At 43.5% G+C, this 60,948-nt stretch overlaps 1 protein-coding gene and 1 long non-coding RNA gene across 3 annotated transcripts; both read left to right on the forward strand.

Moving 5' to 3' along the window:
• Window positions 1-3,607: 3,607 nt before the first annotated feature.
• Window positions 3,608-5,424, forward strand: LOC120992330. The gene is made up of 3 exons (XR_005776958.1): window positions 3,608-4,002; window positions 4,864-5,228; window positions 5,317-5,424. It is a non-coding gene; the product is annotated as an uncharacterized LOC120992330 (long non-coding RNA).
• Window positions 5,425-33,491: 28,067 nt separating this feature from the next.
• LOC120992331 (granzyme A-like) lies at window positions 33,492-59,994 on the forward strand. Of its 2 annotated transcripts, none has more exons than XM_040421248.1 (5): window positions 33,492-33,549; window positions 55,352-55,505; window positions 55,925-56,069; window positions 57,585-57,845; window positions 59,552-59,994. In XM_040421248.1, exons 1-5 carry the CDS (start codon window positions 33,495-33,497, stop codon window positions 59,708-59,710), a joined length of 774 nt encoding a protein of 257 aa, XP_040277182.1. In that variant the 5' UTR covers window positions 33,492-33,494; the 3' UTR covers window positions 59,711-59,994. The 2 variants fall into 2 exon arrangements, with proteins under 2 accessions (XP_040277182.1, XP_040277181.1); XM_040421247.1 differs by lacking the exon at window positions 33,492-33,549 and adding an exon at window positions 53,710-53,855.
• The last annotated feature ends 954 nt before the right edge of the window (window positions 59,995-60,948 follow it).

Below are 60,948 nucleotides of genomic sequence, written 5' to 3' on the forward strand. Positions count from 1 at the left end.
CCTTTTCTAGTCGGTTGCTAGGATAGCCTTTTATAGATTTTGCTATATGTCTTTCCACAGATATTAAACTTCTTTTTGGGAAGATTCCCACCGGAGCTGAATCACCTGCCATTCTGCCAGTGCCCACCAATCCTTGACGACCACTAAGGAAGCTACAACTCACCCAAGGGAACTCCATCCCCTCTACGTTTCAGGTATGCTTTGGCAGTCGTCTGACATGGGTTTCTTTTCCTCCTTTTCTAGTCGGTTGCTAGGATAGCCTTTTATAGCTTTTGCTATATGTCTTTCCACAGATATTAAACTTCTTTTTGGGAAGATTCCCACCGGAGCTGAATCACCTGCCATTCTGCCAGTGTCCACCAATCCTTGACGACCACTAAGGAAGCTACAACTCACCCAAGGGAACTCCATCCCTTCTACGTTTCAGGTATGCTTTGGCAGTCGTCTGACATGGGTTTCTTTTCCTCCTTTTCTAGTCGGTTGCTAGGATAGCCTTTTATAGATTTTGCTATATGTCTTTCCACAGATATTAAACTTCTTTTTGGGAAGATCCCCACCGGAGCTGAATCACCTGCCATTCTGCCAGTGTCCACCAATCCTTGACGACCACTAAGGAAGCTACAACTCACCCAAGGGAACTCCATCCCTTCTACGTTTCAGGTATGCTTTGGCAGTCGTCTGACATGGGTTTCTTTTCCTCCTTTTCTAGTCGGTTGCTAGGATAGCCTTTTATAGATTTTGCTATATGTCTTTCCACAGATATTAAACTTCTTTTTGGGAAGATTCCCACCGGAGCTGAATCACCTGCCATTCTGCCAGTGCCCACCAATCCTTGACGACCACTAAGGAAGCTACAACTCACCCAAGGGAACTCCATCCCTTCTACGTTTCAGGTATGCTTTGGCAGTCGTCTGACATGGGTTTCTTTTCCTCCTTTTCTAGTCGGTTGCTAGGATAGCCTTTTATAGCTTTTGCTATATGTCTTTCCACAGATATTAAACTTATTTTTGGGAAGATTCCCGCCGGAGCTGAATCACCTTTACCCCGACATAAGAACATCTTTGATCAGCTATATACTTCCCCTTTCATATATCAGGTATGTTAAGTGATAGTTTTTAAATCAAGTGAGAAGCTGTGACATGAAAGTCATAGGCAGTAACTGTAATGTAAGGTCAGGGCCAGATGGGGTGGATTTGTATCTGGTTAGCCAGTGCAAAATCATTGGCAACTAACCTACTGCAATATACAGAAGGTTATACTAATATATATAACCCATATATAAATATCACATAGCACAAGTTACTTGTGCTGAAGATTTTTATTCTTAAAAATGTCAATAGTTGTTGAAAAATGGCTTGTTGCTTTCTATGTTTGCAATGCAAAGATTGATATCTGCGATTATCGCAGCACTAAATTGATGCCTATAGCCAAGGGAAAACGTTACAGATTTCCGCTGTGAATACCACCGGTGTGACCCTAGCTTTATAGTGTATTTGTCAAATACATTTTTTTTTAAATCTAAAATAAAAAATTTCTGTATGTTACACAGGCAACCCCCTTTCTTCAGAGCAGACCAGTGTACTTTTAGGATGAGTAAGAGAAAAATTACAAGCTTTTTTAATGTCATTGCACCAAAAAGTGCAAAAGTTAGACAGGAGGATAGTAACAACAAGACAACTAATAACACAGACGTTTCTGAGACAGATCATGAAAAGGTAATTGGCCATTCAAAATCTTGTAGCCTTTCACAGGAGTCAGAGGTGATTAGCAGCATCCCTAGCGTGGCTGTCACATCAAATATGAAGGATATTGGCAATTGTAACACTCTAAACAGACTCACATCTGATAGAAAACTAGACTTTCTAAATGAAATATGGATTCCTGAATTAACATATAATTTTCCATCTAAAAATTCAGGAAAGAAGCTCAGATTTCAGCATTCTTGGTTCCATAAGTGGGAATGGGTGGCTTACTCTGAAGTGAAGAATGGTGCCTTCTGCAAATACTGTGTGATGTTTGCTCCAGAGGAAGTCGGTATACACAATGCAATATCTACTGGAAGATTGGTTAAAGAACCTTTTTGCGACTGGAAACATGCTATAGAGGCTTTCAAAAAACATGAAGGTACCAAATATCATCTCGATGCAATATCCTCTTACAACCATTTAAGGCTCTTACGTCAGGGTAAAGGTGATCCAGTCAGTGTCCAGCTTGACAAGTCCATGAAGGAACAAGCTAAGAAAAATATAGAAAGAATAATGCCAATTATAGAGACCATTATCTTTTGTGGTCGTCAAGGATTGGCTTTACGTGGTCATAGGGATTTTGGATCATTCGAGCTAAGTGAAACTCCCCCTCAGAATGAGGGAAATTTTAGGGCATTACTACGCTTCCGTGCCAGTGCAGGTGATTCCGCTCTAACGGAGCATCTGATGTCATGTGGAAAAAATGCTACTTATATTAGCTGGAAAACACAAAATGAAATTTTGTCTGCTTGCAATACAGTGCTTTTAAAAAAAATAGTAGACAGGGTAAATGCAGCAAAATGTTTTTCGGTTCTGGCAGATGAAACAGCTGATATCAGTGGGACAGAGCAGTTCTCTTTGGCAGCACGTTTTGTAGAAAATGACGTTGTAGAAGAGTTCCTTCAATTTGTTCCTGTTGTAAATACAAGTGGAAGACACTTAGCAGAAACCATTCTACATAGCCTTTCTGAATTTGGCATTGACATAAAATACCTTCGAGGTCAAGGATATGATGGCGCTAGCAGCATGGCAGGGAAATTCCAAGGTGCACAGGCATATGTTAATCAACAGCATCCAACAGCTCTTTATGTTCACTGTGGTTCTCACTGTCTCAATCTGGCAATTTCTGACTCCTGTGATGTACCAGAAGTGAGAAATTGTCTATCAGTGGTTGGAAAACTGCATGATTTTTTAAACACACCGAAAAGACATCAAGTTATGGTAAACAACATTGAAGTGCATTGCTCTGAAAGCAAAAAAACAAGGCTACTGCAAATGTGTGCTACCAGATGGGTAGAAAGACACAACTCTGTAAATGTTCTTGTTGAGTTGATGGATGCGGTTATACCATCTCTTGAAGAAATTTCGTTGTGGTCTGATAAAGATACCTCATCTAAAGCGGACATTCTACATACTAAAGTATGCAGCCCAAGTTTCCTCATTACAATTCATGTTGTAAATCATCTTTTTGGGGTAACAAAAAATTTAAGTGAGTATCTACAGAGTGCAAATATGAATTTACAGAAGGCTCTAAAACATGTGGATAGTGTTCTACAAGTTCTTCAAGACTACAGTCTTTCTGCAGATAGTGAATTTAAAGCTATTTATGACAAAGTTTCTAAGAAGGTGTCTGAGCTCGGTGGAGATATAAAAATTCCAAGATGTTCTTCCCATAAAAGGTCACAATACCGTTGTAACATTCCCGCTGAAAACCCTGAAGAGTATTACAGAAGATCCATTTTTCTTCCCTTTTTGGCAAGTATGCAGTCACAAATTAAATTAAGATTTACCAAGCATTCTGATATATTAAACAAGTTTTCATGTTTAATGGCTTGTAAAGAAGACCAGAGTGAAGAGGCTTTCCTGCAGCTATCCAAATTTTATGCACAGTCCAATAGCAATTTCTCTACAGATGAAAGTGTATTATTATCAGAGTACCGGCTCTGGATGAACACTGTGAACAGTCAGTCTTTTTCTTCCGTGTTGGAGGCTTACAAGACCTGCTGTGATTTGCCGTTCTACCCGCATATTAAGGACTTGTTTAAGATCTTTATTACTTTGCCTGTAACAACTAGTACAAGTGAGCGATCATTTTCTGCTATGAAGAGGCTAAAATCCTACTTAAGAAATACCATGGGAAATGAACGACTTAATGGCCTTGCTTTACTGAACATCCACCGCCACCTAAGTGTTTCTTGTGAGGAAGTCCTTCAAGAGCTAATAAAGAAACCGAGACGGTTGGATTTTGTTCTTTAAGGTAAGTTAAAGTGTGACTGATATGTCCTCTATTTATTAGAAAGTTTTATACGTGTCAGCTCCACAGTCTTGTATGACACAAATAGTCTTGTACGGTCAGTCAGTAAATTGACCTGCATTATAAGCATGCCTTTAATGCACAGAGATCTTAATATGTGAGATTCAACCGACCTTTAATGTTAAAGGGGTTGTCTCACTTCAGCAAATATAATTTATTATGCAGAGAGAGTCAATACAAGCCACTAGCTAATGTCTTGGGATTGTCCATATTGCTTCCTTTACTGGCTGGATGAATTTTTTTCAATCACAGTATACACTGCTCATTTCCATTGTTACGAGTCAACCACCTTGATCAATAAAAGAAAACAAGCAGTATATAATGTGATGGAAAAATGAATAAAGCCAGCAAAGGAGGCAATATGAATAATAATATATTAAGTGCCTTGTATTAACTTTCTCTACGTGAAAAATGCCTCTTGCTGAGAGAGACAACCCCTTTAACTACTTCCAAACATGACTCCAATTAAATATACTGGTATGAGAAGAAAAATTAACCTTGTACAAAAATTTGATAGTGGGCTTTGCTAACGTATTCTTAATTTTTTGTAACCAGTGCTTCATTTGTATTTAGGACTATCAGCTTATATATGGATTATAACAGTGGTTTAATCTAGTCTGTATGTGTATTGCATTACTGTTGGGTTGTTGAAGATAGTCCTTTATGCTCAAATTTTCTTTTTTTTTAATTTGTGTATTTTTTTAATTTCTACCTTTTGGGTTGTGTTTTGGGTTTACAAACTCCAGTTAATACATTGTTTTCCACTATAACCGGATGCTATGGTGTTTTTGCTTTCATTTGCAGAACTAATTTTATTTTGGTTACAATCACCTGTAGAGGATTGTATAGCTTTGAGTATCTGCCGGCCATCCGCCTCTGTTGCTTGAAGCCCAATGGCTGGAAGACCACAGGAGCCACCAATGTTTCTTCTTGGTCCCATTTTGGAGCATCAATATTTTGGATGACCCCCCAAATGATGTAATGGAGTTAATAAATGCAGATTTTTTTTGACCATTGTGAAGATGTAGCCAAGTCTTCTTTGGGGAAACACTGCTGCCAACCTGCTATTAAAGACATGCATCCACCATTTTTGCTGCCTGCCAGAGTTGCACTGCAGCCCAGCAGGACCAATCGGGACTGTAGCTGAAAGCTAGACAGTGTTCAGCAAGGTAGGCAAATGTATTGGAGGTGCCTCTTGTGGTATTTCTCCGTTTTGTTTTGACTTGATGCTCATGATGCTTTGCTTTCCCTTCACAGATCACCTACTAGTCTGCCATGTTGAAACACTGCTGCCAGCTGTCAAGGTCTACAAAGAGAAACTGTCAACAATTTCATGTTGCCCAATCTGAGGGCAGTGAGGTATTGATAGAGTCTCTGAATCCGGCATGCTATCACATTGTGTTGTCTAGCCAGCAGTTATAAAATGATCCTTACCACCTAGGTACTCACTAGTCCTTGATATGCATAAGCTTGTCTCTCCCCCACAATCTTGTTGCCTGTACAGGGCTCCAGATGGCGACCAAAATGGTCGCCAATGCGACTTGGAATTGCAAAATGGCGACAAGACTTTGTAGTCTTGTCGCCATTTGCGCCTAAACCCTCCGCTGCTCTGCCGCTAAGAAAAAAAGGCTTTCATCCAGCAGAGACACGCTGCAGCCGTCTGCTGGATGAAGATCCGCCCCTCACACTACCCGGCATAGAGGGTGGGCGTGGCTTGGGTTCCCGCATCTTGTGCTTCCGCTTCCAGCAGTCTGCTTCTGAATTCACACGTCTGTGAGATCCCGGCCCGGAGTCCTGCTGATGCAGGAGCGCACGGCGTCATTGGTTGCTATGACGCCGTGCGCTTCCTGCTGCCGTCGCAGTACAGTAATACACTGGCAGTGTATTACTGTACTGCGGTGGCAGCAGGAAGCGCACGGCGTCATAGCAACCAATGACGCCGTGCGCTCCTGCACTCAGCAGGACTCCGGGCCGGGATCTCACAGACGTGTGAATTCAGCACTCCTACATCGCAAATCCCGTCAAGCTCCCAGCAGACCTTGGACTCCAGTTTTCCCTCACAACAAACTGATGTGACTAACAAGTCTCAAACTTTGCCGCTTATCCCCTCATTGGTGATGCCAGCATGTGCAGCAGGTGACCATAGACTCACATCATGTGAATGTACAGCACAAGAAAATAAGGCAGGATCAGTGCAGGAGTGATGTGGGATTCAACTGTTGAGAGTTTTTTTTTATTATTATTATTATTATCATCTAACCTATTGCTGTCCCTTTAACTACTGAGTACAAAATGTTTAAAGGGGTTGTCCAGTGCAGTGCAAAATTTTAGTAAAGTGTTTGGAGTGGTTTTATATTAAAGAATCAAAACTCACCATCCCTCAATCCCTGATGTTCCCGTTCCAACTGGATTTCCACTGGTCTCTACTTAATGGTCCAGTCTCCACAAGCAGGAAATGCCAGGAGAAGCCTGCTCAGCCAATCACTAGCCATGGCGCTATACTTTTCTCGGCCAGTGATTGACTGAGCTGCCGAGACCAGTGGAGATCAGTGGTGGTGAGTATTGATTCTTTTTAAACCACCCTGAGCACTGTACTAAAAATTTTGCCTCCCTTGTTAACTCCTTTTAATATTTTTCCAAATCAGCAGTAAATGACATATGTACAGTTGCTGTCTGATTTCTAGTGTGCTCCTGGTTTAAGCTGTTTATGCACTAAGGATTGACAGCCTTGACACCTTTTTTTTTTTTTCTGGCACCTATAACAGGAGTTAGATTGCTGTGTTAGATTATTTTCAGTCATTTTCAGTCATTTCAGATGGCCTAGTAAAAAGGTAAATTAAAAGCTCATGGTACGGTACTGTTCACAGACCTGCCTCATTGGGCATGTGCCAGCTGACTTAATCAACATGAACTGCTCAAAGGGGTTATTGTGTCCTCTCAGACTTAGGCCTCTTGCACACGACCGTATGCATTTTGCTGTCTGCAAAAAATGGTTCTGCATAAAATGCGGATGACGTCCGTGTGCATTGTGTATTTTGCGGAACGTAACAGCTGGCCCCTAATAGAACAGTCCTATCCTTGTCCGTAATGCGGACAATAATAGGACATGTTCAATTTTTTTGCGGAACAGAAGTAAGGACATACAGAAACAGAATGCACACGGAGTAACTTCCGTTTATTTTGCGGACCCGTTGAAATGAATGGTTCCGTATACAACCCGCAAAAAAAACAAAACGGAATGGACATGGAAAGAATATACACGTTCGTGTGCATGAGGCCTTAGATGGCTTATATGCTCCTAAGCATCCCAGCTATATTATATATATTTTAAATTTGGCGACTAAAAATTTCATTTGGCTCCTAAATTTTTCAGGTTAGGAGCCAATGACTCCTTCATATTTTTTTTAGTCTGGAGCACTGCTGTAGGATACTATAATACTGTGGGGTGTTATACTGTATACTGTAGGATACTATATACTGTGGGGTGTTATACTGTATACTGTAGGATACTATATACTGTGGGGTGTTATACTGTATACTGTAGGATACTATATACTGTGGGGTGTTATACTGTATACTGTAGGATACTATATACTGTGGGGTGTTATACTGTATACTGTAGGATACTATATACTGTGGGGTGTTATACTGTATACTGTAGGATACTATATACTGTGGGGTGTTATACTGTATATTGTAGGATACTATATACTGTGGGGTGTTATACTGTATACTGTAGGATACTATATACTGTGGGGTGTTATACTGTATACTGTAGAGTGCTATATACTGTGGGGTGTTATACTGTATACTGTAGGATACTATATACTGTGGGGTGTTATACTGTATACTGTAGGATACTATATACTGTGGGGTGTTATACTGTATACTGTAGAGTGCTATATACTGTGGGGTGTTATACTGTATACTGTAGATTATTATAATGCTGCTCTATACAGGTAACAAGATTGTAATCATAACCTGACAAAGTGTCTAGCCATTAAATATGTAACATGTTGTTCTGTTAATCCTGCTGTAAGAACAGTTATATCATTTCAGCTGTATGGTGGGAGTGGCCTAGTAAAAGTGGGAGTGGTTTATAATAATAGGCGTGGTCTCATTTTTTTGCGGCAGCATTTCTTCATTTTTTCCACCAGGACCCCCCCTAGACAAGATTCCTGGGTGCTCCCCTGACCTCTACAACATCCCGACCCCTTAACAGTGACCTCCACAGCAGCCCGCCCCTTTAACAGTGACCTTCACAGCATCCCAGCACCCTTATCAGTGACCTCCACAGCAGCCCGCCCGTTTAACTGTGACCTTGACAGCATCCCGCCCCCTTAACAGTGACCTCCACAGCAGACCGCCCCTTTAACAATGACCTCCACAGCGGCCGCCCCTTTATTAGTGACCTCCACAGTACCCCATTTCCTTAACAGTGATTTCCACAACACCCGCTTAACACTGACCCTCCATAGTGGACCGTCCCCTTAACTGTGACCTCCACAGCAGCCTGCCCCTAGGGTGGCCAGAGGTCCGGTTTTAGGCAGGACAGTCCAGCTTTCAGACTCCCTGTCCTCCGTTTGGCGCAGGACCTGGACGGACACAGGGATGTTCTTTTGAACAGCTCACTCTCAGATAGCAGCACTGTGCTGTGTGAGCATGAGCTGCAGGGAGAAAGTTACCCTCCCTCCCACCCCTGCAGCTGACAGAAGTTGATTTTTACCTTAATTTGTTCAATCTCCGTCAGCTGCGGAGTGGGAGGGGGCGTGGCTTAGTGGGACCTGGGGGCGGGGTTTTTAAGTCCATCTTTTGAGGGTGGCCTGAATGGCCACCCTACCTGCTCCTGAACTGAAACCTCCATAGCACTCCGCTCCCTTAACAGTGTCATCCACAGCGCCCTGCCCCTTTAAAGCTGACCTACAGCAGTGAAGAAAAATGGCTTTGTTGTTATGGAAACCTGGTGTAAAACTGTGTGTATCTGCGGACTAAGGACCTGCGAGCTTTTATTGGCTGATAAGGGTCATGTGACCAGGCTTCTATTGGCTAATGCATTTTTTGGGAATATCTCACATAGGGATGTCCTTTTGAACAGCTCACTCTCAGACAGCAGCACTGTGCTGTCTGAGCATGAGCTGCAGAGAGAAAGTCACCCTCCCTCCCACCCCTGCAGCTGACAGAAGTTGATTTTTACCTTCATTTTTTCAATTCCTGTCGGCTGCGGAGTGGGAGGAGCATGGCCTAATCAGATCGGGGGTGTGGCTTAGCAGGACTTGGGGGAGGAGTTTTAAGTCCATCTTTTGAGGGTGGCCTGAATAGCCACCCTACCTGCCCCCTGAACTGTGACCTATACAGCACTCCACTCCCTTAAAGGGGTTTTTCCATCTCAGACAATGGGGGGGCATATTGCTAGAATATGCCCCCATTGTCTGATAGGTGCGGGTCCCACCTCTGGGACCCGCACCTATATCGAGAACGGAGCCCTGAAAGTGAATGAGGGCGCACTGCGCATGCACAGCCACCCTCCATTAATTTCTATAGGGCCACCAAAAAAAGCTGAGCCCTGGCTCGGCTATTTCCGTCGGCCTCATAAAAATGAATGGGAGCATGGGCCGCGCATGGTGGGGATTAGCGCTTGGTGGTGAACGGGCCCAAGGAAATCTGGGGTCCTCCAGCCACAGCGCTCCCCGCTCCGTTCTGCTGATGGAAATTATACCTGTCTTTTGAAAATCAGTTACGGCTTTCCCAAGAAAAAAGACTTGCAAATGAAGGTTTCAATGCACCAAGAGGCAGCGTCTAGCCGCTCAGTGCACCACAATGACTCAACTTCAACTTCCCAGTGCTGGCCACGCTCCCCGCTACACCCAAGCCATCATTTGCATAAAGAATGTATTTTTTTTCCCTCGGGAATGCTGAAACCAATTTTCACAAACAGGTATCATTTTAACCAGCAGCAACAACCCTACCAGACAGCATGCCTGGATTAAGAAGGTTGATCCTGCTGAGAGGTGCTCTTTAACCCCTTAAGGACTTAGGGTGTACCGGTACGCCCTATTTCCCGAATCCTTAAGGACTCAGGGCGTACCCGTACATCCTAAGTTTAAATCGCGATTGCGACGCCACGGGGGTTAATCGGAACAGGATGCCGGCTGAAATCATTAAGCTGGCATCCTGTCACAACGCCAGGGGGGGTCATGTGACCCCCCGTATCGGCGATCGCAGAAAACCGCAGGTCAATTCAGACCTGCATTTCCGGTCCATTCGGGTCTCCGGTGACCCGATGAACCGGAAAAAGGCTGCGATCGGTGCCGTGATTACACACCACCAATCGCAGTACGAAGATTTGGAGAGGCGGTGCTGGCCCTGGTGCTGAATGCTGCTGTCCAGGGTGCTGATTGGTGCAGGGGAGAGAGGCGCGAGATTCAAACTTCCTGCGTTCCTGTTCTGCACGAGCACCCTGCAGCACCGTCCAGCACCAGCTCCTGAGTCCCCCCTAATCGTCATCCATCACCCTCCTGCACCCATCGCCCTCCAGGTAGGTTAGGGTCAGTGAGGGAGAGGCACCGTTAGGCAGGTATAGAAGGGAAAAGTTAGTTAGGAAAAAAATAAAATAAAGCACTTTTATTCTAAACTTTCAGCTTTCAGACCTTAGACCCCCCCTGCCACTTTTATACTAGCATTCCCTTGTTCAGGTCCCTTGCCGCCAGATCCACGTTCGCTTGTGGGACAGTGCAGAAAAATCAACGCGGCCTCCCTGCCTACCCCCTCCAGGTACCTATCCCCAGGGGTGAGACCCGTGCCCTTACCAGTGGAAACCTGTTGCTGGTCAGGTATAAGTGTAGCACGCCAGACCTGCAGGGTATAGCGAAGTGAGGTCATGGTTAAAGGCAATCAAGGGTTACTCACTGTTCATAGGAGACCCTGGGCAGGCATGCGACAGTGAAGGAGAGGCTGACACAAAGTTCCTCTGGGGCACACTCTGTATGTAGAGACCAGGCCTGATGGTGGATGAGGTGCCCTGGATGTTGCAGGTGTTTTGAGTGCCTGAGGCAAGGTCCCTTTAAGAATCGTGACGCCAGTGCCTGTAAAGGTGGCACACCGATTTATAGCAGTAATAAGTGAGGTACACAGGTGGTATAGTGAACCAAACTTTGCTTTACTTATAACAGTCCAACTTTGTACAACAAGATGGTAATGCAGTCCCTTATATCAAGTGCTTCACATGCAGGCTTATTTCAATACTGTCCAAGAAGTGTGGACTGCCACAGCAGGTAACTGAGCACAAATCCACTGTCAAAGTGTCGATTCCAAAAATGTCAATCCTCAAATATGATTGTCAATCTTTATCCCATATATGGGACACATCAAGCACAAATAGATAGCCAAGGTATGATTAAGATAGTATTGTTTATCTCCTCCACAGGGTTGTCGGTGCAGTAGGATTAAACACAAGCTTAATGGCTATAGGTATTGATCATACCTTACGATGAAAGTCAATCCTTTGGGGAGGAATGGTTCTTACCTTCCTTCCTATTCACACAAACGGCTGACGGTGCAGGTTAGTCGTGGACTCGGTCGCAAGCGGTGCAGGTTAATGCCGGCGTCACGCTCCACACTGTTCACGCTGCTAGTCCCGAACTAACGCGGGAGTTGGAGCGGGACTTGATGCGTCCGTGTGTGATAATCCTCCGGCTGGAACAAAGAAGTTACCTCTTCGGTCTGTGTTTGTTTGTTCCTATAGGATTGACTGCGGCTGCAGTTGGAAGTAGCGTGGCCACGCTAAAGATCACGGAGGTGCTGCTCACAGGTGTCCGGCCCAGACGCGTTTCGGGAATTAGCCTTCCCTTCCTCAGTGGTGCCTTGACACCTGTGGACCTCCACCTTTTATATCCTGAATGTCACACCAAAACTGTGGATTCCTGGATTTCCATTTTGGAATACGTTTTCCAATTTCGACAAATTGAACTGACCTGGATATTATAGAAAACATTATTGTTAATGAAATAATTGCCCAAGATGTTTTATCTTTGTTAAACAATTAGATATAACAAAATGCTTTCTTACTTTAAGTCCATATGTAACAGCAGAATTGTATAGCACAGAAAACGCATATATGCTCAATAAAACCGCATGAATACCGCATGCATAGAAATTGGAAAACGTATTCCAAAATGGAAATCCAGGAATCCACAGTTTTGGTGTGACATTCAGGATATAAAAGGTGGAGGTCCACAGGTGTCAAGGCACCACTGAGGAAGGGAAGGCTAATTCCCGAAACGCGTCTGGGCCGGACACCTGTGAGCAGCACCTCCGTGATCTTTAGCGTGGCCACGCTACTTCCAACTGCAGCCGCAGTCAACCCTATAGGAACAAACAAACACAGACCGAAGAGGTAACTTCTTTGTTCCAGCCGGAGGATTATCACACACGGACGCATCAAGTCCCGCTCCAACTCCCGCGTTAGTTCGGGACTAGCAGCGTGAACAGTGTGGAGCGTGACGCCGGCATTAACCTGCACCGCTTGCGACCGAGTCCACGACTAACCTGCACCGTCAGCCGTTTGTGTGAATAGGAAGGAAGGTAAGAACCATTCCTCCCCAAAGGATTGACTTTCATCGTAAGGTATGATCAATACCTATAGCCATTAAGCTTGTGTTTAATCCTACTGCACCGACAACCCTGTGGAGGAGATAAACAATACTATCTTAATCATACCTTGGCTATCTATTTGTGCTTGATGTGTCCCATATATGGGATAAAGATTGACAATCATATTTGAGGATTGACATTTTTGGAATCGACACTTTGACAGTGGATTTGTGCTCAGTTACCTGCTGTGGCAGTCCACACTTCTTGGACAATTTAAATACTTCATTTTAAGTGTGGAAACTCAACATATTCATTCCCATTGGTGATTATAATTCATGTTATGTTTTATATCTATCTTAAATGGTTTTATGACTAGTACATGTATTAATAAATTGATTTAATCAAATTTTATCAAGTCCAAGTGCTTGAGTGCTCACCCACTATCTTTTTATTTATTAACTATACAACCAGAGGGTGGGTGTCCCTCTATTTTGGGGTTGGCAGCACCTGACTCCATAATCCGCTTGAAGTGAGCCATCATATTGTATTAATACTCCTTATTTCAATACTGGCAGGTATAATCTTGGCAAGATACTCAGAGGGTAATCAACAACACACTCAGAATCAGGTTGTACCTTCTCCTCAGAAATAGAGTACACTGTTCTTTAGAACTCCTGTCTGGTTTCTATCCCAAGGCCCGGATGCCTAAATGCTGTCTTTTATCCTTGGCAAATAATCTTCCTCCCATATTTATCCTTGCATTAAGTTAATGACTCCTCTGCCCATCAGCTTACTTATCTTAGCTGGTTGCACTGTCTCTGCTTGGCTTGAGGGTAACTGTAGGTTTCTCCCAGGAGGCACATCTCTTCTACTGGGGTGACTTCTTCTTGTGCTATCATAGGCTCAATAATACTTCAGGCAGGATATGGTCCTTCACTAGCCTCCTGGTGGCAACTAGAAGCCTGGACTATCTAGCTGCATGTCAGGAGGAGGCCCTCAGCATATCTCTGGCTAAGATGCCCCCTTACTTCTGTGTCCACAGACTCCTTACTACAGACTAACTCCTCCCTGTCTGGGCCTGAACATTTATACTAGGGGCTCCCTCCCTATCTCCCTCTAGTGTCTAGGATGCCTAACTACACCCTCATAGGCCTGCTATGCATGTCACAGGGGAAATATACATGAAAAAACACATAGAAAATACATTAACATACATGGTCAAATATAATATTACTGTCCCTTAGGAGTAGGAGTAACACGTGACCCAATTCACCCTTGTGTAGTGCCTACCCCTACCTAGTGGGACACTACATAAGGACAAGAGGGATGTCCTTATGCTGTCCACAATCCACGGTAACAGCACCACCCCCGTCTCTGTGCGAGGTACCGCGGCAACGGTCCTCAAGCCCGATTGTATCGACGACTACAATCGGTATATGGGAGGAGTTGACCTCTCTGATCAAGTCCTCAAGCCATATAATGCCATGCGCAAAACCCGGGCATGGTACAAAAAAGTTGCGGTCTACTTGGTGCAGGTTGCCATGTACAACTCTTTTGTACTATCCCGAAGCGCTGGCAGCACAGGGACATTCCTCCAATTCTATGAGGCAGTCCTCAAGGACCTGATCTTTTCGGACCGGGAAAGAGCAGGCCGGAGTACCTCGGGAATTGGAGGCGCCCGGATCGTCCCTGGCCAACATTTCCCAGGTGTGGTCCCCCATACTGGAAAGAAGGGACGAACCCAAAAAAAGTGCAGAGTGTGTCACAAGAGGGGGATACGGAAGGACACCACCACTCAATGTGACACTTGCCCCGATCATCCGGGCCTCTGCGTTATCGATTGCTTCAGGGAGTATCACACTTCCATGGAGTACTAAATTTTTATAATCCCCAACAGTCCCGTAGAGAACATAAAAAACTATGGCTCTCAGACTTTGGAGACACGGAAACAATTATTTTTTTCCCAAAAAATATTAGTTTTAGTGCAGGCATCCTCAAACTGCGGCCCTCCAGATGTTGTAAAACTATAATTCCCAGCATGCCCAGACAACCTACAGCCATCAGCAGGGCATGGTGGGAATTGTAGTTTTACAACATCTGGAGGGCCGCAGTTTGAGGATGCCTGCTTAGTGTCTCCAAAGTCTGAGAGCCATACATATTGGGCATCGCCGCGTACTTAAAAATCTTCTCTATAAAAGTAACATGTAACCCAACCCCCCCGGATGAACAGCGTTTAAAAAATTAAAAAAACTTGAAAAAAAAGGCATTTTTTGTCACCTAACATCACAAAAAGTGTAATAGCGAGCGATCAAAATGTCATATGCACCCCCAATTAGTGCCAATAAAACCGCCATCTCATCCCGCAAAAAATGAGCCCCTACATTAGATAGTCGCCCAAAAAAAAAAAAAAAACTGTAGCTCCCAGGCTATGGAGATACTAAAATATTTTTTTTGGTTCCTAATATGATAATATAGTGTAAAATCTAAATACATTTTAAAATGTAGACATATTAGGTATCACCGCGTCCGTAAGATTCTGCCCTATAAAAATAACATTTGACCAAACCCCTCGGATGTACAGCGTTAAAAATATAAAATAAAAACGGTGCCAAAACACCAATTTTTTGGGCCAAATTTCCATTTGAATCCTTTTTTCCCGGTAATAAAGCAAGGGTTAACAGCCAAACAAAACTAAATATTTATGGCCCTGATTCTGTAGTTTGCAGAAACACCCCATATGTGGTCGTAAATGGCTATATAGCCACACGACAGGGCATAGAACGAAGGGAACTCCATATGGTTTCTGGAAGGCAGATTTTGATGGACTGTTTTGTTTGACACCATGTTCCATTAGAAGCCCCCCTGATGTAGCCTAGACTAGAAACTCCAAAAAAGTTACCCCATCTAAGAAACTACACCCCTCAAGGTATAAAAAAGTTACTTTACAAACTTTGTTAACCCTTTAGGTGTTCCACAAAACTAAATAGCGAATGTAGAAACAATTTTAGAATTTAAATTTTTTGTTACCTTGCCTCAAAAAAGTGTAATATAGAGCAACCAAAAATCATATTTACCCCTAAAATAGTCCCAAAACAACAACCACCTTATCCCGTAGTTTCCTAGATGGGGTCACTTTTATGGAGTTTCTACTCTAGGGGTGCATCAGGGGGCTTGAAAGGGTACATGGTGTAAATAAACCAGTCCAGCAAAATCTGCCTTCCAAAAACCATATGGCGTTCCCCTTCTTATATGTTCTGCCGTTTAGCCAAATAGTAGTTTACGACCACATATGGGGTGTTTCTGCAAACTAAAGAATCAGGGCAACCCATAGTGAGTTTTGTTTGGCTGTTAACCCATTTTCTCCAGTAATAAAGTAAGGGTTAAAATGGAAAAAAAATAAAAAAATAGAAATTTCAAAATTGTTTCTCCATCTACCATTAACTCTTGTGGAACACCTAAAGGGTTAACAAAGTTTGTAAACCCAGTTTTGAATACCTTGAGGGGTGTACTTTCTTAGATGGAGTCACTTTTTTGGAATTTCTATTCTAGGGGTGCAACGGGGGGCTTCAAATGGGACATGGTATAAACAAAACCAGTCCTGCAAAATCTGCCTTCCAAAACCCATATGGCGTTCCCCTCCTTCTATGTCCTCCCGTTTGGCCAAACAGTAGTTTACGACCACATATGGGATGTTTTTGCAAACTACAGAATCAGGGCAACCCATATTGAGTTTTGTTTGGCAGTTAACCCTTACTTTATTACTGGAGAAAATGGGTTAAAATGGAAAATTTTCCAAAAAATAGAAATTTCAAAATTGTTTCTCCATCTGCCATTAACTCTTGTGGAACACCTAAACGGTTAACAAAGTTTGTAAACCCAGTTTTGAATACCTTGAGGGGTGTACTTTCTTAGATGGAGTCACTTTTTTTAAATTTCTATTCTAGGGGTGCAACGGGGGGCTTCAAATGGGACATGGTATAAACAAAACCAGTTCTGCAAAATCTGCCTTGCAAAAACCATATGGCGTTCCCCTCCTTCTATGTCCTCCCGTTTGGCCAAACAGTAGTTTACGACCACATATGGGGTGTTTCTGCAAACTACAGAATCAGGGCAACCCATTTAGAGTTTTGTTTGGCAGTTAACCCTTGTTTTTTTCCAGGAAAAAATTGATTATATTGGAAAATTTTCCAAAAAATCTAAATTCTTACATTTTATGTCCATTTGCCATGAAGTTTTGTTGAAGACCTAAAGGGTTAACAAAGTTTGTAAAAACTGTTTTGAACACCTTGATGGGTGTAGTTTCTAGATTGGGGTCATTTTTGTATGGTCTCTATTATGTAAGCCTCACAAAGTGACTTTAAACCTAAACTGGACCATAAAAAGTGGGATTTGGAACATTTCTGAAAAATTTCAAAATTTGCTTCTAAACTTCAAAGCTATGTAACATCCCCAAAAAAATTAATATCATTCCCAAAATGATACAAACATGAAGTAGACATATGGGGAATGTAAAGTCATCACAATTTTTTGGGCGTATTACTATGTATTACAGAAGTAGAGAAACTGAAACTTTGAAATTTGATAATTTTTCCAAATTTTGGGTAAATTTGGTATTTTTTTATGCAAAAAAAATTTTCTTTTTTGACCCAATTTTAGCAGTGTCATGAAGTACAATATGTGACGAAAAAACAATCTCAGAACGGCCTGGGTAAGTCAAAGCGTTTTAAAGTTATCAGCACTTAAAGTGACACTGGTCAGATTTGCAAAAAATGGCCAAGTCCTTAAAGGGATTCTGTCACCTGTTTTTTCCATTTTAAGCTGGCACCTTCGCTATGTTGACTAAAGTACCTTATTTCCAGCAGTCTTCTTTTTACTTTATTTCGTTTTGTAGTTTTGATATAAAAGCACTTTTTCTGTTATGCTAATTAGGGTCCAAGGTGCCCAGAGGGGCGTTTTTTTTCACTCTCCGGAGCCCAGTGACGCCCCCCTGCAGTGCCCAAGAACGCCTCCTGATCATCAAATAACCTCCCACAGCCCCGGCAAACGGTTCCGCCCCCTCCCCACGTCATAGTCTACCTTATAGAAATGTCCCGTCCTTCTTCCTGTCTGCGGCCAGAAAACTTGCGCAGGCGCAGTACTGCCAGCGGCCTGCGCGATCATCAACCTCCTGAGGGCAACAGCCTCAAAAGTCTCACTGGGCATGCGCCGAGCCCAATGATGTGACCTGAGCGCTGTTGCCCTCAGGAGGTTGATGATCGTGCAGGCGCAGGCCGCTGGCAGTACTGCGCCTGCGCAAGTTTTCTGACCGCAGACAGGAAGAAGGACGGGGCATTTCTATAAGGTAGACTATGACGTGGGGAGGGGGCGGAACCGTTTGCCGGGGCTGTGGGAGGTTATTTGATGATCAGGAGGCGTTCTTGGGCACTGCAGGGGGGCGTCACTGGGCTCCAGAGAGTGAAAAAAACGCCCCTCTGGGCACCTTGGACCCTAATTAGCATAACAGAAAAAGCGCTTTTATATCAAAACTACAAAACGAAATAAAGTAAAAAGAAGACTGCTGGAAATAAGGTACTTTAGTCAACATAGCGAAGGTGCCAGCTTAAAATTGTAAAAGCAGGTGACAGAATCCCTTTAAGGTGAAATAGGGCTGAGTCCTTAAGGGGTTAAGGAAACCAGCTGTCTATGGAGACAGTGGCAATGCTCTATGGCAAAATAATAAGCAAAGAAGCATCTCCCAGAGAAACAGAACCATCTCACTGGTGTAACCTACTGTCGGGGGCTCCCTATGAGTCAACTTTTTAACAAGCCTTGAAACAGTTCACCATTCTGATAAGGGGCATGCACCGAAAACAGCTGTCTGCAGATGGATACATGGCTTGGATATGTTCCCTTATCATGTTCGAAGGCTTGTGATAAAGTTGTACATTGATGCATAGGAAGCACCTACCAATAGGGGGCACTAGCAAGATGCTCTCTTTCCCTACAAGATGTTCTCTTTCCCTCCACATTATTTTCCCATGGAGCTTTGTCACTAAGGCCCCTTTTGCACGAGTGAGCTTTCTGGGCGGGTGAGATGTGTGACGTGAACGCATAGCACCCGCACTGAATTTTTTTCACGCGCCAGTTGTGTTGCGTGAGAAGCACAGCTTGTTCTATATTCTGAGTTTGTCACGCAGTCCTGGCCCCATATAAGTAAAGCCTCATGCAGACGTCAGTGTTTCACGGATGTGTGCTGTACGTGTTCTCCCTATTCATTTTAATGTGTGTATTCACACATTAGTGTTTCAGCACGGTCTGTGGGTCCGTTTTTTTACCACGGACGCATGCTCTATTTTGTCCATGTTCATGGATCCATCACGGCCATTATAGTCTGTGGGTTCGTGAAAACCACGGATGCCATCCGTGTTGCATCCGTGTTTCACGGATCATTAACAAGAGATTCTTTGAAAATTATTTTTCAGCTGTTGAGTGTTAGTGAAACAAAAAACTGACCCATGGACCCAACACGGATCTGTCACGGGAGAAAAATGGATTGAACACGGTCCGTGTTACCACCGATCCAAAACTGACACGGATGTCTGCATGAGGCTTAAATGTGGCTTCAGTGAAAAACGCATTGCATCTGGATGTAATTTGGATTCAGTCCAGGTGCAGTACGTTTTTCACTGATGGTTGCTAAGAGATCTTGTTTGTAAACCTTCAGTTTTTTATCACGTGCGTGAAAAGCGCATCAAAACGCATTGCACCCGCGTGGATAAAACTGAACAACTGACTGACTGATTGACTGAACATGCTTGGAATATGGTGCGAGTTTCACTGAACGCACCCTGAACGGATCCGTAGCCAATCCGTATTGTTCGTGTGAAAGAGGCCTAAGAGTCCATACACAGCTAGTTTCCTTATGGAGATCTAGTACCTTCTCTGAATTTTGGCACATAAAACGTCCATTATGCACACTGTAATGCACTAGAAAACAGCTTTTCATAGTTTTCAATTTGAAATACATACCATATGCAGTGACCCAGAGGATCAATGCTAAAGAGTTAATTCACCACTAAAAGGGTTAAAGTATTTTTACTGCTGTATTATGTGATTCCAAGAACTGAACAGCTTTTTTATTGTGCTCTAATCAGCAGGAATATACACTCACCTAAAGAATTATTAGGAACACCTGTTCTATTTCTCATTAATGCAATTATCTAGTAAACCAATCACATGGCAGTTGCTTCAATGCATTTAGGGGTGTGGTCCTGGTCAAGACAATCTCCTGAACTCCAAACTGAATGTCAGAATGGGAAAGAAAGGTGATTTAAGCAATTTTGAGCGTGGCATGGTTGTTGGTGCCAGACGGGCCGGTCTGAGTATTTCACAATCTGCTCAGTTACTGGGATTTTCACGCACAACCATTTCTAGGGTTTACAAAGAATAGTGTGAAAAGGGAAAAACATCCAGTATGCGGCAGTCCTGTGGCCTTGTGGATGCTAGAGGTCAGAGGAGAATGGGCAGACTGATTCAAGCTGATAGAAGAGCAACGTTGACTGAAATAACCACTCGTTACAACCGAGGTATGCAGCAAAGCATTTGTGAAGCCACAACACGCACAACCTTGAGGCGGATGGGGTACAACAGCAGAAGACCCCACCGGGTACCACTCATCTTCACTACAAATAGGAAAAAGAGGCTACAATTTGCACGAGCTCACCAAAATTGGACTGTTGAAGACTGGAAAAATGTTGCCTGGTCTGATGAGTCTCGATTTCTGTTGAGACATTCAAATGGTAGAGTCCGAATTTGGCGTAAACAGAATGAGAACATGTATCCATCCTCTGATGGCTATTTCCAGCAGGATAATGCACCATGTCACAAAGCTCGAATCATTTCAAATTGGTTTCTTGAACATGACAATGAGTTCACTGTACTAAAATGGCCCCCACAGTCACCAGATCTCAACCCAATAGAGCATCTTTGGGATGTGGTGGAACGGGAGCTTTGTGCCCTGGATGTGCATCCCTCAAATCTCCATCAACTGCAAGATGCTATCCTATCAATATGGGCCAACATTTCTAAAGAATGCTATCAGCACCTTGTTGAATCAATGCCACATAGAATTAAGACAGTTCTGAAGGCAAAAGGGGGTCCAACACCGTATTAGTATGGTGTTCCTAATAATTCTTTAGGTGAGTGTATATGGCTCTGCCCCCCTCTGAGTCAGGAGTGTAGTGTAGTCTTGTCTAGGCAACTAAAGTGTGAGGAGCTGCATAGGCCTGTGCAGTATGAGGTCTACCACAAGTAGCTCTCCATCCCTACATGCCAAAGACAAGTGCCAAAACTTCTGATAGAAAGCGAACAGATATTGTTGAGGACCATAAGGGACAGTGCGTGATAGCAAAAGTAACACACGTCTATATTTTGGGACTTTGCTGCATGTGGGATGGGTATATTGCTTCGGCACCCGCCACGCTTTTAAGATGGACTGGTTATCTGGATCTGAAATTTGCAGTCCTCGACCTGGGAATTGCAGAAAGAGTTAATAAGAGCAAAAATACACGCCTTTGGTCAATTTGGGAAGTTGTCTGGATTTAATAGAGCGACTCAGACTTAGCCATCTTACAGCTTGCTATCTCATATACAGCCTTGGAAAGATTGGAGAAAACCTGAACTTATTACTACCAGTGATTTTGTTTATGAAGAGCCAAAACTACCTCAGTAAAGTTCCCTGGATTTTTTACCCCCAGATACTGCCTGTTTATTGTCTTGCACCACTATCAGCCGTTATCCAGTCTAGATCACCTGCTTTGCACACCATCAATACACACATTTAACATCAAGACACCCCAAGCACTATTAGGGCTGTTTCACACGAGCGGATGCCGTGCATGACATCCGCTCCGTGAATGACAGCCAAGACCCGATGCGGACAGCAGAAGCACGGAGCATTAACATGATTGATAATGCTCCGTGCCTCTCTGTGATCTCTTTACTACGAAATCACAGTGACAACTTTATCTCACTGTGATTTCGTAGTAAAGAGATCACAGAGAGGCACAGAGCATTATCAATCATGTTAATGCTCCGTGCTTCTGCAGTCTGCATCGGGTCTTGGCTGTCATTCACGGAGCGGATGTCACGCACGGCATCCGCTCGTGTGAAACAGCCCTTAGGCAGGAGCCCCAATAAAAGGGTGTTCCCTGAGCAAAGAAAGAATGCACCCACCATTCAAAGCATGGAATCCAGAAACGTTGAAGTGAGGACAGCCACTGTGAACCACCACCATTCCTATCAGTCCCAAAACTACCTATCAGCAGGTTGCTGATCATAGTTTTCAAAAACACATCACAGTGGCCTGTCAGCTCTTTCCAGTGCTTTAGAAGCTGAATTTTCCAAACTACACAGTAAGGCCTCTTTCACACGGGCATCGCAATTTTGCCTGCGAGTAAGGTGAGTTTTGTATGCGATTGCGTTGCGTTCTTCAGTGAGAAAAAACTGAATGTGGTACCCAGACCCAAACCCGGACTTCTTCACTGAAGTTCGGGTTTGGGTTAGGTGTTGTGTAGATTGTATTATTTTCCCTTATAACATGGTAAGTAAATTAGGGATGGAGGGGTTAAAAAAAATTTTTAACTCACCTCATCCACTTGTTCGCGCAGCCCTGCTCGTCTTCTTTCTTCCTCTTTGATGACCTGGGAGGAAAAGGACCTTTGGTGACGTCACTGCGCTCATCACATGGTCCATGGTGATGGACCATGTAATTGACCACGTGATGAGCGCAGTGGCGTCACCAAAGGTCCTTTTCTCCCAGGTCCTCAAAGAAGAAGAAAGAAGACAAGTCGGGCTGCGCGAACAAGTGGATAAGGTGAGTTTAATTATTTTTTTTAACCCCTCCATCCTTAATTTACTTAGCATTCTGTATTAAGAATGCTATTATTTTCCCTTATAACCATGTTATAAGGGAAAATAATAAAGATCGGGTCCCCATCCCGATCGTCACCTAGCAACCATGCGTGAAAATCGCACCGCATCCGCACTTGCTTGCAGATGCTTGCGATTTTCACGCAGCCCCATTCACTTCTATAATATAGAGCTTGCTGTGATTTTCACGCAACGCACAAGTGATGTGTGAAAATCACCGCTCATCTGCACAGCCCCATTGAAGTGATTGGGTCCGGATTCAGTGCGGGTGCAATGCGTTCACCTCACTCATTGCACCCGCGCGGAATTCTCGCTCGCGTGAAAGGGGCCTAACAATTTTTTTGTATATATTTAGCAGGAATTTACACAGCTGAAATGTTTCCAGTAATTGTTGATTAGTTCTGAAAATCGACTTGGAGGAATTTTATCCCATTCCACCTTACAAAACAGCTTCAACTCCGTTATGTTGGTGAGTTTTCTCCTATGAATTGCTCTCTTCATCCTTCCAAAAAAGGATTCTGTAATAATGAAATACCACAGACATCAACTGCCAGAGATACAGTATGTAATAAATAAGATGAAGAAATACTGATATACTATATACTACATGAGGATGGTTACTAGGATCATGTGCAGGGGTGTGATGTAATTTTCCACAGAATTCAATTCTTCATTATGTAGATAAGATTAAACTGTAGCGGGCACAAAGCTTATATACAGTGTCTTGCAAAAGTATTCACCCCCCCCCCCCCCCCTTTACTTTTTTTCATATTTTGTTACATTACAACCTTAAGTTCAATGTTTTGTTAATCTTAATTTTATGTGATGGATCAGAACACAATAGTCTAAAGTGGTGAAGTGGAATGAGAAAAATATATAAATAAAACTATTGTTTAGAAATAGAAAACAGAAAATTGGCATGTGCGTATGTATTCACCCCCTTTGTTAGGAGCCCATAAAAAGCTCTGGTGCAACCAATTATCTTCAGAAGTCACATGATCTGCCATGAAGACCAAGGATCTCTCCAAACAAGTAAGGGACAATGTTGTTGAGAAGTACAAGTCAGGGTCAGGTTATAAAAAAATATCCAAATGATTGGATGATGATCCCCAGGAGCACCATCAAATCTACCATAACCAAATGGAAAGAACAAGGCACAACAGCAAACCTGCCAAGAGACGGCCGCCCAACAAAACTCACGGACCGGTCAAGGAGAGCATTAATCAGAGAGGCAGCACAGGGACCTAAGGTAACCCTGGAGGAGCTGCAGAGTTCCACAGCAGGGACTGGAGTATCTGTACATAGGACAACAATAAGCCGTACGCTCCATAGAGTTGGGCTTTATAGCAGAGTGGCCAGAAGAAAGCCATTACTTTCAGCTAAAAACAATAAGGCACGTTGTGAGTTTGAGAAAATGTAATGACCCAGAGTGCCATTACCACTCCTTTTGGCACCTTGCTACTGTTTCCTATGTGCTAATTTATATCATCTAATGTATTTCATATCATCTCTTAATAATGTGCATAATTGTTCTATTGAAACTGGACTCAACTTTATTCTACACCATCCAAGTTACCAACCCCCTTTGCAGTGCTTCGGACCACACCACGTCTGGGTACCAATAGTATCACTACAAAGGGAGCTTTGTGCTTCCGCTGCTTCACTGCAGCTGTCGTCACGACTACTTACTCTAACAGAGGGACATATAATCGTAAATACCTCTTGAGGGGTAAGGGATTTCCCAGGCGTATGTAGTTGGCTTGCTGCAAAAAGCCATGTGGGAGACTTGTATGTATGGAGGAAGGTGCTCTAGACTGATGAGACTAAAATTGAACTTTTCATCCATCAAAGACAACGCTATGTCTGGTGCAAACCCAACATATCACATCACCCAAAGAACACATCCTCACAGTGAAACATGGTGGTGGCAGCATCATGCTGTGGGAATGTTTTTCAGTAGCCGGGACTGGGAAACTGGTCAGAGTTGAGGGAAAGATGGATGTTGCTAAATACAGTGATATTCTTGAGCAAAACCTGTACCACTCTGTGCATGATCTGAGGCTAGGACGGAGGTCCACCTTCCTGCAGGACAATGACCCCAAACACACGGCTATAGCAACACTTCAATGGTTTATGGGGAAACATGTAAATGTGTTGGAATGGCCTAGTCAACACATACTGTATATATTAATGCCAAGAATGGCCTAGACCAGTGGTGGGCAAACTTTTTAGTCAACTGAGCCAAATATCAACAAAACCGCGATTGAAATTTCTTTTAAGAGTAAAAAAAAATGTTTCACTACCTTTCACTAGCCTCGTCACTTCCTGTTGTGACGCAGCACGTTCCGACGTTTGGAAGGAGGTGTGTACACCCTCGATTACTCCGGCTTCCTGTGTGATGATAATAGTGGGAGGAAATATGGGTGATATGAGATGTACACGCCCTCTCCAGCTTTGCGGAACGCAAATGCGTTCCACACGCAGGGCCGGTTCTAGGTAAAATGGGGCCCTGGGCGAAAAACAATAAGGCCCCCCCCCCCCCCCCATGCACATTTCTCCAGTCCAGTCCAAACAGAACCAGGGCGGCCGCGGCCCCATGGCACATTTCTCCAGCAGTGCCAGTGCCAGCATATACACAGACATCTCTCTCATAAATCTGAGATGTCTGTGCATGTGCTGGCACTGCTGGAGAAATGTGCCATGGGGCCGCCCTGGTTCTGTCACATCTCTCTCATGACTCTGAGTCATTCGCCCCCCCCCCCCCCCCCCCCATGCACATTTCTCCAGTTAAAACAGAACCAGGGCGGCCACATGGCACATTTCTCCAGCAGTGCCAGCACATGCACAGACATCTCTCTCATGACTCCCCCCCCCAATGCACATTTCTCCAGTCCAGTCCAAACAGAACCAGGGCGGGCTAGTTACAGAGTACACTGGCTGGCACTACTGGGACGGGTGAGATGGTGGGAATGGGATCCAGTAACTAAGTTGTTATATTTAACCAACCTACCTACCAGTACCTACCAGTTGGAACTTGGCTGCCTCCTGTCACAGTCTCAGAAGAGTCTTCTGTGTGTGGGCGGCGGGCCGCGGGCCTTCCCTGGCAGAGTCTGTGGGCTGTGGCTGGCTGCCGCTGGTTCTTCTTCTCTGCTCTGGGGGCGGAGCTGTGGCAACGTCAGACAGACGCGGCACGCTCACTCACAGCCACTGCTTGTCGAGTCTCTTAAAGAGACAGGCAGAGCGGGGCTCAGAGCGGCCGCCGGCAGGGGTCCCCCTCCTTTCCATATGAGTCCGGACCGCTAGACAGTAGCGGAGTTAGAAAACTTAGCAGCGCCGCCACACAGGTCACCTGTAAGATCCGCATTCAAGGGGCTAAAGAGCCGCTTGTGGCTCGCGAGCCGCAGTTTGCCGACCACTGGCCTAGACCTATCTTGACCCAGGTATAAAGTGTGTATTAAAACTTCACTTTTAATTCAACATAATGATAAAACGGCTTTGAGCCATAACAAACAATTAAAACACTTTGTTTCCACCCCAAAGAGTTGACGACTTAGTTGCTGCCAGGGTGAGGGAGATGTGCACAATCTCCTATTCACCACAACTATATCTGCAGAGCTTGAACATAGGGGGGCAATGTGTGGATAGACTAATGTAAGCAAACTACCTGTAGTTGCCTGCAAAAACTGATTAAATGGAATAGGTGACTGTGCTCCTACACAGTGATGGCCAGTTCGCCATGTTCGCCCGCGAACACATGCGGGCTGCCATCTTTACTCACAAGTCCGGCGAGACACAGGTAAGCCCTTACCTGTGCCTGCGCCACGAGCCGGTCTGAAACAAATGCGGTCACCGGGAGCAGACAGAGTGAGTTAAGATAGCAGCCCGCATGTGTTTGCGGGCGAACACGGCGAACTGGCCATCACTGCTCCTACACACAAACGTGCACAGCACACTTGTCTGACACTACGCCAGTAGCTGTCAAGACGCATTCACACACTGCACACACGCTGCTAAGCGCTCCACCTAGCTCAAAAACTTTGCTATATAGAATGAAATGTCCTACACAAGGACTTCTAAGCTAATAAGCAACATTGGAGTGGACAACAATTGTTTAAAACAATCAACTGCCCCCCAACATGTTTCACCAGATCACTGGCTCCTTCAGGGGTTTGGGCAGAATTGAAGACAACAGACATAATGGTGGTCTATATGCTGCAATTCTGTTATTGATTTGTGTGGTAGCCAATTGCTGTTAAGCAAGCTACACCAAGTGAAAATTGAGAACGCAAGAGATTTGGAATAGCTGCCCTCACTATTTTGTTGTTGACAAATGAAAGCAGGGCAGAGGAGGTCTCCTTGTGACATCATGCGCAATCTGTCACTGTGCTCCAACTTAGAAAATCAGCGAGATGATGCTTTCCAAAACGCGTGTCCTGCGCAGGCGGCGGGTGCGCGAGCACTCAGTCTCTAGTAGCGAGACAGTGAGTGCCCGTACCCATGCGCACCAACTAAGAAGTAAGGGAAATCAAGACATGCCCGGTGCGCATGTCCTGCACCGGCAGCCGATGCATGAGCACTTGTTTAACAAAAAATTAAAAATTAAAAAAATGTTCTTTTAAAAAAGGTGCTCTGCTGCCCTTGCATGCCAACTTAAAATCTGACAGCGATGTGAGATGGCCTGGGCGCATGGCCTGCGCTATGAATAGATGCTCTGACACTTTAACTACGGTGAGGGGTAGATATAATGTCACTAACGGAGAGAAGAAAAAAAAAAACTATTTTTTTTCTTTTAAAAAGGTGCTCTGCTGCCCATGCGTGCCGACTTAGACTCTGATAGTGATGTGAGATGGCCTGTGCGCATGGCCTGCGCTATCAATAGATGCGCTGACACTTTAACTACGGTAAGGGGTAAATATAATGTCACTAACGGAGAGAAAAAGATTTAAAAAAAGGGGGAATTTTGATATCCATCATCCACTGGTGTCAAATATATATAAATGCATTCTAGTATTGACTGCCACAGTACAAACTGCATAACTGTGGCTATACCACCATGCCAACCACTAGCTGTCATCTATGTTTATTTGCTCACTAAACTGAAAACTAACCATAGTTATGTATTCCAACTAAGATTGCCTCCCTAGACGGTCTATAAAAATGAGGACAAGGTGAATACTTCATTGAGTCCCTTCGGATGGAGACTATCCAAACGGTATATCCATTTAGTTTCTTCTTGTAGGAGGAGTGCATCCAGATCACCCCTCCTTACCCCCAGTGTCTTTTTGCAGATCCCCAAAAAGGTCAGGCATTTGGGGTCTCCCCCATAATGAAATCTAACATGTTTAGAAATTATGGTATCCGCCTTTGTATTAATGCTGCTAATATGTTGGCAGATAAGTCGTCTGAACTCTTGTGAGGTCTTGCCCACATAGATCTTACAACAGGGACATTGTGCAGTATATATGATACCCTTAGTTTTGCAATTGATAAACTGTCTAATCTAATATTCCTTTTGGTCCACAGGGTTGACAAATGTCCTAGATTTTTTGATAAACTGACAAAAAACACAGTCTCCACAGGGAAAGGTGCCAACAGTCCCCGACCTCAACCAAGTTAACTTTGGAGGTTCTGACCGAAAGAGACTATGGACCAAAATGTCCTTGAGATTTTCCCCTCCGGTAAGTGATACTGGGATGTTCAGTTGCAACTGCTCTAAGATCGTTGTCAGCCCTCAACACATGCCAGTGCTTTTTAAGATCTGAAAAATCTGTTGATTTTGAGAATCAAAGGTACCGATACATCTGACGACCTGTGTGGGGGGGACGGCCGGTTCGTTCCGTAGTCAGCAAGTCCTCACGCCTCACACCCTTTGCGCGTGCAAAGGCCATATGTAGGACTTTTTTGGGATATCCTCTAACTCTAAACTTGTTATACAGGTTATTACTTTCCTGTATAAAACTTGAATCCTCTGAGCAGTTCCCGTGCGCCCTAATATATTGGCATATAGGTATCCCCTTTTTAGGGGGTGTGGGTTGTGACTATTCCAATGCAACAGATTATTAGTTGCTGTAGGTTTTCAGTATATCTCAGTGAGGATGTGGCCACCAGGGTCCAAGGTAAGTCTGAGATCCAAGAAAGTGAGAGTGTTGTCATTGATTTCTGACGTGACTCTCATTCCTATATCATTGGAGTTGAGTGCCTCCACGAATTGGTGAAACGTATCATGTGTCCCTTTCCAAAGGATAATCATCATCAATGTACCTACCCCAAAATAAAATGTGCTTGATGTAATTATGGAAATCATTGGTGAAAACGATGGTGTCTTCCCACCACCCCAAAAACAAATTTGCATAATTAGGTGCGCATTTACTGCCCATAGTGGTCCCGACTAATTGTAAATAGAAGTGTCCATCAAAAAGAAAAAAGTTGTGAGTAAGAAGAAAGTGTAATAGGGTTAAAATGAACCTATTGTGTCCGTGAAAAAGTGTACTTTTAGTGGAAAGAAATGAGGAAACTGCCTGCATTCCTAAATCCTGTCTGATGTTGGTGTACAGCTCCTTAACATCAAGACTACCCAGTTTTGTTTCTGGAGTGACCTGCAGCTCCTGGAGCCTGGTGACCAGATCCTTGGTATCTTTAATGAAAGAAGGCAAGCTCGGAACAAAGGGTTCGATGAATATGTCTACTTATTGGATAATATTCTCTGTCAGGCTATTATTGCCCGAGACAATCGGTCTCCCCGGTACAGGTCGTCTTTGTTTGTGCACCTTTGGGATGGCATATAGGGTTGCTATCGTGGGATGTGCTTTATAAAGAAATCTATACTCATCCTTGGAAATCAAATTGTCAGCTCTAGCTTGAGAAAGCAGGATTTTTAATTCACCCAGATACGTTTCGGTAGGGCTACTGTCTAATTTTTAATAGGTGTCTGTCTTATTCACCAGGTCCCTCACCATCTCCTGATAGGCAGACCTGTCCATAACTACAACATTGCCTCCTTTATCAGAAGGTTTTATAACTAAGTTGTCATTCTGAGATAGTTCCTGTAGGACCTGTATCTCATCTCTATCCAAGTTAGAGGCACCAAGCGACGACTTCTTAGTCATCAGATTTAGGTCACGGGTCACAAGCTGGACGAAGGTGTCAATATTCCCATACTGGGAAAAAGGTGGGGTAAATTTCGACTTGGGCTAAAGTGAGGACAAAGGTGGCTCAATGACATCTGGAACTCTGGGATCCAATGTGTCCAAGGATTCCAGAATAGTCAAAGCATCATTTTCTTGTCTTAGTAGGCATCTTGTCACTGAGCATCAAAGGAACCGATACATCTGACGACCTGTGTGGGGGGGGACGGCCGGTTCCGTAGTCAGCAAGTCCTCACGCCTCACACCCTTTGCGCGCGCAAAGGCCATATGTAGGACCTTTTTGGGATATCCTCTAGCTCTAAACTTGTTATACAGGTTATTACTTTTCTGTATAAAACTTGAATCCTCTGAGAAGTTCCCGTGCGCCCTAATATATTGGCCTATAGGTATCCCCTTTTTAGGGGGTGTGGGTTGTGACTATTCCAATGCAACAGATTATTAGTTGCTGTAGGTTTTCAGTATATCTCAGTGAGGATGTGGCCACCAGGGTCCAAGGTAAGTCTGAGATCCAAGAAAGTGAGAGTGTTGTCATTGATTTCTGACGTGAATCTCATTCCTATATCATTAGAGTTGAGTGCCTCCACGAATTGGTGAAACGTATCATGGGTCCCTTTCCAAAGGATAAGTACATCATCAATGTACCTACCCCAAAATAAAATGTGCTTGATGTAATTATGGAAATCATTGGTGAAAACTATGGTGTCTTCCCACCACCCCAAAAACTAATTCGCATAATTACGTGCGCATTTACTGCCCATAGCGGTCCCGACTAATTGTAAATAGAAGTGTCCATCAAAAAGAAAAAAGTTGTGAGTAAGAAGAAAGTGTAATAGGGTTAAAATGAACCTATTATGTCCATGAAAAAGTGTACTTTTAGTGGAAAGAAATGAGGAAACTGCCTGCATTCCTAAATCCTGTCTGATGTTGGTGTACAGCGCCTTAACATCAAGACTACCCAGTTTTGTTTCTGGAGTGACCTGCAGCTCCTGGAGCCTGGTGACCAGATCCTTGGTATCTTTAATGAAAGAAGGCAAGCTCGGAACAAAGGGTGCGATGAATACGTCTACTTATTGGCTAATATTCTCTGTCAGGCTATTATTGCCCGGGACAATCGGTCTCCCCGTTACAGGTCATCTTTGTTTGTGCACCTTTGGGATGGCATATAGGGTTGCTATCGTGGGATGTGCCTTATAAAGAAATCTATACTCATCCTTAGAAATCAAATTGTCAGCTCTAGCTTGAGAAAGCAGGATTTTTAATTCACCCAGATAAGTTTCGGTAGGGTTACTGTCTAATTTTTTATAGGTTTCTGTCTTATTCACCAGGTCCCTCACCATCTCCTGATAGGCAGACCTGTCCATAACTACAACATTGCCTCCTTTATCAGAAGGTTTTATAACTAAGTTGTCATTCTGAGATAGTTCCTGTAGGACCTGTATCTCATCTCTATCCAAGTTAGAGGCACCAAGCGACGACTTCTTAGTCATCAGATTTAGGTCACGGGTCACAAGCTGGACGAAGGTGTCAATATTCCCATACTGGGAAAAAGGTGGGGTAAATTTCGACTTGGGCTTAAGTGAGGACAAAGGTGGCTCAATGACATCTGGAACTCTGGGATCCAATGTGTCCAAGGATTCTAGAATAGTCAAAGCATCATTTTCTTGTCTTAGTAGGCGTCTTGTCACTGCTCAGAGGATTCAAGTTTTATACAGGAAAGTAATAACCTGTATAACAAGTTTAGAGCTAGAGGATATCCCAAAAAGGTCCTACATAGGGCGCAAAGGGTGTGAGGCGTGAGGACTTGCTGACTACGGAACGAACCGGCCGTCCCCCCCACACAGGTCGTCAGATGTATCGATACCTTTGATGCTCAAAATCAACAGATTTTTCAGATCTTAAAAAGCACTGGCATGTGTTGAGGGCTGACAACGATCTTAGAGCGGTTACAACTGAACATCCCAGTATCACTTACCGGAGGGGAAAAAATCTTAAGGACATTTTGGTCCATAGTCTTTCGGTCAGAACGTCCAAAGGTAACTTGGTTGAGGTCAGGGACTGTTGGCACCTTTCCCTGTGGAGACAGTTTTTTGTCTGTTTATCAAAAAATCGAGGACATTTGTCAACCCTGTGGACCAAAGTTATATTTTTTTCTTTTCTCCGTTAGTGACATTATATCAACCCCTCACCGTAGTTAAAGTGTCAGCGCATCTATTGATAGCGCAGGCCATCTCACATCACTATCAGATTTTAAGTCGGCATGCAAGGACAGCAGAGCACCTTTTTTAAAAGAACATTTTTTGTTAAACAAGTGCTCATGCATTGGCTGCCGGTGCAGGACATGCGCATCGGGCATGTCTTGATTTCCCTTACTTTTTAGTTGGTGCGCATGGGTACGGGCACTCACTGTCTCGTCTACTAGAGACTGGGTGCTCACGCACCCGCCGCCTGCGCAGGACACGCGTTTTGGAAAGCATCATCTCGCTGATTTTCTAAGTTGGAGCACAGTGACAGTTTGCGCATGATGTCACAAGGAGACCTCCTCTGCCCTGCTTTCATTTGTCAACAACAAAATAGTGAGGGCAGCTATTCCAAATCTCTTGTGTTCTCAATTGTCACTTGGTGTAGCTTGCTTAACAGCAATTGGCTACCACACAAATCAATCACAGAATTGCAGCATATAGACCACCATCATGTCTGTTGTCTTCAATTCTGCCCAAACCCCTGAAGGAGCCAGTGATCTGGTGAAACATGTTGGGGGGCAGTTGATTGTTTTAACCAATTGTTGTCCACTCCAATGTTGCTTATTAGCTTAGAAGTCCTTGTGTAGGACATTTCATTCTATATAGCAAGGTTTTTGAGCTAGGTGGAGCGCTTAGCAGCGTGTGTGCAGTGTGTAAATGCGTCTTGACAGCTACTGGCGTAGTGTCAGACAAGTGTGCTGTGCTGTGCACGTTTGTGTGTAGGAGCACAGTCACTTATTCCATTTAATCAGTTTTTGCAGGCAACTACAGGTAGTTTACTTACATTAGTCTATCCACACATTGCCCTCCTATGTTCAAGCTCTGCAGATATAGTTGTGGTGAATAGGAGACAGTGCACATCTCCCTCACCCTGGCAGCAACTAAGTCGTCAACTCTTTGGGGTGGAAACAAAGTGTTTTATCATTATGTTGAATTAAAAGTGAAGTTTTAATACACACTTTATACCTGGGTCAAGATAGGTCTAGGCCATTCTTGGCATTAATATATATGTGTATACAAATACCTTTACCCAGGTTAGGTCCCCTTTTTTGGTAAACAATGGCCTAGTCAAAGCCCAGATCTCAATCCAATGGAAAATCTGTGGTCAGACTTAAAGATTGCTGTTCACAAGCGCAAAATATCCAATTTGAAGGAGCTGGAGCAGTTTTGCAAGGAGGAATGGGCACAAATCCCAGTGGTAAGATGTGGCAACTGCTCATAGAGACTTATCCAAAGCGACTTGGAGCTGTGATTGCCGCAAAAGGTGTCTCTACAAAATATTGACTTTAGGGGGGTGAATAGTTATGCACATTGACTTTTTCTCTTATTTTGTCCTATTTGTTTGCTTCACAATGAAAAAAAAAACATCTTCAAAGTTCTGGGCATGTTCTGTAAATTAAATGATGCAAATCCTCAAACAATCCACCTTTGCAGGGGTGTTATGTAATTTCCCACAGAATGCAATTCTACATTATGTCGATAAGATTAAATTGTAGCGGGCACACAGCTTATATAAAGACCCACAGATAAAAATAATATGTGTTTATCAGCCATGAAAGGCTTCCTCGTCCTGCTTCTCTCTGCAGCATGTCTGCTAGCCTCTGAAGGTAGGGAGCAATATCTTTTTTATTTCCAATACATCTTATATTTGTACAGTTTGCTTTTGGCTAGGGTTTGTAGATAAACGGTGAGGTCAGAACGTTCGCTGTGGTGGTGCCCGGGAGTGGAGGAAAGCACAGGAATGGGGAGAGGTGAATATCTGGATGCTGAATGGGGTTTGGTTTTAGGCACCACCACAGAGAACGTCCTGGAATGTCTGGTCTGGGGTCTGTAAATAGATGGGGGTCTGTAAACAGGTGGGTTGTATACAGTGGAGGGGGGACTGACCTAGGGGCTGTAAAAAAAGGGGGGGTCTGGTCTGAAGTCTGTAAATGGGGCTATGTAAACAGTTGACAATCTGTAAACATTTGAGTCTAGTCTAGGGTCTGTAAGAAGAGGGGCCTGGCCTGGGCTCTGTTTAGAAGGGCAGGACATGTCTGGGACTTGTATACATGGGGAAGGGTTCATTGGGGTCTCTATACACATATTTAAAATTAAATGTAAAAAAAAATTAAAAATTAAAATAAAAAATCTGGTCCTTTCTTTTTATGTAGCTTTTGGTGAAGTTTAAGATTTTGAATCTCTTAGTTGACAGTACCATAGGGTTTTCATAAGTCCTATGTAGAGGCCACACCTGCACAGGGCCACCTGGGAACACTTTAGAGCCAACTGGGTTTGGGGGCTTATGGGGATCTGTTCTATGCTAGTCACACCTCTTAATAAATTTGTCACATCTTCTACTGTTTGTGTGCCAGACAGTGAAATCTACTTCAGCTACGGTAGTAGCTGACGTAGATTTCAGTTCTAATTTACGCCAGTTAAATCATTGTAAATGTGCCAGGCCACTGTGGCACTTCCGTTTTTGCTAAGCCTCAAAAGGGATTTAGGAGTAATTATTTCAGAAGACTTAAAGGTGGGAAGACAATGTAATAGAGCAGCACGAAATGCCAGCAGAATGCTTGGATGTATAGGGAGAGGTATAAGCAGTAGAAAGAGTGAAGTGCTTATGCCGCTGTGCAGAACACTGGTGAGACCTCACTTGGAGTATTGTGCGCAGTACTGGAGGCCATATCTCCAGAAGGATATAGATACTCTAGAGAGAGTTCAGAGAAGAGCTACTAAACTAGTACATGGATTGCAGGATAAAACTTACCAGGAAAGGTTAAAGGACCTTAACATGTATAGCTTGGAAGAAAGAAGAGACAGAGGGGATATGATAGAAACTTTTAAATACATAAAGGGAATCAACAAGGTAAAGGAGGAGAGCATATTTAAAAGAAGAAAAACTACCACAAGAGGACACAGTTTTAAATTAGAGGGGCAAAGGTTTAAAAGTAATATAAGGAAGTATTACTTTACGGAGAGAGTAGTGGATGCATGGAATAGCCTTCCTGCAGAAGTGGTAGCTGCAAATACAGTGAAGGAGTTTAAGCATGCATGGGATAGGCATAAGGCTATCCTTCATATAAGATAGGGCCAGGGACTATTCATAGGATTCAGATATATTGGGCAGACTAGATGGGCCAAATGGTTCTTATCTGCCGACACATTCTATGTTTCTATGTTTCTATAAAATTGCAAAAGATTTGTGCAAAATGCAAAAATTTGCTGTATAAGTTTTGTAAATGACCCCCATAGTGAAGACCATAATAATCAGAATCTTTCCACCCCCTGAGCTCGCCTGAGGCTGATGGTGGTCATGGTGGAATGGGATACCAATAAGAGACTCTATCTTCGTGGTGTAAGAGATTTTTTTGTTCTTTTTGGAGGGCAGCAGTTTTCTCCTTACAAGTCTGCCATGCACACCATTGACATTCAGTGTCCTCCTGATGGTAGGCTCATGAACATTAATATTAGCTAAAGTGAGAATGGACTTTTGTTTAGAGGCTACTTTGGGCTCATTTCGGACCTCTCAGTCTATTATGTGCCTTGTTCTTGGCATGATCTTTGTTGGGCGGGTCTTGAATATCCTCCATTTGTACACAGTCTGTCTGACTGTGAAGTAGTGCAGTCCAAACTCTTTAGCAATGGTTTTGTAACCTTTACTGGCCTGATGTGCATCAACAACTCTTCTTATAGGGTCCTGATAAATATTCTTTGTTCATGCCATGACACATTTCCACAAACTTTTCTGAACATCAGACTTTCATCCCTGTTCTTTAAATAAAACAGGTCACTAACTAACATGATTGTCATCCCATTGATTGAAAACACTTCTAATTTTATCTTGAAATTATTTGTTAATTGTAAATGTTCCCATACTTTTACCACTCACAGTCATGTGACATTGGATCAATTTCCTCAATAAATAAATGGCCCTGTCTAATATTTTTTACTTATTTGTTTGATTAGGTTATCTTTATCTACTTTTAGGAGTTCTGTAAAAATCGGATGTACTTTTAGGTCTAATTTATGCACAAGAATACATTCTGAAGAGTTCACAAACTTTCAAGACCACTTTATGTTTGGATTTTTGCCATGCATTTCACCCTTTGCAATGTAGAGGATAAATTCTGTGGCAACATCCGCAGCAAAATCTTCTCTATTTGATGCATATTTTGCCACTGTGGATTTAGGCTAGATTGGCTGCATCTTTGGCCTAAGCCTTGAGAAGGGGCATCCTTATGGCTAGTGCCACTCACTTCTACTGCTACCGTGTTTCCCCGAAAATAAGACCTACCCCGAAAATAAGACATAGCCCTATTTTGTAGGGTTTTGGGACTAGGGCTTAAATATTAGCCCTACTCCAAAAATAAGCCCTAGATTAATTTTATATTTATGGATTCAGCAGCTCATGAGCGCTCACTAATGGCTCCTGAGCTGCCAGGGCGGGCGGGTAGGACATTGGCGCTCTCCCAGCTGATTGGAGGCGGGCAAGAGTTACAGTACAGCAGCGCAGGCTGCCAACACTTAGCCTTCAGTGAAGCCGCTAGCCTGCGCATACATCGCGGCTGGCGGCTTCACTAAATGCAAAATTATGCCTGGCAGCCGCACTTCCATCTATGGTACCAAATGGGTACATCGCTGGGCGGGCTGGACAGCTTCTCTACCCTGTACTGCCGCCAGCCCGCATGTTCTAACTTACCCCTACCGTAGCTGAATGAGGCAGCAGGAGGATGTCCTTCTCCTCTCTGCTGCCTGGAGCTGGAGGTGCTGATTATTGTAAAGAAATCAGAGTTTAGATGATAACTAGAGATGAGCGAATCGAAGCTGACGAAGTAGCATTCGATCCGAATTTCAGCAAAAATTTGATTCGCACCGAAGCCGAATTTCCTTGCGCTTCGTGGTAACGAATCTCATTTTTTCCTAAAATGGCCGCTGCACATGTGAGGACATGGAGAAAGGAACTCTGGGAAGGCAGGATCACCCAGACTGACATGCATGCATGCAGCCAATCAGCAGCCAGCCAGCCCTGTGATGTCACAGCCTTATAAATAGCGGCAGCCATCTTAGATTCTTCCATTTACCAGTGTAATGAGTGCAGAGAGAAACGTCTGCAGGCGCTAGGGACATTGTTAGAAAAAAACTATTTAATTGTGCAGAAAAAGCGATTTACCAGTGCAGGGAAAGATTGTTCAAGGTGTAGGGAAAGGATAGGGAGGAATCATTCCATAGCTTTTATGTTGAAAAGGGTTCAGTTGGAGGAGGCTACAGCCTGGGTAATAGGAACATTCCTATTACATCTTGCAGCACTGACTGTGGATCCAAATTGCTATTATACAGCTCTGTAATTCCAGCAAACCTTTGTTATTAGGGTGCAAGGGCTGTTTGATACAGCCATTAAAGGGGTTGTCCGGGTTCAGAGCTAAACCCGGACAAACCTCCATTTTCACCCCGGCAGCCCCCCTGACTTGAGCATCGGAGCAGTTCATGCTCCGATGCTCTCCTTTGCCCTGTTCTAAATCGCGCAGGGCAAAGGCTCTTTTGTTTACAATAGCACACTGCCGGGCGGAAGCTTCCGCCCAGCAGTGTGTTCGGTGACGTCACCGGCTCTGATGGGCGGGCTTTAGCACTGTCCTAGCCGTTTTTACTGGTTAGAGCAGCGCTAAAGCCCGCACATCAGTGCCGGTGACGTCGCCAGGCTCCCTGAGCAGCCGGAGAAGAGGCTTCAGCTCGCCTGCAAGAGACCCGGTACGTCACCAAGTATAAGAAAACGAAGCTTCAGAAATATGTGGCAAAGGTAGGACATGCCTGTATGTAATATGTATGTCACTCTAGTACTATTACACCAATGTCCCCAATCCCAGACAACCCCTTTAACAGGGTTTATTACCAGGAAATATTTATACGGCTTATTTGCCCTTGTGCAGTGCAGTTATATCTTCTAAAGCATTTTTTGACTTTTATTAGTGGGAAGAAAAGGGCTTATTAGCTGTTGAGTGGTGAAGTGCTAAAATTACAGCCCTCTTTGTTGTGTATTAGTGGCAAAGCCAAAATATATTTGCCGTTAAGCGGTACAGTTACCGTATATCTTTTAAAGCTTTTTGTGGCGTGTATTACCATTAAAAGACTAAATATATTTGCCGCTCAGCAGTGCTGTTATCTGTTTTAAAGCCATTTTTGCTGTGTATTAGTGGCAAAACCAAAATATATTTGCCGTTCAGCGGTGCAGTTACCATATATCTTTTAAAGCATTTTGTGGCATGTGTTAGCGGAAAAAGAAAATATATATTTTCCGCTCAGCGGTTCAGTTATCTGTGATAAAGCCTTCTGTGACGTGTATTATACGAAAAAGAAAATATATATTTACCGCTCAGCAGTTCAGTTATCTGTTGTAAAGCCTTTTGTGATGTGTATTAGCGTTAAAACCAAAAATATATTTGCCGCTCAGTGCTGCAGTTATATGTCCTAAAGCCCTTTTTGGCAAACCAGAAATATATTTGCTGCTCAGCAGTGCTGTTATCTGTTTTAAAGCCATTTTTTCCGTGTATTAGTGGCAAAACCAAAATATATTTGCCAGTCAGCGGTGCTGTTATCTATTCTAAAGCCATTTTTGCTGTGTATTAGTGGGAAAACCAAAATATATTTGACGTTTAATGGTGCAGTTACCGTATATCTTTTAACCTGTTCAGGACACATGACGTACCGGTACGACATGTTGTCCTGGTACTTAAGGACACATGACGTACCGGTACGTCATATATAGTTCCGATCACCGCCGCCCGGCGGGCGGTGATCGGACCCCGGTGTCTGCTCAAATCATTGAGCAGGCATCTTGGCTAAATGCGCGGGGGGGTCCCGTGACCTCCCTTGTGCCGGCGATCGCTGCAGATCAATTCTGACCTGCGGTTTGCGGCTTTTACCTGTGGTTGCGTCGGCTGTCGGCGGTGCCATCGGGTCCCCATGCGGCTGTAGGGGGGACCCGATGGCATGGAAGGCAGCGCGATGCCTAATGAAGGCATCGCACTGCCTTCCGGTGACGAGCCTGTGAGATCCAGCCCCCTGGATCTCACAGGCCGGAAGCTGTATGAGTAATACTCACTGTATTACTCATACAGCCAATGCATTCCAATACAGAAGTATTGCAAAGCATTGTAAAGGATTATACCCCCAAAAGTTGAAGTCCCAAAGTGGGACAAAAAATAAAGTGAAAAAAAATTTGAAAAAATTAAGTTTTCCCCCCAAAAAATTAAAAGTTTCAAGTAAAAATAAACAAAAACTTAATTTTTCCCAAATAAAGTTTAAAAAAAAAGGTAAAAAATAGGGGGGGGGGGAGTATACATATTAGGTATTGCCGCGTCCGTATCGACCGGCTATATAAAAATATCACATGACCTAACCCCTCAGATGAACACTGTAAAAAATAAAAAATAAAACTGTGCTAAATAAACAATTTTTTGTCACCTTACATCACAAAAAGTGTAATAGCAAGCGATCAAAAAGTCAGATGCACCCCAAAATAGTACCAATTAAACCGTCATCTCATCCCGCAAAAAATGAGACCCTACCTAAGATAATCGCCCAAAAACTGAAAAAACTATGGCTCTCAGAATATGGAGACACTAAAACATGTTTTTTTTTTGTTTTTTTTAAATGATATTATTGTGTAAAACTTACATAAATAAAAAAAAAAGTATACATTTTAGTTATAGCCGCGTCCGTATCGACCAGCTCTATAAAAATATCACATGATCTAACCCCTCAGATGAACACCGTAAAAAATTTAAAATAAGAACTGTGCTAAATACAGGGAGTGCAGAATTATTAGGCAAATGAGTATTTTGACCACATCATCCTCTTTATGCATGTTGTCTTACTCCAAGCTGTATAGGCTCGAAAGCCTACTACCAATTAAGCATATTAGGTGATATGCATCTCTGTAATGAGAAGGGGTGTGGTCTAATGACATCAACACCCTATATCAGGTGTGCATAATTATTAGGCAACTTCCTTTCCTTTGGCAAAATGGGTCAAAAGAAGGACTTGACAGGCTCAGAAAAGTCAAAAATAGTGAGATATCTTGCAGAGGGATGCAGCACTCTTAAAATTGCAAAGCTTCTGAAGCGTGATCATCGAACAATCAAGCGTTTCATTCAAAATAGTCAACAGGGTCGCAAGAAGCGTGTGGAAAAACCAAGGCGCAAAATAACTGCCCATGAACTGAGAAAAGTCAAGCGTGCAGCTGCCAAGATGCCACTTGCCACCAGTTTGGCCATATTTCAGAGCTGCAACATCACTGGAGTGCCCAAAAGCACAAAGTGTGCAATACTCAGAGACATGGCCAAGGTAAGAAAGGCTGAAAGACGACCACCACTGAACAAGACACACAAGCTGAAACGTCAAGACTGGGCCAAGAAATATCTCAAGACTGATTTTTCTAAGGTTTTATGGACTGATGAAATGAGAGTGAGTCTTGATGGGCCAGATGGATGGGCCCGTGGCTGGATTGGTAAAGGGCAGAGAGCTCCAGTCCGACTCAGACGCCAGCAAGGTGGAGGTGGAGTACTGGTTTGGGCTGGTATCATCAAAGATGAGCTTGTGGGGCCTTTTCGGGTTGAGGATGGAGTCAAGCTTAACTCCCAATCCTACTGCCAGTTTCTGGAAGACACCTTCTTCAAGCAGTGGTACAGGAAGAAGTCTGCATCCTTCAAGAAAAACATGATTTTCATGCAGGACAATGCTCCATCACACGCGTCCAAGTACTCCACAGCGTGGCTGGCAAGAAAGGGTATAAAAGAAGAAAATCTAATGACATGGCCTCTTTGTTCACCTGATCTGAACCCCATCAAATGTGAGATTTACAAGGAGGGAAAACAGTACACCTCTCTGAACAGTGTCTGGGAGGCTGTGGTTGCTGCTGCACGCAATGTTGATGGTGAACAGATCAAAACACTGACAGAATCCATGGATGGCAGGCTTTTGAGTGTCCTTGCAAAGAAAGGTGGCTATATTGGTCACTGATTTGTTTTTGTTTTGTTTTTGAATGTCAGAAATGTATATTTGTGAATGTTGAGATGTTATATTGGTTTCACTGGTAAAAATAAATAATTTAAATGGGTATATATTTGTTTTTTGGTAAGTTGCCTAATAATTATGCACAGTAATAGTCACCTGCACACACAGATATCCCCCTAAAATAGCTAAAACTAAAAACAAACAAAAAACTACTTCCAAAAATATTCAGCTTTGATATTAATGAGTTTTTTGGGTTCATTGAGAACATGGTTGTTGTTCAATAATAAAATTAATCCTCAAAAATACAACTTGCCTAATAATTCTGCACTCCCTGTAAACCATTTTTTGTCACCTAACATCACAAAAAGTGTAATAGCAAGCGATCAAAAAGTCACACGCACCCCAAAATAGTGCCAATCAAACCGTCATTTCATCCCGCAAAAATCATACCCTACCCAAGATAATCGCCCAAAAACTGAAAAAATTATGGCTCGCAGACTATGGAAACACTAAATTAAGAAATCATTGTGTAAAACTTACATAAATAAAAAAAAAAGTATACATATTAGGTATCGCCACGTCTGTGACAACCTGGTCTATAAAAATACCACATGATCTAACCTATCAGATGGATGTTGTAAATAACAAAAAATAAAAACGGTGCCAAAACAGCTATTTCTTGTTACCTTGCCTCAAAAAAAGTGTAAGAGTAATTGCAGAACCACTCTGACACAACCAAAAATCATATGTACCCTAAACTAGTACCAACAAAACTTCCACCCTATCCCGTAGTTTCTAAAATGGGGTCACTTTTTTGGAGTTTCTACTCTAGGGGTGCATCAGGGGGGCTTCAAATGGGACATGGTGTCAAAAAAACCAGTCCAGCAAAATCTGCCTTCCAAAAACCGTATGGCATTCCTTTCCTTCTGTGCCCTGCCGTGTGCCCGTACAGATGTTTACGACTACATATGGGGTGTTTCTGTAAACTACAGAATCAGGGCCATAAATATTGAGGGTTTTTTGGCTGTTAACCCTTGCTTTGTAACTGGAAAAAAAATATTAAAATAGAAAATCTGCCAAAAAATTGAAATTTTGAAATTGTATCTCTATTTTCCATTAATTCTTGTGGAACACCTAAAGGGTTAACAAAGTTTGTAAAATCAGTTTTGAATACCTTGAGGGTGTAGTTTCTTAGATGGGGTCACTTTTATGGAGTTTCTACTCTAGGGGTGCATCAGGGGGGATTCAAATGGGACATGGTGTCAAAAAAAACAATCCAGCAAAATCTGCCTTCCAAAAACCGTATGGCATTCCTTTCCTTCTGCGCCCTCCCGTTTGCCCATACAGTAGTTTACGACCACATATGGGGTGTTTCTGTAAACTATAGAATCAGGGCCATAAATATTGAGTTTTGTTTGGCTGTTAACCCTTGCTTTGTAACTGGAAAAAAATATTAAAATTAAAAATTTGCTAAAAAGTGAAATTTTGAAATTGTATCTCTATTTTCCATTAATTCTTGTGGAACACCTAAAGGGTTAACAAAGTTTGTAAAATCAGTTTTGAATACCTTGAGGGGTGTAGTTTCTTAGATGGGGTCACTTTTATGGAGTTTCTACTTTAGGGGTGCATCAAGGGGGCTTTAAATTGGACATAGTGTCAAAAAAACAGTCCAGCCAAACCTGCCTTCCAAAAACCGTAAGGCATTCCTTTCCTTCTGCGCCCTGCCGTGTGCCCGTACAGCAGTTTACGACCACATATCGTGTGTATCTGTAAACTACAGAATCAGGGCCATAAATATTGAGTTTTGTTTGGCTGTTAACCCTTGCTTTGTTACTGGAAAAAATTTATTAAAATGGAAAATTTGGCAAAAAATTTTAATTCTGAAATTTCATTTTCATTTGCCAATAACTCTTGTGGAACACCTAAAGGGTTAAAGATGAATGTAAAATCAGTTTTGAATACCTTGAGGGGTGTAGTTTCTTAGATGGGATCACATTTATGGAGTTTCTACTCTAGGGGTGCATCAGGGGGGCTTCAAATGGGACATGGTGTCAAATAAACAATCCAGCAAAATCTGCCTTCCAAAAACCGTATGGCATTCCTTTTGAAATTGTATCTCTATTTTCCATTAATTCTTGTTGAACACCTAAAGGGTTAACAAAGTTTGTAAAATCTGTTTTGAATACCTTGAGGGTTGTAGTTTCTTAGATGGGGTCACTTTTATGGAGTTTCTACTTTAGGGGTGCATCAAGGGGGCTTCAAATGGGACATGGTGTCAAAAAACCAGTCCAGCCAAACCTGCCTTACAAAAACCGTAAGGCATTCCTTTCCTTCAGCGCCCTGCCGTGTGCCCGTACAGCAGTTTACGACCACATATGGGGTGTATCTGTAAACTACAGAATCAGGGCCAAAAATATTGAGTTTTGTTTGGCTGTTAACCCTTGCTTTGTTACTGGAAAAAAATTATTAAAAATGGAAAATTTGGCCAAAAATTTAAATTCTGAAATTTCATCTCCATTTGCCAACAACTCTTGTGGAACACCTAAAGGGTTAAAACTGAATGTAAAATCAGTTTTGAATACCTTGAGGGGTGTAGTTTCTTAGATGGGGTCACTTTTATGGAGTTTCTACTCTAGGGGTACATCAGGGGGGCTTCAAATGGGACATGGTGTCAAATAAACAATCCAGCAAAATCTGCCTTCCAAAAACCGTATGGCATTCCTTTTGAAATTGTATCTCTATTTTCCATTAATTCTTGTTGAACACCTAAAGGGTTAACAAAGTTTGTAAAATCTGTTTTGAATACCTTGAGGGTTGTAGTTTCTTAGATGGGGTCACTTTTATGGAGTTTCTACTTTAGGGGTGCATCAAGGGGGCTTCAAATGGGACATGGTGTCAAAAAACCAGTCCAGCCAAACCTGCCTTCCAAAAACCGTAAGGCATTCCTTTCCTTCAGCGCCCTGCCGTGTGCCCGTACAGCAGTTTACGACCACATATGGGGTGTATCTGTAAACTACAGAATCAGGGCCAAAAATATTGAGTTTTGTTTGGCTGTTAACCCTTGCTTTGTTACTGGAAAAAAATTATTAAAAATGGAAAATTTGGCCAAAAATTTAAATTCTGAAATTTAATCTCCATTTGCCAATAACTCTTGTGGAACACCTAAAGGGTTAAAACTGAATGTAAAATCAGTTTTGAATACCTTGAGGGGTGTAGTTTCTTAGATGGGGTCACTTTTATGGAGTTTCTACTCTAGGGGTACATCAGGGGGGCTTCAAATGGGACATGGTGTCATAAAAACCAGTCCAGCAAAATCTGCCTTCCAAAAACCGTATGGCATTCCTTTCCTTCTGCGCCCTGGCGTTTTCCCATACAGTAGTTTACGACCACATATGGGGTGTTTCTGTAAACTACAGAATCAGGGCCATAAATATTGAGTTTTGTTTGGCTTTTAACCCTTGCTTTGTAACTGGAATAAAATATTAAAATGGAAAATCTGCCAAAAAATGAAATTTTGAAATTGTATCTCTATTTTCCATTAATTCTTGTGGAACACCTAAAGGGTTAACAAAGTTTTTAAAATCAGTTTTGAATACCTTGAGGGGTGTAGTTTCTTAGATGGGGTCACTTTTATGGAGTTTCTACTCTAGGGGTGCATCAAGGGGGCTTCAAATGGAACATGGTGTCAAAAAACCAGTCCAGCCAAACCTGCCTTCCAAAAACCGTATGGCATTCCTTCCCTTCTGTGCCCCGCCGTGTGCCTGTACAGCAGTTTACGACCACATATGGGGTGTTTCTGTAAACTACAGAATCAGGGCCATAAATATTGAGTTTTGTTTGGCTGTTAACCCTTGCTTTGTAACTGGAAAAAAAATATTAAAATGGAAAATCTGCCAAAAAAGTTAAATTTTGAAATTATATCTCTATTTTCCATTAATTCTTGTGGAACACCTAAAGGGTTAACAACGTTTGTAAAATCAGTTTTGAATACCATGAGGGGTGTAGTTTCTAGAATGGGGTCATTTTTGGGTGGTTTCTATTATGTAAGCCTCGCAAAGTGACTTCAGACCTGAACTGGTCCCTAAAATTGGGTTTTTGAAAAATTCAGAAAAACTTCAAGATTTGATTCTAAACTTCTAAGCCTTGTAACATCACCAAAAAATAAAATATCATTCCCAAAATGATCCAAACATGAAGTAGACATATGGGGAATATAAAGCAATAACTATTTTTGGAGGTATTACTATGTATTATAAAAGTAGAGAAATTGAAACTTGGAAAATTGCAATTTTTTACAAATTTTGGGTAAATTTTGTATTTATTTATAAATAAAAATTATTATTTTTTACTTCATTTTACCAGTGTCATGAAGTACAATATGTGACGAAAAAACTATCTCAGAATGGCCTGGATAAGTCAAAGCGTTTTAAAGTTATCACCACTTAAAGTCCAGTTGCCTTGATTTATTCTTTACAGATATACCATGACATGGATAAATGAGAACCTTCACAGACTCACCACTTAACACTGGTCAGATTTTCAAAAAATGGCCTGGTTCTAAGGTGAAATAAGGCTGTGTCCTAAAGGGGTTAAAGCCCTTTGTGGCATGTGTTAGTGGAAAAAGAAAATATATATTTTCCGCTCAGCGGTTCAGTTATCTGTGGTAAAGCCTTCTGTGACATGTATTATCGGAAAAAGAAAATATATACCGTATTTGCCACTCAGCGGTACAGTTATCTGTTGTAAAGCCTTCTGTGAAGTGTATTACCGTAACTAAAAAATATATTTGCCGCTCAGCGGTCCAGTTATCTGTTGTAAAGCCTTTTGTGATGTGTATTAGCTTTAAAAGAAAAAATATATTTGCAGCTCAGCGGTGCAGTTATCTGTTTTAAAGCCATTTTTACTGTGTATTAGTGGAAAACCAAAAATATATTTGCCGCTCAGTGCTGCAGTTATATGTCCTAAAGCCCTTTTTGGCGTGTGTTACTGCCACAAAAAAGTATTTTCCGTTGTGTGGTGAAGCGAGAAAATTGCAGCCCTTTTTGGCGTGTATTAGTGGTTAAAAAAAAGGGCTTATTAGCCGTTGTGTGCTGAAGTGAGAAAATTACAGAGTTTTTTTGTTGTGTTTTAATTTCCTTTTTATTTATTTATTTGATCTAACAGTATGTCAGACAGACAAGTCCCAGGTCCTGCACTGGGAAGTGGCAGAGGCCTAAATGTTTCTGTCACAGGTCGCAGCAGTGTAAGGGGGCGTGGCAGCCTGAGCTCCCGATGTCATCTAGCAGTCGTGTCTTGACCAGCAACCCAGCGGTTCTTGAATGGTTGACTCGGTCATCCACTTCCTCCCAAGTGACATCAGACACCCCCAGCCAATATTGTATGCTGTGAGCTCAGCTCTACTAGAGGGCAGTCTGCAGCTAATGCCCAGCCAAGATCTGGAGGAGACATCCGCCGTTTCCTCCACTAGGCGGGCAAGTAGTTATGGGGAGAATGGTGTGGGAGCAGGTGTTGCGAGCGGTCAGACTCCTGTCCCAGAGTTGGTTGAGGAGGACATCAGTGACATGCAGACAGTACTCGATGATGATGATGTAGCTGATCGCACTTGGGAGTCGGGTGACGAAGGGGCTTCATCATCGGGAGAAGAGGGTGGCAGCTTGCCTGTGAGGCAGCAGCTAAGCCAGCAAGTCGCTAGCGCGGCCGGGAGTCAGCATGGTGGCAGCACTGAGAGGTCGGTAGCCAAAAGTGCCCGGGGTAGACCACCCGCTTCACGGGATCCTACCTGCCCGGGAAGTAGCAGTGTACGGGTTCACGGAGGCAGCGGAGGTAGCAGTCAGACAGTGCATAGTGTTGGGGGTAACATCACCTACTCGGCAGTGTGGCAGTTTTTTGTAAAGCAGCCAGAGGAGGTGAATGCAGCCATATCTAGAATCTGTGGGCAGAAGGTGAAGCTTGGCCAGGGTGCCAATGTTGGCACTACGGCCCTGCGTCAACATATGCAGCGTCGCCATAAAGTGGCCTTGGAGAACCGTGGCTCCGATGTGGTGGTCCAGTAGCATGCACCCGGTTTCAGGCCGTCAAGGCTCCACCACCTCAGCCGAAGGAAGCTGTCTGTCCTTCCCATCATCTGCTGGTCCTGATGCTCCTGCTCCTCCTACTCCTCGTCAGTCATTTCATCAGCAATTGATCAGTAAAGCGATTGCCAAGAGACAACAGTATGCGTGCACTCATCCAACGGTGCAGAAGCTGAATGTGCTCCTGGCCAAGTTGCTGGTGCTGCAGTCCCTCCCTTTCCAAGTGGTGGACTCTGCACCTTTCAGAGAACTGATGACTTGTGCCGAGCCGAGATGGAGAGTCCTAAGCCGTCATTTCTTTGCCAAAAAGGCAGTATCAGCCCTGCACAAATATGTAGAACAGAAGGTGGGCCAGTCCTTGAGCCTGTCGGTGTCTGCCAAAGTGCACGGCAGCGCCGACGTGTGGAGCAATAACTATGGTCAGGGACAATACGTCCTTTACGGCCCACTGGGTGAATGTGGTTCCTGCACAGCCAAACCAGCAACTTGGCCAGGTGACGCCGCTTCCGCCTCCACGTTTTTACGCCGCTGGTCCTGCGACAATGTCCGCCTCTGCCTCCTTATCCTCCACTGTGTCAGCCTCCACTGCAGGGACAATTCACAGTGCCCCTCCAGCATACCACATGTGCAGGGCGCGGTGGTGTCACGCTGTTCTGCACCTCGCTTGCCTGGGCGAACTGAGTCGCACAGGGGAGGAACAATTCTGTGTCCTTCAGCAAGAAATTGAATCCTGGCTTTCTCCGTGACAACTGAAAATCGGAAACATGGTGACCGACAGCGCTGCATCAAGGAGGGCTGAGCCATGCGCCCTGCATGGCACACGTGTTTAATCTGGATTGTCAAGCGGTTCCTGAAGTCTTCCTGAAGCCACCCATCTGCAAGACATCATAAAAATGGCCAGGAAACTTTGCATGCACTTTAGCCACTTGTACACCACAAAGCACACCCTACTTGAGCTGCAGCAGCAGAACGGCATCCCCCAACATAGGCTGATATGCGACGTTTCCACCCATTGGAATTCCACCCTCCATATGTTGGACCGACTGTACGAACAGAGAAAGGCCATAAACGATTTCCTGATGATCCAAGCGGACAGGAGTACTCCCCTGTGTAACTTCGATGTCAGCCAGTGGCAGCTGATGCGTGACACCTGCCATTTGCTCAGGCCCTTTGAGGAGGCCATGTTATTTGTCAGTCACAAGGACTACGGGATGAACAATATTATTCCACTGCTTTATGTCCTGGAACAGATGCTGGCAAATCTGGCTGGTCAGGGGACTGGAGACGTGGCTCCTAGATCTCACAGCCACATGAGCCCTGTGGCGGCTGAACTAGAGGAGGAGGAGGGGGAGGAGGACATTGGAGCACAGGCAATGTGTAACAAAATGGGTGTTTTTTCTACACAGGTGACAGGAGAGGAGCAGCAGGAGCAGTCAGAGGAGCTACAGGGCGATGAGGAAGACGAGGCAGCAGAGGACCCAGACACACCGTGGCAGTATGCAGTGGAGATGGAGGCAGGGAGTCCCTCCGAGTCACTTGCGCAAATGGCGTGCTGCATGCTCACTTGCTTGGGTAGTGACAGCCGGATTGCTACTGGTCCAACTGCTACTGGCCTTTTTTACACCCACTGAGAGGGAGGACAAACTGAACTACTATAGAGACATCCTGTGTAGTCAGTTGGCGGCTGCCTATCTGCGCCATCGTCCATCCTCTCGCAGGTGGGGCCCTCTGCACTCACGTTCCACAGCCATGGCTGCTGGGGAGGGGTGGGGAGCCAGGAACAGTACCAGCTCCATCAGCAGCATCCTGAGTCTAGAGTCGCTGATGAGCAGCTTTCTTCACCCGCCTAGTGAAGAAACTACTCACCATCAGCAGCATCTAGACCTGGAGCAGAATCTGAACCAGCAGGTGGTGGCATACTTGGAGTGCACCCTGCCAGCCGTCATTGAAGATCCGCTGGACTACTGGGTAGCCAAACTGGATTTGTGGCCACAACTGGCCGAGTTTGCCCTGGAAAAGCTGTCCTGCCCGGCCAGTATTGTGGCATCAGAGCGGGTGTTTAGTGCGGCGGAGGCCATAGTTACCCCAAGAAGAACTCGCCTGTCCACCCAAAATGTGGAGAGACTGACCTAGATGAATCAGGTGTGGATCAGCCAGGATTTCCACCCACCAATTCCTGATGCATGAGACTAGATCAGGGGTGCACAACCTGCGGGCAGCATGCGGCCCCCAGAGCCATGGTTTGCGGCCCCAGCCCTGCTGGGCAGAAACACAGCTGATCCTGCAATCAGCTGTGTTTCTGCACAGAGCGCCGCACAGCAGATGGATCACAGGTTTTGCTCCTGCACTGTAGCAGGAGCAGAAAGGGTCCCCGGCTATTAGTGAGAGCGGGGAAGCCGAGGAGAAGACAGAAGCGCTTTATTAGCGCTTCTGCCTTCTCCTCTATGAGCGCTCTGCAGTGTAGACCCAGCGATCACGTGATCTCTGGGTGTCTCGGGAACAGAGGAGCGCTGCCCTGGTACAAAGCCTCTCCTTTGGATGCTCCAGTTACAGTAGAAATAGTACAAAAAAAAGTCACTTATTGTCTCCCAAAGGTCTTTCAGTGACCTATTGGGGACAAATTATGTGGTAAAAATATATTTAAAAAAAAGTCAAAAAATTATTTAACATTTTTTTTAAACTAAATACGGTAAATTAAAAAATAAAATAAAATAAAAAGGAAAAAGTGCTTAATAAAAGAGAGTGTTCATTGTCCCACCACAGTCTTTTTATGAAAAAGTGCAAAATTTTAAAAAGTGACAGTGTCCCCCAAGGTCTTTTTATGACCTCTTGGGGGACATATTATGTAGCAGAAATATATTAAGTTAAAAACAAAAATTCATACAGAAAAGAAAAGACACCCACACCAATCAAAACCGTCACCATTTTGGTGTCAGTTTGCATATTTAAAGAATAAGGAGCTATAGTTTGAAAAAATATATACTTTTTAAAAACGTTTTGTACAGTTTCCCCCAAATAAAAATTGTTGCAAAAATTATCGTGGTAGTCCAACAAATAAGATAGTTACAACCATTTGAACCACCACGCGTGCTAAATCACAAAAAAGTGTCTGGTCATTAAGGCCTTTTCGGGCCTGGTCATTCAAGCGTTAACTAATAGGCGCCTTCCCCACTAGCAAGGTAATGTGTTTACTGGTTACTGCAGGACGCCTATAACTGGATTGGCAGGAGATGGTGATAACCAGTGAGCTCCGTCCTCTGCAGTGAAGGAAACCGCTGATTTATAAATAGGAGGCAGGATGGTAGGAAATGTCGCCACTTTTCTGGTAAAAATGAGGCCTGGAGCATGGCCTCTGAAATAGAAAATTCATAATTACCTGCTCCACTCCGCTCTGGTCCTGTGCGCTGCCTCCGCTGCCTCCATCTTCCGGTTCCTGCGCGGTTTACACCTGACAGTGCATAACCATGGTCACATACACCGCTCCAGTCAAGTACTGGCTTCAGCAGTGACACGCTGCTTGTGGCCACAACACCGCCTAAGCCAGTCATTGTCTGGAGTGGTGTATGACCATGTCCATGCACTGCCAGGTGTAAACAGCGGAGGCAGTTCGAAGAACCGGAGAGGCGGGGAGCAGGTAAGTATAACTCTTTGGTTTCAGGGGCTATGCTACAGCACGATATTTGGGACAATTACTGGGAACAAGTGTTCATAGGAGCGCTCATATCTTATATCTGGCCGGTATAATCGTGCAGCTGATCAGTCGATAAACAAGGAATTGCTCATTTGTCGGCTGATTTGCATATTTTATCAGGATGAAAGATGTCCGATTATCTGCAGCACGACTGTGGCAGTGATCACTCCTCCCCAGCCACTTTGCACTGGCTTGTGTAATAGGCAGATGAGCGCCGATCAACATTTTTTTATTTTTCGGCCCCTTGAAATAGAGCAATGTGACAATGCGGCCCCCAGACCAAAAAAGGTTGTGCACCCCTGGACTAGATCATCCATGGTGCCACACCAACACTTTGACAAAAGAGACCGGTTTCTTCTGGCTACATGACTCAGCTACTATTCTGATGCTGCCACCCGCCTGATGCCACACATCTGATGCCAAGTGCTCATTCTGTCACCCACCATCTTCAGAAGGTACTGGTATTGCCACCCACCTCCACACTATGTAACCTTACCACTCTGTGGTCTCCTGATGCTGCTGCCACCTCCACACTATGTCACCTTGCCACTCTGTGGCCTCCCGATGCTGCTACCACCTCCAGACTCTGTCATTGTGCCACTCTGTGGCCTCCTCATGCTGCTTCCACCTTCAGACTGTGTCATTGCGCCACTCTGTGGTCTGCTTATGCTGCTGCCACCTCCAGACTCTGTCATTGCGCCACTCTGTGGTCTGTTCATGCTGCTGCCACCTCCACACTCTGTCATTGTGCCACTCTGCGGCCTCCTAATGCTGCTGCCACCTCCAGACTCTGTCATTGTGCCACTCTGCAGCCTCCTCATGCTGCAGCCACCTCCAGACTCTGTCATTGTGCCACTCTGTGGTCTGCTCATGCTGCTGCCACCTCCACACTCTGTCATTGTGCCACTCTGTGGTATTTTAACGGGTAGCCACATTTTTTCTCATGCAAATCAGAGATCATACCATCTAAAACAATATATTAATTGCAATACTAGTTTTGTTGTATATTTTATTACATGCTCGTTATGCCGCCTCCAATATGTCGGGTGCACCACTAATAGGTTAAAAACCAAAATCTGCAGACATATTTCAGACATTCCCTATGTCAAAACTAGGAATATCTCTGCAGTCAGTTCACATTATGCGGCGACACATGGAGGCGATATTACTGGTATGCAAGTCCAAGGATTGGAGAGGGTTAATCCTCCTGTCCGGGATGGAGACTATAGGAGGAAACTTTTAAATAGAGAATCATATTGGATCTTTTGCATGGAATCTAGTGTCCCTAAAGGTTTAAATCGAAGACATGATTTGATCCTTCACTATTGACCTGTAACTCTTTTAAGCTGTTTTATATGTATAAGTGTTTGACCGCCAGGTGAGGGTGTGACTTAGATAATTGCAGCCACCTGATGTTGTTTTCAGTTGGCCACTATTTAAAATCCTGTGTAAATGCAGTCTCCTTGTGGTCATGAGTAAGGATCAGTATTAGGGGATCCGAAACGCGTAGACATGGACTGTCTGTATGGTTTTTAATGCACCATTTTCAAAAAAAGCTGCCACGTTTGATGAAGAAGTTGGATTACATCTTTTCTTTTCTGTAGGTGACCCAGGACCACATTTTTAAAGCTATTAGATCAATTATTTCAAAGCCTGGGAGACGAAGTTACCCAGTGAGAACCTATAAATCACTTGTAGATGGCACTTTATTATTTCACACTATTTTAGCACATACATCTATTTTTGGCTGGCTCACCAGTTATTAGGCTGGGGCATCTAAGCACTGCACTTTATTTTTTATGTCACTGTGTGCTCTAAGGTTCTACACATTTGGCAATTTGTAACTTGTTGTTCAGGGTGCAGTACCGATGTGTTTCAGGCAGAAGCCAAGGTTGGTTCGTTCTAAGCTTTGAAGAGAGGAGGCCACTGATCGCCAAACTTTGCATGGCCTTCTGGGATGGGGTATACATTTACAGAGGCATTGATTCTTTTGCAAAGGGCATGTGATGGATTGCATTCTTGTAAGCACTTTTTGTGTGGCAGGGTGGGTGGACAAAGCACAACCTCGGGCTTTCCTTAATAGAAAAAGTGGAAGACCACTATGTCCTACGTCCTCCACAAAAAAGCTACCTCTGCATCAAAATGGGATAAGCCATTGTCTGAGACTGTGCCAACACCTGTATTTAGACATCTGCATAAAAGAGAATGGAACGGATGGGCACTGCTGTTGATGACACCAATAACTGTCCATACACTGAAGCAACTGCTGAGTATTACAACATTTAGTAGGTGAGTATTACAACATTTAGGCCTGAACAATCATCAAGCTGAGTTTGTCATTTGTTTCACCTGATTATATCACTGCTTAATCTGCAATTTTACATAGGACTTTGAGTCAACCTCATGAAGTATCTTTAAGTGGTTCTCTTCTTTAAAAAACCCATTTGTTGTTAAAAGGGTCCACCAAAAATAAGCTGCTTACAAGGTACCTAGTAACCCCCTGATGGGACTGTCTCAACTGTAATGTGTGAGGGGACAGACTGGAAGGAGAAGAAGGCTTCCCTAGAGCTCCACCACAGGAGAACTGAAGCATTACACAATTCCCGCTGAAATCAATGGGCTGTCAGGTCCTCCAAGTCTAGAGAGCGAGAGACACTCTGCAGCAGCTCGCCACTCTGTCTAGTAAATGAGGGTCCTAAACAAGGGATCATCCTCTGTTGACTTTGCCTCGTCCACACATCCCAATATAACAACTAATTAATTAGTATTTGCTTCATTAATTGTAAAAATATATTTTTTTTCTATGATAGTTTTCACATTGTAAAAAAGCAATGTTCTTTATTTAGTAACGGCCAGTTCCTTAAAATACCCTTGAAATTATGAAATACCACAGACATCAACTGTCAGAGATATGTAATAAATAACATGAAGAAATACTGATATACTATATACTACATGAGGATGGTTAGTAGGATCATGTGCAGGGGTGTGATGTAATTTTCCACAGAATGCAATTCTACATTATGTAGATAAGATTAAATTGTAGCGGGCACACAGCTTATATAAAGACCCACAGATGAAAATAATATGTGTTCATCAGCCATGAAAGGCTTCCTCATCCTACTTCTCTCTGCAGCATGTCTGCTGGCCTCTGAAGGTAGGGAGCAATATCTTTATTATTTCCAATAGATCTTATATTTGTAATGTTTGCTTTTGGCTAGGGCATGTAGATAACAGGTGAGGTCAGAACGTTCGCTGTGGTGATGCCCAGGAGTGGAGGAAAGCACTGGAATGAGGAGAGGTGAATATCTGGATGCTGAATGGGGTTTGGTTTTAGGCACCACCACAAAGAACTTTCTGGAATGTCTGGTCTAGGGTCTGTAAATAGATGGGGGTCTGTAAACAGGTGGGTTGTATACAGTTGAGGGGGGACTGACCTAGGGGCTGTAAAAAGGGAGGGGGGTCTGGTCTGAAGTCTGTAAATGGGGCTATGTAAACAGTTGACAATCTGTAAATATTTGAGTCTAGTCCAGGGTCTGTAAGAAGAGGAGCCTGGCTTGGGCTCTGTTTAGAAGGGCAGGATATGTCTGGGACTTGTATACATGGGGAAGGGTTGATTGGGGTCTCTATACACTCATATTTAAAATTAAATGTAAAAAAAAAAAAAAAAAAATCAATGTGGTCTTTGCTTTTTATGTAGCTTTTGGTAAAGTTGAAGATTTTAAATCTCTTAGTTGACAGTACCATAGGTTTTCCATAAGTCCTATGTAGAGGCCACACCTGCACCAGGGCCACCTGGGAACACTTCAGAGCCAACTGGGTTTGGGGGCTTATGGGGATCGACCATGCAGGGCTTTCTAGGGCCAATTAGGCTAGGGACGGGGAGACTCCACCATTAGGGGTCTTCTCCGGGCTGAGGGTAGACCAGGGTTTCCTCAGGGACAGCCCCCCTCCCCCTTTGTACCGGTATCCCTGTTTACTAGCTACATTTTTTTAGGTTTCCCCCCCTCCCCCCATGATTATGGTCTGTTGCGATTTTTTCTTGTTTTCTTATTTTTTGCTTATATGGGTATCTTGAACCTACTGTAGCTAGCCTTATTTTCAGGTTATGAATATTTCTTTTATCTATATACCAATAAAGTATTCGTTTTAGGGGCCTTAATTTTGTAGTTAAGTAGTTTAATAATCTTTTGGGACACCACTTTATCAATTCTATATTACTATATACTCTTCAGCTTATGGGGATCTGTTCTATGCTAGTCACACCTCTTAATAAATTTGTCACATCTTCTACTGTTTTTGTGCCAGACAGTGAAATCTACTTCAGCTAGTAGCTGGCGTAGATTTCAGTTCTAATTTACGCCAGTTAAATCATTGTAAATGTGCCAGGCCACTGTGGCTCTTCTCTTTTTGTTAAGCCTCTTCCAGTGAGCAAATTGAAAAAGGTTTGTGCAAAATGCAAAAATTTGCAACTCTATGCTATAAAACTGCTGAATAAGTATTGTAAATGACCCCCACAGTGAAGACCATAATAATCAGAATCTTTCCACCCCCTAAGCTCGCCTGCTGCTGATGGTGGTCATGGTGGATTGGGATACCAATAAGAGACTCTCTAGCTTCGTGGTGTAAGAGAATTTTTTTCCAAATTCCCAGGTAAAAGAGTGAAAATCATAAATGGAGATGAAGCTACTCCTCACTCCAGACCCTACATGGCTCTGATAATATTTGAGACAGAAATAGATGAAATGATTTGCGGAGGAAGTTTGATAACACCAAACTGGATACTAACTGCAGGGCATTGTCAAAAGTAAGTATCCATATAGATCCAAAAGGGCAATTACCGTCACAAAGCTTCTATGGAAAATGAACATTTTACTTTTTTTTGTCCTTTCAATTACTGCAGCTCAGCTCCTAATAAACTGAATAGGAACTGAACTGCAGTACCTTGGCATTGCCACTACACTTTGAATGGAGCTGTGCCTCTGGCTCCATTCAAAGTGGTAGTTCCGGCGCTAGGGGCTGCAGGGAACAGCTGATCGGTGGTGGTGCCGGACCCCCACAGATCTGATATTGATGACCTATCCTGAGGATAGGGCACCAATATATGTGACCCAGAAAATACCTTTAAAGGGGTATTGTCATCTTACACATTTATGGCATATCCAAGGTATACATGTGTCCTCATATGTCAATTTCACATTAATGAGTACTTTTATCTATCTGCAGGCGAGGAAGTATAGCAACCGTTGTTCTTGGGGGTCATTCGAGAGAAGAATATGAAAAAGGGATTCAGAAGTTTTACATTTCCAGATCTATCCAACACCCAAAATACAACAGCTCAACTTTAAAAAATGACCTCCGTTTGATCAGAGTAAGAATTTGTCCAGGGACTGTACAAATGGCAAGGGGGCGTTTTTTTCAATGTGGAGGAAAGGCTATCTAGATGTCAATACAGGGAAGGATTCTTTAGCTGTAAAACTATGAAATGCCCGACCCCAAGAGGTAGCAATGGCAGATACTATGTCAGCATAGAAAGAAAGGCTAGACACTTATCTAATAGAAAATGGCATAACGCTTTATTTATAACACTCCGGCAATACAGGCACCCCAGTTCTAATTCACTGGGTAAGGTGAAGGTCCAGCACCACAAAACATAAACCAAACCCAAAATAAACACCTGCCCGTCTGGGCTCTGGCTAATACAGTGAAGATCCTAGCTCACCTATTGAACACAGTTCACACAGAGAACTCGGCTTCTCTAGCCAGCAGCGCAGCCATCTTCCCAGACTTTCTCCAGGCATTACTCTCCCCAGACTGAGAGCCTGGACTGTGCTTTATTTCCCCTTGACGATCCCAGCTGGGGATCCCTAAGGCTAGGGGAAAACCTGCCCCGGAATAGGGTGGACTGGGGAGGTCCCTCTACCAATCCTACCTTCTCCCAGTCCAATAAAATCCAGCCCATAAACTTAACAAAACTGTCTCAGCAACCTACACATAGCTGAGACCATTTGAACCTTCTGGATTCTATTTACCTCAGCCAGTTGAGGAAGCTGGGTGGGATATACACCCCTTCCAGAACTTTACCATACACTTTTCTGTTCACCTTGCCACACAATGTAACAATATTGTATAATAAATCTCAGAAAGGTCGAATTAGATGGACATGTGTCTTACTTCTAGTTATGTAACTCTGTATCTGTAGGTCATAAGTCTAGATTTATGTTCAATTAAACATTTATGTTCAAGATGAGGCCCGACAACTGACCTATTATTCTTACCCTAGACATCACATAGGGGGTTTTCACCAAATCAAATCTTCAGAAGAGAAGAGGAAATTATGAAATGGATGCTGGAGAGCTAAGGCACAGGAAAGGTTGTAGCCCGTGCCTTGTGCAGCAGCGTGCAGCATGGCACAGGCAGCGTATAAACACCAGCCCCCTGAAGGAAGGGTAGAAGTGATTGGTTGGCAGTCACATTACATCATCTACAGGAAGCAACCTACAGGTGATTCAGTGATAATAGCAGACTACGCAGATCCTTTCAGATTTGGAGTTGTCATCCTGTGCATTCTTGGGTTGCTGCTATGCAATGGACTAGGTCTGTTCTGCCTAAAAGTTTACAATCCAAAAACCCACAAAAGAAAGCAGAGATCATGATTGCAGGTGACAATTCACATGGGAAGGTATTCACTAAAGTTGCTGTTTCTAATGAAAGTTCTTCTAGAAGCCTAGGCCACAACCTTATATAGACAATACATTTTCTGCCTCTTCAGAACCTTTCGTGATCAAAAAGGACCACACATGCCACCACTTCACCATACAAAGTTCTCTATATTTCAGATGTTACATTTCTCACATTGTAATATTTTCTATCATTTTTATTGTAGTTGAGAGGTAAAGCGAGGCTGTGGAAAAATATTAAATTGCTCCCTTTACCAGAAAAATTTGAGCACATAGAAGAAGGAACAGTCTGTGAAACAGCCGGATGGGGACGGACAGAAAACAAAGTTGAAGCTCAATCTCTGCGAGAAGTAAATATCACCATTCTAAACCGAGAAACATGTCAGAAACATTGGAATAATAGAGTTGAAATAACCAACAATGTAATATGTACCAAAGTGGGTCCAAAGGGACAAGACACCTGCATAGTAAGTATCGGCTCTGTCTGCATTACTTCTTGATATTTTTCTTATTTTTGCACTGCAAACATTAGACACAAGGCCCTGCAGATTAGTGAGACTGTTCCTTAGGCTGGTTTCACACGGGCGTTGCGGGAAAATGTGCGGGTGCGTTGCGGGAACACCCGCGATTTTTCAGCGCGAGTGCAAAACATTGTAATGCGTTTTGCACGCGCGTGAGAAAAATCGCGCATGTTTGGTACCCAGGCTTGGGATCAATGTTCTGTAGATTGTATTATTTTCCCTTATAACATGGTTATAAGGGAAAATAATAGCCTTCTGAATACAGAATGCAAAGTAAAATAGCGCTGGAGGGGTTAAAAAAAAATAAAAAAAAATTTAACTCACCTTAATCCACTTGCTGCCGCTGTCGGCATCTCGTCTGTCTCCTTCTGTGCTGAACAGGACCTGTGGTGAGTATTCATTCCAGGACCTTTGATGACGTCACTCCGGTCATCACATGATCCATCACCATGGTAAAAGATCATGTGACGTACCATGTGATGACCAGAGTGACGTCATCAAAGGTCCTGTAACTGTACTTAATGCTCACCACAGGTCCTATTCAACAAAGGAGACAGAAGGAGATGGTGGCTATGCGATCAAGTGGACTAAGGTGAGTTAAAAATTTTTTTATTTTTTTTTAACCCCTCCAGCGCTGTTTTACTATGCATTCTGTATTCAGAATGCTATTATTTTCCCTTATAACCATAAGGGAAAATAATAATGATCGGGTCTCCATCCCAATCGTCTCCTAGCAACCGTGCGTGAAAATCGCACCGCATCCGCACTTGCTTGCGGATGCTTGCGATTTTCACGCAACCCCATTCACTTCTATGGGGCCTGCGTTGCGTGAAAAACGCAGAATATAGAGCATGCTGCGATTTTCACGCAACGCATAAGTGATGCGTGAAAATCACCGCTCATCTGAACAGCCCCATAGAAATGAATGGGTCGGTATTCAGTGCGGGTGCAATGCGTTCACCTCACGCATCGCATCCGCGCGGAATACTCACCTGTGTGAAAGGGGCCTTAAGGTGGCCTTTAGATGGCTGTTCCTCCTGCCCTTCGCCCCCGAAACACATGGTAGAGTGTGCATATCTAGGGAGAGGAAAGTAAACCACTGCCAGACGCATCTGGTGGTGAAAGCAAAGGATCAGTATGTTGAAACTCAACATGCTTAATCCTTCTTTCATATGACATATGATGTCAGTTGAGAGTTGGGAGGCCCCCGAAGTCAGCAGGTTCAACCAACATACATCTAATGTGTACAGCCAGCTTTAGACGTCATATGAGATTGAAGATTAGTCTTTGTCCTCCTCGCTTCCCCCCAGAAACAATGCCACTTTTGTCCATACACCTTAGTATAATCTACGGCAAAGGCCTGAGATTACAGGACCAAGAGAGATGCCCAGACCTGTCAACCAAAGTCAGGAGGGAGCGGCAATAAGTGCAGAATGTAGGAGCTCTCGAGGAGAAGACCATTAAGGTGCATGCCCTGAGTTTCTTCACATGGACCATTGCTGGTGTGAACAGCACTATTAACTTATATGGGTCCATGTACTATCAGCACATGGATATCCACAGATAGAAAACCATCCTAATCAGGTCAAAAATACATTTCAGTGAAATGTACCATAACAAAAAAGGGATTAATTCAGCTTCTTATTTTACAGGGAGACTCGGGTGGTCCGTTAATTTGCAATGGTGCATTCACTGGAGTCACTTCATTTGGGGAAAATGTGTGTGGACGACCTAACGATGCATCCATCTTCACCCGCCTGACTGAGGAATACGTGAGCTGGATAAAGAGCACAATCGCTGCACACATCTAGCTTCATTAACAGCAATAAAGCTATTTGCATAGATTATATTCTGTGGTAATCGTTGATCTCCATTCAATTTAATTTCCTAAAATAGAATACAGGGTGACAGCACAAAACATAGCAATCCTCTAAAAATAATCATGTGATTGGAACATAAAGCAGGATATCTGCAGTGCATATTTTGTAATGTCCTAAATGCCAAAATTCTTTAGTTTTTACTGTCTAATGTCAATATACTATGGATGAAGCAATTGATGTATAATATGATGAATATAATATACTTATATACTGCATGGCAACTTTCACATTCATCTCATCGCCAGTCTGTCAAGGTTTCCAACATTGTCCACATACTTGGGTGTACTGAAGAGTGAAGGTCTGAGGCACAAAAAATGTAAGGAGAGAAAACACTAATGGCGTGTAGCGTGCTGCAACTATTTGTCTATTTTTTTTTACAAAAAGCCATACCTCTAAACCCACCCAATCCCCTTCCACAATAAGGAAGCTCAATAGGTGCTCCAACACAGTAAGAATGTCCCTTTAGTTCCACCTCACAATAATTATGACCCTTAGTGCTCCTTGGACTTTATGATGCCCCTTTGACCAAAATGCTCCCCTAAAAGTAGGATGTTCCCTAGGTAGGTGTCTCCCTCCCAGCAGGGTGATCCCTTCGTGTCCTGATATAATATGATGTCCCCTTATGTCCTCACCACACAGTATGACACCACTGTAGTGCCTCCTTACATAGTATGATGCCCCTAAGTGTCCACCTCACAGTAGAATGATCCCTTACATGCCCATCGCACAAAATGAGGCCTCCTTGAGTGCCCCCACACAGTATGATGTCCCTTTAACTGGTTCCCATACAGTATTATGTCCACGTAATTGTCTCCCTCACAGGGTGATAGAAACATAGAAACATAGAATGTGTCGGCAGATAAGAACCATTTGGCCCATCTAGTCTGCCCAATATACTGAATACTATGGATAGCCCCCGGCCCTATCTTATATGAAGGATGGCCTTATGCCTATCCCATGCATGCTTAAACCCCTTCACTGTATTTGCAGCTACCACTTCTGCAGGAAGGCTATTCCATGCATCCACTACTCTCTCAGTAAAGTAATACTTCCTTATATTACTGTTAAACCTTTGCCCCTCTAATTTAAAACTGTGTCCTCTTGTGGTAGTTTTTCTTCTTTTAAATATGCTCTCTTCCTTTACCGAGTTGATTCCCTTTATGTATTTA

The sequence above is a fragment of the Bufo bufo genome, chromosome 2 (assembly GCF_905171765.1).
Source record: "Bufo bufo chromosome 2, aBufBuf1.1, whole genome shotgun sequence".
Taxonomy (NCBI): Eukaryota; Metazoa; Chordata; class Amphibia; order Anura; family Bufonidae; genus Bufo; species Bufo bufo.

Excerpts from the sequence above, each read along its gene's own strand:
- LOC120992331 (XM_040421247.1), top strand. The coding sequence starts at position 53,786 with ATGTGTTCATCAGCCATGAAAGGCTTCCTCATCCTACTTCTCTCTGCA. Across the intron at positions 55,506-55,924 it reads ACTGCAGGGCATTGTCAAAA|GCGAGGAAGTATAGCAACCG; the intron begins GTAAGTATCCAT and ends ATCTATCTGCAG. Across the intron at positions 57,846-59,551 it reads AGGGACAAGACACCTGCATA|GGAGACTCGGGTGGTCCGTT; the intron begins GTAAGTATCGGC and ends CTTATTTTACAG.